The sequence below is a fragment of the Salvelinus fontinalis genome, chromosome 37 (assembly GCF_029448725.1).
Source record: "Salvelinus fontinalis isolate EN_2023a chromosome 37, ASM2944872v1, whole genome shotgun sequence".
Lineage (NCBI taxonomy): Eukaryota > Metazoa > Chordata > Actinopteri > Salmoniformes > Salmonidae > Salvelinus > Salvelinus fontinalis.
Window position 1 is genome coordinate 26,127,162 of NC_074701.1, and position 70,970 is coordinate 26,198,131.

At 42.1% G+C, this 70,970-nt stretch overlaps 1 protein-coding gene across 1 annotated transcript; it reads right to left on the minus strand.

Annotated features, from left to right (window-relative positions):
* Positions 1-7,532: 7,532 nt before the first annotated feature.
* Positions 7,533-53,148, minus strand: LOC129836440 (probable E3 ubiquitin-protein ligase HECTD2). The gene is made up of 21 exons (XM_055902614.1): positions 52,459-53,148; positions 47,931-48,060; positions 46,673-46,811; positions 46,169-46,271; positions 43,902-43,991; positions 43,671-43,735; positions 43,345-43,390; positions 41,717-41,826; positions 41,262-41,410; positions 40,799-40,922; positions 40,046-40,142; positions 39,785-39,892; positions 37,628-37,760; positions 36,843-36,931; positions 31,379-31,537; positions 29,830-29,904; positions 22,584-22,671; positions 18,054-18,160; positions 10,660-10,775; positions 10,146-10,289; positions 7,533-9,868 (listed from the first exon to the last, which is right to left on the minus strand). The coding sequence occupies exons 1-21, from the start codon at positions 52,534-52,536 to the stop codon at positions 9,748-9,750; spliced, it is 2,271 nt and encodes a 756-aa protein (XP_055758589.1). The 5' UTR covers positions 52,537-53,148; the 3' UTR covers positions 7,533-9,747.
* Positions 53,149-70,970: the final 17,822 nt, after the last annotated feature.

Consider the following 70,970-nt stretch of genomic DNA (forward strand, 5'->3'; position numbering starts at 1 on the left):
GGTTATATCAGGCATTTGATCAAATGCAGGTTTCTCTGGTTTCCAGAGATAGGCACCTGTTTTGGCCATATGAGTGTGTCCAGGGCAGGCTTATATAATAGGGTAGACCTACAGAGACACAGTGTTAAAATATAGGGAGTTGTGGGGATGTTTTACAGCCTATACATTTACGTGCTGCAGACAGGACCTCTGTATTGTGATGAACTGCTTCATTCGGTATGTTTGCTGCTGCAGCTCGATCAGTGTGTCCCTCACAGGAGGGGTTCAGGTTCAAAAACAGCTTCCTGTTGTCATAATGATACTTTGATAACAACAGCTTCCTACTGAACAGTATGACATTCTCACCAATCCAAATATGTCCAGGCATATTTGTATTCTCTCTTTCTCTCTCTCTCTCTATCTCTCTCTCTCTCTCTCTTTATATCTATATATATATCTGTTTTACCGTTTAGAAATATAAACACAATGTGTCAAGTCCCCCATTTGAAAAAGTCATAAGTATTTGTACACATTCACTTATAGTGTATGCCAAACATTTAGTATTTAGTCCTATATTCCTGGCACATTTCTACAAACTTGTTGGATGCATTTGTGGTATGTTTTGGTTGTGTTTTGGATTATGTTCTGTCCAATAGAAACTGAATGGTGAATAATTTCTTGTGCCATTTTGGAGTTAGTTTTATTGTAAGAATATATGTTTCTGAACACTTCAACATTCATACGGATGCTACCATGATTATGGATAATCATTGATGAACCGTGAATAATGCCTGTTCTCAAACTAGACACTCTAATGTACTTATCCTCTTGCTCTGTTGTGCACCGGGGCCTCCCACTCCTCTTTCTATTCTGGTTAAAGCCAGTTTGCGCTGTTCTGTGAAGGGAGTAGTACACAGTGTTGTACGAGATCTTCAGTTTCTTGGCAATTTCTCGCATGGAATAGCCTTTTTCAGAACAAGAATATACTGATGAGTTTCAGAAGAAAGTTCTTTGTTTCTGGCCATTTTGAGCTTGTAATCGAACCCACAAATGCTGATGCTCCAGATACTCAACTAGTCTGAAGAAGGACAGTTTTATTGCTTCTTTAATAAGAAGAACAGTTTTCAGCTGTGCTAACATAATTGCAAAAGAGTTTTCTAATGATAAATTAGCCTTTTAAAATTATCAACTTTGATTAGCTAACACAACGTGCCATTGGAACACAGGAGTGATGGTTGCTGATAATGGGCCTCTCTACGCCTATGTAGATATTCCATAAAAAATCTGCTGTTTCCAGCTACAATAGTCATTTGTAGCTGGCAGACCTCTGGCAGTCTCTATGGGGGTGCCACAGGGTTCAATTCTCGGGCCGACTCTTTTCTCTGTATACATCAATTATGTCGCTCTTGCGACTGGTGATTCTCTGATCCACATCTACGCAGACAGCACCATTCTGTATACTTCTGGCCCTTCTTTGGACACTGTGTTAACTAACAAGCTTCAATGCCATACAACTCTCCTTCCTTGGCCTCCAACTGCTCTTAAATGCAAGTAAAACTAAATGCATGCTCTTCAACCGATCGCCCGCACCTGCCCACCCATGTAGCATCACTACTCTGGACGGTTCTGACTTGGAATATGTGGACAACTACAAATACCTAGGTGTCTGGTTAGACTGTAAACTCTCCGTCCAGACTCACATTAAGCATCTCCAATCCAAAGTTAAATCTAGAACGGGCTTCCTATTTCGCAACAAAGCATCCTTCACTCATGCTGCCAAACATACTCTCGTAAAACTGACTATCCTACCGATCCTTGACTTCGGCGATGTCATTTACAAAATAGCCTCCAGCACTCTACTCAGTAAATTGGATGCAGTTTATCACAGTGCCATCCGTTTCGTCACCAAAGCCCCATATACTACCCACCACTGCGACCTGTATGCTCTCGTTCGCTGGCCCTCGCTTCCCCCACTGGCTCCAGGTCATCTATAAGGTAAAGCACCGCCTTATCTCACCTCAATGGTCATCATAGCAGCACCCACCCATAGCACTCGCTCCAGCAGGTATATTTCACTGGTCACCCCCAAAGCCAATTCCTCATTTGGCTGCCTTTCCTTCCAGTTCTCTGCTGCCAATGATTAGAACGAATTGTAAAAATCACTGAACCTGGAGACTCATATCTCCCTCACTAACTTTAAGCATCCGCTATCAGAGCTGCTTACAGATCATTGCACCTGTACATAGCCCATCTGTAAATAGTCCATCCAACTACCTCCTCCCCATATTGTTATTTATTTAAAAAATGGGTAATTTGCACCCCAGTATCTCTACTTGCACATTCATCTTCTGCACATATATCACTTTAGTGTTTATTTGCTGAATTAAAATTATTTTGCCACTTCCAGAAGGATAACCATCTCTGCAGCACTTCACCAATCAGGCCTTTATGGTAGTTGCCAGACGGAAGCCACTCCTCAGTAAAAGGGACATGGCAGCTCGATTGGAGTTTGCCAAAAGGCACATAAAGGACTCTCAGACCATGAGAGTGAAACCAAGGTCTGATGAAACCAAGATTGAACTATTTGGCCTGAATGCCAAGCTTCACATCTGGAGGAAACCAGGCACCATCCCTACAGCGAAGCATGGTGGTAGCAGCATCATGCTGTGGGGATGTTTTTCAGCAGCAGGGACTGGGAGACTAGTCAGGATCGAGGGAATGATGAACGTAGCAAAGTATAGAGAGATCCTTGATGAAAACCTGATCCAGTGCGCTCGGGACCTCAGACTGTGGCGAAGGTTCACCTTCTAACAGGACAACGACCCCAAGCACACAGCCAAGACAACGCAGGAGTGGTGTCGGCACAAGTCTCTGAATGTCCATGAGTGGCCCAGCCAGAGCCCGGACTTGAACCCGATCTAACATCTCTGGAGAGACCTGAAAATAGCTGTGCAGCGACGCTCCCCATCCAACTTGACAGAGCTTGAGAGAATCTGCAGAGAAGAATGGGAGAAACTCCCCAAATACAGGTGTGCCAAGCTTGTAGAGTCATACCTAAGAAGACTCAAGGCTGTAATCGCTGCCAAAGGTGCTTCAACAAAGTACTGAGTAAAGGGTCTGAATACTTATGTAGATGTGATATTTCAACTTTTTATTTTTAATACATTTGCATCAAAAAACATGTAAATCTGTTTTACTTTGTCATTATGGCGTATTATGTGTAGATTGAGGTGAATAAACTATTTCATCCATTTTAGAATATGGCTGTAAAGTAACAAAATGTGAAAACGTCAAGGGGTCAGAATACTTTCTGACTGCACTGTATATGATTTCGCTGATGGCTTTCAGAGTTCAATTCAGGACTGTAACGTTAGCTAGCTAACTTACCTAGCTATTCCAGCTAGTGTAATAGTGTTGCTTCCGTCCCTCATCCTTTACCCAACCTGGGCTCCAAATGCAAATCAATTTATAACATTTTTTGACATGCGTTTTTCTGGATTTTTTTGTTGTTCTTCTGTCTCTCACTGTTCAAATAAACCTACAATTAAAATTACAGCCGGATCGTTTCTTTGTCAGTGGGCAAACGTACAAAATCAGCAGGGGATCAAATACTTTTTTCCCTCACTGTATGATTGAGTGTAATCTGGCCCAGGAGTGTGAAGGTGAACGGAAAGGCTCTGGAGCAACGAACCGCCCTTCCTGTCTCTGCCTGGCCGGTTCCCCTCTCTCCACTGGGATTCTCTGCCTCTAACCCTATTACAGGGGCTGAGTCACTGGCTTACTGGTGCTCTTTCATGCCGTCCCTGGGAGGGGTGTGTCACTTGAGTGGGTTGAGTCACTGACGTGATCTTCCTGTCTGAGTTGGTGCCCCCCACTTGGGTTGTGCCGTGGCGGAGATCTTTGTGGGCTATACTCGGCCTTGTCTCAGGATGGTAAGTTGGTGTTATCCCTCTAGTGGTGTGGGGGCTGTGCTTTGGCAAAGTGGGTGGGGTTATATTTTTCCTGTTTGGCCCTGTCCGGGGGTATCATCGGATGGGGCCACAGTGTCTCCTAACCCCTCCTGTCTCATTCTCCACTATTTATGCTGCAGTAGTTTGTGTCGGGGGGCTAGGGTCAGTTTGTGATATCTGGAGTACTTCTCCTGTCTTATCCGGTGTCCTGTGTGAATTTAAATATGTTCTCTCTAATTCTCTCTTTCGGAGGACCTGAGCCCTAGGACCATGCCTCAGGACTACCTGGCATGATGACTCCTTGCTGTCCCCAGTCCACGTGGCCGTGCTGCTGCTCCAGTTTCAACTGTTCTGCCTGCGGCTATGGAACCCTGACCTGTTCACCGGACGTGCTACCTGTCCCAGACCTGCTGTTTTCAACTCTCTAGAGACAGCAGGAGCGGTAGAGATACTCTTAATGATCGGCTATGAAAAGCCAACTGACATTTACTCCTGAGGTGCTGACTTGCTGCACCCTCGACAACTACTGTGATTATTATTATTTGACCATGCTGGTCATTTATGAACATTTGAACATCTTGGCCATGTTCTGTTATAATCTCCACCTGGCACAGCCAGAAGAGGACTGGCTACCCCTCATTTCCTGCTTCCTCTCTAGGTTTCTTCCTAGGTTTTGGCCTTTCTAGGGAGTTTTTCCTAGCCACCGTGCTTCTACACCTGCATTGCTTGCTGTTTGGGGTTTTAGGCTGGGTTTCTGTACAGCACTGAGATATCAGCTGATGTAAGAAGGGCTATATAAATACATTTGATTTGATAAAACAAGTAGGATGATAATGTGAGAGGGCAGGACATTCAATGGACATATAGTGCTTGAGATGCTCCTACAGATCAGGGTGTGGTAGCTAATTATGTTTCTATTTCACTGGCGAGCTCAAAATTCTGTCTGGCAGGAGATGACATGACCAAAGGGGTTGCATGTTTGTTTGTGATGTTGTGATGTCCTCGTGAACCCGAACAAGGGTCAGTTGGCTATTCTGGGGCAATGAACAGCATAGTGAGCACAGCTTTTGTCTTGTTTTTATAGACACATACTTTTGCTTCAGAAGGGGATTTGGTATAATCAGAATCATACCATATTATACCTAATCAGATTGAGTAATCAGGAGATTGATTAAATGACAATTAACCTTTTAAAGGTCCTAGGATTATTTACAACCATGATTGACCAGTAATATAATTCCATAAAAAAATAACAACCATTTTTTTGCGTTCCAAGTGATTAATTCGTTTTTTATGCCTCTGTACACTGCAAAGCTCAAGTGGAACCTAATAATGCATCTTGTAGATACTATTTACTTCCTCATCAATGTAAAACTCTCAGCAATGGTGGAGCATGTTAAATGCTCCTTGTATAGGAGTTCTCCTTGCCTGTCAGTCTTTCACCACCCATGTACTGTACATCACTCCCAACTTTTATTTTGTAAAAACAGTCAACTTCATATTGCTGAGGTAGAAAGTGGTGAGTGGGAACAGGAATTATGCTGCTTTTGGTGTGTGTGTTTGTGTGTGTGAGTTTGAGAAAGGGGGGAGGAGTCAGGTTGAGTAGACTTGGTGCATACAAGGCAGGAAGAACAGTGTTATGTTATAGCAAACATATTGCTCTACAGACATGGATTGTGGGTAGTTGCAAAGCTACTGGTATTTTACTGGAACCTTTAGTCATTTTGGTAATTCAGATAATCTATGCAATCTATTGTAATTTTGGTCATTTCTATTTGAATAATATACATATACTATTCATTTTTTTATATCTGTGTCCATGAGTTTCTAGTAGATAAACTATATGGTTCAAGAGAAAACAGCCTAATCAATGAAAAAAGCATCTAAATCAACAATGGCATTATTTTCAATGAACTCCGCAACTCTTTCAACTGTTGACTTTTTCCACAACTGCCAACAGAAAGACACAAAAACATTGACAACAAATACACACTGACATAGTCAAATAAGTGTTAAAAATTATAAAGGATATTTCATGCTGAAATCCTCATACTAAACACCAATGGTATTCACTTAGTTCATGGTTTATATTTGATTGATTTCATTATTTTTACTTGGCAAGTCCACACAGAGGGCCAGAAATAATTACAGACACCTGTGATAATCTGAAGTACCCAAAAGGGTCTTGTGATAGATTACATACAATTCTTGAAAGATACCAAAATTATGGGGGTTTACTGGTAAACTTAGAAAGTTTCCAGTAATATACCCTCCCATTGCAAACCAAATTGTGGGTACTGATTTGATGTCTGATACTACAATCACCACCAAGGTGTTCTAAAACATGGCCACGGCACGGAAGAAATCATATTCCTGGGACTTAAGTCTATGCTTTATCACAACAACGTGTGGTTAGACTGCATCATGTGAGAACAACCCAGAGCAGTCACAACTGAAGTTGGATATAATGAAGTCAGGTTAATAAGTATTTTTTTAGTTATTGTTCTATGATTATTGTGCATAGTATGTGGTTATTTCAAAAGTTGTACTAAATGTTGTTTAAACAATGCACCCTAACGTGTAAATGATTCATGCCACCTCTGTCTGGCTCATTTCCCTAGGTCACCCTGTAAGCACAGATGGTTCCTATTCTGGTACACTTGATTTAAGCTGCAGGGACAACGCGTTCTGCAGCGGATCGTGAACTTTGTGTTGACAATGCTACTCCCTCTCATCACGCTCTCCCTTTCTATCATTCCCTCTTTCTATATATGACACTGGTTTACAAGCCACTCATCAAGATGCTTTAAAGGTCCAATGCAGCCATTTTTATCTGAATATGAAATCATTTATGGGTAACAATTATGTACCTTACTGTGATTGTTTTCAATTAAAATGGTTGAAAAGAAACAAAAATAGCTTCTTAGCCAAGAGCAATTTCTCAAGCAAGAATTTTGCTAGGACTGTCTGTGAGTGGTCTGAGTGAGAGGTTTGGAACGCTTTCTTATTGTGCTATGTATTAATTTACTGCCTGGCCATGTCAAAACTCCAACCCACCAAAACAGTCTGACATTTAAGATAGTCTTTTGAAATCGCTCTTACACTTAAAGGGCTTCATTTTCCAAAATGTTGCAGTATTATTCCAACCTCATACATATAAAAACACAGGAAAATCAAATTTGACTGCACTGGGCCTTTAATGATGTTTCTGTGGCCTATGACCCTGGCTGTGTATCAGTCAGCTGTCAGAATGCGGGACTTGACTTAGTAGCCATTTCTGAAAATTACAGCATGTTCCTCTACCCCTCTCTTAGGGTGTCAAGTCCTCTGTGCCCCTCCTCTTCAGGCAGGCCATTTTGACCTGTTACATTACGGCTTGTGGTAGTTCAAACTCAGATATGGTTGTGTGAGGCTGAAATATAGATATGGGGTATTAAGTTGGATGGAGCCACATCAAACCAATTACAATATCTGTTTTGCAAAACAATAACAGCTCAGAGATTTTGCCAAATGGAATCAACCTTGGACATTTAACCTGGCCCTGCACACATTGTCGGATCGTTCAGATTCACAACATAAAATATTTACCATCAGACAACTTCATTTCTGAGTGTAAAAACCTCAAAGATCAGTTTATTACTTGGGACTTGACAGTAATTTTTACAAATAAATAGAAACACAACATAACATCATCAACAGTTAGTTACATTACACATCATAGACTTGCTCTAAAGATATACATTATAAACTGAGTGTACAAAACATTAAGAACACCTTCCTAATATTGAGTCGCACCCGCTTTTGCCCTCAGAACAGCCTCAATTCGCTGGGGCATGGACTCTACAAGGTGTCGAACATGCTCCACAGCGATGCTGGTCCATGTTGACTGCCAAGTTGGCTACATGTCCTTTGGGTGATAGAAAGAGCAGGTGTTCTAAATGTTTTGTACATTCCGTGTAGCTCTACAGTCAGAATAGAACATGCATTATTATTAATTAATGTGACAGACTATGACATTGACTTATGATTAGTTACTTTGTAAGACAAGAAAGTGATAGATTAAATTCTATAGGCAGGTTAGTGTAGTAAAACATAAACAAAATAAATATGTTGGTACGTTTTCAGTCTAATGAGCAGATGTGATCATTTTGAGCCAACGGGTTGAAGAGTTCTGATACAAGTCTATCAGTCTTAGAAAGGGAGGTCACAGGCTACTTCTATGATAAATGTATCAAACATCTATTATAAGCTTCCTGAAAGTTGTTGAAGGCAGGATGGTGTGAAGATACTGAATTACCCAAACAATCTGGGCTTGACTTACATGTAATGCTCTGTTTGTTTAAATGATAACGCTAATGAGTGTGCCTTTTACTTTTCAGATTTATGTTGATAATGCTTTGTTTAACCGAAGATCCTGCACAACGTTTCTGACCAAAGGATTCTCTTTACATTGGCAGTCTACCAGGCAGGCAGAAATAAGGCCACAAAGCTACTTACCGTAATAGTTAAAGAGATAAACAAACACACAACCAGACACAGTCATGGTTCCACTGCTACCATAGAAACAGGAGCTCACATTTCTTATTACTACCAAACAAGTGAAAGATTCTGCTGTGCCCATCAACAGGCAGCAAATACACATCCTGGACCTCACAAGACAATCTATATCTCATGACACGTACATTTCTTTAACCAGCAAAGTCTTAGTTTTGAATATTTATAACAGTGTAATACAAATCAAGCTAAGAAAATACACATTTTGACCTCACAAAAATACACTATATATACACAAAAGTATGTGGACACCCCTTCAAATGAATGGCCACACAAGCACACAGAACGGGACCGCCGAGTGCTGAAGTGCGTCTCTCCTCAGTTGCAACACTCACTACTGAGGTCCAAACTGCCTCTGGAAGCTACGTCAGCACAAGAACTGTTCGTCGGGAGTTTCTAGAAATGGGTTGCCATGGCCGAGAAGCCGAACACAAGCCTATGATCACCATCCGCAATGCCAAGCGTCAGCTGGAGCGGTGTAAAGCTCGCTGCTATTGGACTCTGAAGCAGTGGAAACATTTTCTCTGGGGTGATGAATCACGCTTCACCATCTGGCAGTCCGACAGACAAATCTGGGTTTGGCTGATGCCAGGAGAACACTACCTGCTCGAATGCATAGTGGCAACTGTAAAGTTTGTTGGAGGATAAATAACGGTCTGGGGCTGTTTTTCATTGTTCGGGCCCCTTAGTTCCAGTGAAGGGAAATCTTAATGCTACAGCATACAATGACATTCAATACGATTCTGTACTTCCAACTTTGTGGCAACAGTTTGGGGAAGTCCCTTTCCTGTTTCAGCATGACAATGCCCCAGTGCACAAAGCAAGTTCCATACAGAAATTATTTGTCAAGATCGGTGTGGAAGAACTTGACTGGCCTGCACAGAGCCCTGACATCAACCCCATCAAACACCTTTGGGATGAATTGGAACGCCGACTGCGAACCAGGCCTAATCGCCCAACATCAGTGCCTGACCTCAATAATGCTCTTGTGGCTGAATGGAAGCAAGTCCCCACAGCAAAGTTCCAACATCTAGTGGAAAGCCTTCCCAGAGGAGTGGAGGCTGTTGTAGCAGCAAAGGGGGGAACCAGCTCCATATTAATGCCCATGACTTTGGAATGAGTTGTTCGATGAGTAGGTGTCCACATACTTTTGGTCATGTAGTCTATATCAAATTCTATTTTTGAAGGAATGTAATTCTAAAGTACATTTGGAAAGGAATCACCTACTCTCGTCTTACTGTGAATCTCATAGCTGTAGACTGAGTCACTCTAAGCCAAAGCCCTCTGCGTTTGAGATGGCGATGGTCAACTTCTGCTTCAGTTCCTTCCTGCTTTTATAAGGTGGGAGGCAGATCTGGTTGAAGCAGGTGTGAGATATGGGTAACCTGAAACAGACAAGGATAACCTGTATAAACAATTACCGTAAGGGCCCTTCTGTTGCCATTGCACTAAACCTGGCTGCATTATAACAGATTACAATGACACCACTAAATATCTGTCCACTTATACTCTACAATACTATATGATGCTCAACATATAGCATTTGAAGTCAACCAGTTAATTAAGTCAACATATAATAGCTGGTCTATTTAGATATTGTTCTATATGGTTGGATATATGTGAGAGTAAGAGGCAATGAGTGATGAGATGACTGTACAGTACCAGTCAGTGGACACGTCGATCTTGGCGATCTTGAAGTTGAGGTCGGCCAACCCTCCCACGGGGACACGGTCACTTCCTGTGGCGAAGTGGAGCAGCTTCTTCTGCAACTCCAAGGGGAAAGCCAGCACCACGTCCCAAAAACAGCTAAACACACACACAAGAAAAACATAGCCAACGTGACTTTTCTGTAAGGAAAGGGGGGTGGGGGGTGCAGCTGGAGTAAACAGGACTGGAAGGGAGAGGAGCAACTTACAGCTAAGGGGGCACTGGCTGGCTGCAGGGATCCAGAGAGTGGAGGAGGTATGAAGAGTTCAGCTCTAGGTTCCTCCAACAGAGTGAAAGGCCCTATAGTATTGCATGGGTGTGTCATAATGGTTTGTTGCTGTAGGCTTTGTGATATTGGATATTTGTACTCCACAGCAGGATCAGGGGTTGCTGGCCAGGTGAAAGACGAAAAAGGTATGCATAGTTGTATAGATTGGGTGCACTGTGTGTTTGTGTGCATGACCCTTACCGTACTGTGAGGTCAGCTTTGCTGTAGCCCTCGTACTGAGCTGCTCTCTGTAGGGTGCTCATGTCCAGCTCTGGACTCCCACACACTAGCATCTCCACCTCCTCTGGCCTCAGCAGCTGCACAACCACAACATCATCACTAAGGAGTGCCCTATTGTATAAACCACAGGAGGCTGGTGAGGGGAGGACAACTCATAATAATGTCTACAATGGAGTGAATGGAATGGAATCAAACAAATGGAAACCATATGTTTGATGTATTTGATACCATTCCACTAATTCTGCTCCAGCCATTACCACGAGCCCATCCTCCCTAATTTAGGTGCCACCAACCTCCTGTGATATAGACATAACACAGTCTCATATTATGCCTACTGTAATTCAGTAACATCACATATTGGACTACGCATCCAGGGCTTAGTTTGAGACATACCTTTAGATGAGGGATTTATATCACACAGCTGAGCGCAGAGCTCTGACTAGGTCCCTGACATGAGGGATTTATATCACACAGCTGAGCGCAGAGCTCTGACTAGGTCCCTGACATGAGGGATTTATATCACACAGCTGAGCGCAGAGCTCTGACTAGGTCCCTGACATGAGGGATTTATATCACACAGCTGAGCGCAGAGCTCTGACTAGGTCCCTGACATGAGGGATTTATATCACACAGCTGAGCGAAGAGCTCTGACTAGGTCCCTGACATGAGGGATTTATATCACACAGCTGAGCGCAGAGCTCTGACTAGGTCCCTGACATGAGGGATTTGCTGACAATGCCAACAATACATACGATGAGATCTTTTTAAGTTCAGTGCTTTATCTTGTCTATCAATATTGTGTTTGAGTCCATGCACATACATTCATTGTGGCCTACAATGTGTGCTTCACAGTGATTCGCATATATTCTACATGACCATACATCTTAGTGGTAATGTAAAGTTTGGCAAGAGCCTAAACACAAATATTTGATCTTAACTAGTTTAGGATTGGCTCAGACATACAGTAACTTGGCAGGGTGTAGACCATACCCACATTGTCTGCGTGTGTGTACACTTGTGGACAGACCAACATTGAACATAGTCAACCAGCCACAGATCCTGGAGTTGCACCAATATTAACAACGATCTTACTTATTAACTCAGTGTGTTACAATACAGATGAAGGATCTTAATTTAATTTGCAATGTAAAACTTGAACTGTATTTGAGGTTTAAAAAAAAGCTTCTGAAGTTTGTAATTTCCCTTACGAAACATGTGTGAACCCCTACAAAAATGAATGACAATCCACATAGTTATTCACATTTCCTCTTGCTGAGCATCATTTTCCTGCTGTAGCAAACTGGGTCAAATTAAAGATCCTACATCTGTAACTCCAAACTATTCTATAGGTCATCAAGTTCTTCAGTGTCAGCAGGTTTTCAACCAATACTGAATGCCTATTCTAGGACGCTTTAGTGTCTCTGACAAACAGATATGTACCACCAACATTAGTATTTTGTTTATTTAATTACCAGGCAGGTAACATACACTAAATGACCTCTCTGTCAGGAGGAAATAAATTGACAAATCTATTGAGAGTTCACAATCTGAACATATAATTGATTCCATTCTATTTTAGCTAAAGTATTTCAGGAATGTACAGTATGAGTAAGCATACACAGTACCAGTCAAAAGTTTACACACCTACTCATTCCAAGGGTTTTCTTTATTTTTACAATTTGCTACATTGTAGAATAATAGTGAAGACATCAAAACGACGAAATAACACATATGGAATCATGTAGAAACCCCCAAAAATAGTTAAACAAATATATATTCCATATTTGAGATTCTTCAAAGTAGCCACTCTTTGCCAAATGACAGTCCCACTAAGCGCAAACCAGATGGGATGGTGTATTGCTGCAGCCATGCTGGTTAAGCACCATCACACCTCCTCCTCCTCCATGCTTCACGGTGGGAACCACATGTGGAGATCATCTGTTCACCTACTCTGCATCTCACAAAAACACATTGGTTGGAACCAAAAATCTAACATTTAGACTCATCAGACCAAAGGACAAATTTCTATTGCTCGTGTTTCTTGGCCCAAGCAAGTCTCTTATTATTATTGGTGTTGTTTCTTTGCAGCAATTTGACCATGAAGACCTGATTCACGCAGTCTCCTCCTGAACAGTTGATGTTGAGATGTGTCTGTTACTTGAACTCTGTGGGCTTTAATTTCTGAGGCTTTTAACTCTAATGAACTTATCCTCTGCAGCGTAATTAACTCTGGGTCTTCCTTTCCTGTGGCAGTCCTCATGAGAGCCAGTTTCATCATAGCGCTTGATGGTTTTTGCCACTGCACTTGAAGAAACTTGAACTGTTCCGTATTGACTGACCTTCATGTCTTAAAGTAATGATGAACTGTCATTTCTCTTTGCTTATTTGAGCTGTTCTTGCCATAATATGGACTTGGTCTTTTACCAAATAGGGCTATCTTCTGTATACCACCCCTACCTTGTCACAACACAACTGATTGGCTCAAACGCATTAAGGAGGAAATAAATTCCACAAATTAACAAGGAACACCTGTTAATTGAAATGCATTCCAGGTGACTACCCCATGAAGCTGGTTGAGAGAATGCCAAGAGTGTGCAAAGCTGTCAAAGGCAAAGGGTGGCTACTTTGAAGAATCTAAAATATTTAGATTTGTTTAACACTTTTTTGGTTACTAAATTGATTTAAATTGATAGTTTTGATGTCTTCACTATTATTCTACAATGTAGAAAATAGTAAAAATAAAGAAAAACCCTGGAATGAGTAGGTGTGTCAACTTTTGACTGGTAATGTTATGGTAATTACAGTAATTTCGAATGGAATTCCATCTATTGCAGAATGTGGCTCTCCAGCACAGGAGGCTGGTGAGAGGAGAACGGCTCATACTAATGGCTGGAATGGAATCAAACACATGCAAACTATGTGTGTGATGTGTTTGATACCATTCCATTAATTCCGTTCCAGCCATTACTATTAGCACGTCCTCCCCAATTAAGATGCCACCAGCCGCCTGTGCTCTCCAGATAGCGCTTTCAGAAGTGTTTGATTTGCACAGCAACACATCCTGGATAGAGGAAGTCAACACTTGATTTAGATCTAACATGTTTCTGTTCTAGTACGTTTCAGTGTGTACTGTATCCAGCTTCACACAGTGAGCTGAGCAGAAGTAGAAATTAATATTGGCCCACGCTCCACAGTGCCTGTCAATCATCCTCACCCTGCTGTGTCCAGACATCTATAGCCCGAAGACACAGAGTTGTTCCAAGGCTCATGATCCACTAGGTGAAAGTAGATTTAATTTCATACATACTTAAAAAAAAAAAAGAATTATGGCCCTAATCATATAAATACATTTGGAATCCCTATGAATTTAATAAGATCTCCATGGGCTTAATAGTAAAGATTTGTCATTTAACTTTTAAAACGTATTAACCTACCTTCTAATGTGGCATAAACACAACCAGTTATGCTGTTTTCATCTGATTGTTAAACATTATTTAAAAAGGCTCATGTAGGCTACCTGGGCATGTTACTCCGGGACAACGGAAAGACAGTCAGTGCAGGAAAAATTGCTTTTAAGCCTCATTTAGATATTTTTCTGCTTCCAATTTCCGACATTTGGTAAAGTTTTTGTTAGTCAGCTTGTATATAATTATATACATGCAGCTTCTCTCCGGTCATTACTTGATGCAGCTTCTCTCCGGTCATTACTTGATGCAGCTTCTCTCCGGTCATTACTTGATGCAGCTTCTCTCCGGTCATTACTTGATGCAGCTTCTCTCCGGTCATTACTTGATGCAGCTTCTCTCCGGTCATTACTTGATGCAGCTTCTCTCCGGTCATTACTTGATGCAGCTTCTCTCCGGTCATTACTTGATGCAGCTTCTCTCCGGTCATTACTTGATGCAGCTTCTCTCCGGTCATTACTTGATGCAGCTTCTCTCCGGTCATTACTTGATGCAGCTTCTCTCCGGTCATTACTTGATGCAGCTTCTCTCCGGTCATCACTTGATGCAGCTTCTCTCCGGTCATTACTTGATGCAGCTTCTCTCCGGTCATTACTTGATGCAGCTTCTCTCCGGTCATTACTTGATGCAGCTTCTCTCCGGTCATTACTTGATGCAGCTTCTCTCCGGTCATTACTTGATGCTCGTCTAGAATATTAAATAAAGCCTTGCTCACCAGAATGATGTCATAAATCCAATGCATCATCAACAATCTAGCTGACATTGGTAAAGTTCTCTTTCATTTCTGCTTCTCTCACGAAGCGAGGACGTTTAGGGACCAGGGAGATTTCCAAATGACAACAGTTTGATTGGTTTTAAGGAAATTAAAAGCTGTGAAAATTATCCAACATGTTTCTGATAGTATTTCAGTTAGTATTGATGCATATATTATGTGGTTGAAAATGAAATACTGTCAGGCTATAATGTCACTGAAAGAAATGGCAGTTTAGGCTACACAACAGGTCCCTAAACTTGCATTTGCATTCTCTCAAGATGCTGAAACAACAAATATATATTTCTCCACTTCTGTTCCCGAGAGACAATTCACATTTGGTCTATAATTTTACTGCGACGGAAACACTTAATTCTTCAGGAGTTAATATTAGAATAGGCTATATGTGAGGCCTACATTCAGTGTCCATAGTTCAGTTACTATTCCAACCAATAGGCTACTCCACTCTAAAATAATTCCAGCATCCACACATTCCAGCATCCACACCAAAAAGTGTTCTGAATGACATTCAGTGATTGTCATGATTCGGCCTACACAAGTCTTGTAACCTGAATTGAATGGTACACTGCTGTACGCGGGTGTCTCGGTATTGGCCACTCATCTCTGCCTTGGCAAAATGCCTCCGTTATCTTCGAGCCACACTACATTTTTGAGTCTATTTGCACATTTTTCATGTGACTGACGTGGTAATGATAAAGAGTTTAATAGCCTACAGTTTTCTTGGAATCTATGTTTGAATCATTGTGATAAGCTAAGGCCTGCTGGAGGTCATTTTGCAGGGTTCTGGCAGTGCACCTCCTTGCACAAAGGCGGAGGTAGCGGTCCTGCTGCTGGGTTGTTGCCCTCCTCCAATGGCCTGTCTCCGGATGTAATGGCCTGTCTCCTGGTAGCGCCTCCATGCTCTGGACACTATGCTGACAGACACAGCAAACCTTCTTGCCACAGCTCGCATTGATGTGCCATCCTGGATGAACTGCACTACCTGAGCCACTTGTGTGGGTTGTAGACTCCGTCTCATGCTACCACTAGAGTGAAAGCACCGCCAGCATTCAAAAGTGACCAAAACATCAGCCAGGAAGCATAGGAACTGAGAAGTGGTGTGTGGTCACCACCTGCAGAACCATTCCTTTTTTGGGGGTGTCTTACTAATTGCCTATAATTTCCACCTTTTGTCTATTCCATTTGCACAACAGCATGTGAAATTTATTGTCAATCAGTGTTGCTTCCTGAGTGGACAGTTTGATTTCACAGAAGTGTGATTGACTTGGAGTTACATTGTGTTGTTTAAGTGTTCCCTTTATTTTTTTGAGCAGTGTATTTATGGTTTCAGAATTATCTCAGTGACAGATCTCAGGCTATTATTGCAGATGGGGTAAAATCAGATTTTGTCACTGTTCACAAAGGAGTCCCACAAGGTTTGATTTTAGGTCCTTTATTATTCACTATATACATAAATGATATCTATATCTCAGTGAAAGAAATGCTGTTTTAATTTCTATGCTGATGACACAGTACTATATGCCACAGCCCCATCATTCACTTAAGCATTTGACTTCCAATTGCACTTGTAGATCTTAGGCTGGTGCTTAATTCAAGTAAAACTAAGTATATGGTATTTTCACAATCCAAAAGTATACAAATTGAAAATCTGAACAATGCTAACCATGATGGCTCTCTTTTGGAACATGTTCCCACCTATAAATAACTTGGAATTTGGTTAGATGATCATCTCTCTTTTACTTCTCTATAAAGCAGTCTTACAGAAATGTCCTAATTATCTTAACTAAAAAATTCAGTGGTCAAACAGTATTTATCAGACTCGGTCACAGGACATGCTAGTGCTAGAGATACCCCGGATTCACTGAGTTAGGCAAAATGCCATTTGAATATCATGCTTCACACTCATGGAATGATTTTCAGAGAGAACTCCAGTTAGATGTTTTGGTGCCTGTAAGACAGTTTAAATGTACATTACATTAACTTCTTATTATAAACTGTGATTGCTTTTGTAATGTGTGTTTTTCTTATAGAAGTTAATTTATTTTTATGTTTTTAATCTCCATCTTGTACATTTTATGTTTTAATTTTGTTTGGTTTTAAATTCTTATTAATTGTTGTGTTGTTGTTATATCACAGGACACAACTGTAAAAGAGACTTGGTCTCAGCTTGTTTCCCCTGTTAAAATACAGGTTAATAAATAAATAAATAAACAAATAAATCAATCAATAAATAGAGGCTACCCTGCTGGCCAAGTCTGGGCCAGGGAGGACATAAGCTGCTCTGTGTCTCTGGCTGATCGGCAATGGTAGTCAGCTGTGTTAGATTTGTGCTGCAGTAACGAGATACGTAAAAACATTCTTCCCAGGAGGCCCTAATCCCTATAGACTGTCTAAATAACTAAATCAACTCATCACCTCCATTCTTGACCCACTTAAACGGTCATGTTTCGCAATATAGGGGGGCTACAGTATCTGAGAAATGTCAGTCAGTGCAAAATATAACCCAGGAGAGGGGGTCATGGAGAACAGGAGGGGGTAGAAGTTGTGCATATTTACATTAACAGTCAAGAGAGACTCCTTCATACAATTGTGTATGTGTGAGACACATGCATGCACACCACAGGTGGCTAGTGGCACCTTAATTGGGGAGGACAGGCTCATAGTAATGGCTGGAATGGAATATATGGAATAAAATCCAGCCATTATTATGAGCCATTCTCCCCTCACCAGCCTCCAGTGAGGTACACATATTGATATTAGCTTATCTCCTCCTTTTACTATAAAACCTGTATTAGAACTTTCATCTAGAGCACAGGTGTCAAACTCATTCCACGGGGGGCCGAGTGTCTGCGGGTTTTCGCTCCTCCCTTGTACTTGATTGATGAATTAACATCACTAATTAGTTAGGAACTCCCCACACCTGGTTGTCTAGGGCTTTATTGAAGGGAAAAACCAAAAACCTGCAGACACAAGGCCCTCCGTGGAATGAGTTTGACACCCCTGATCTAGAGGTTCGGACCACAGTGATGTGAATAACTTATTGTAACCCTCCAAGAACCTGGGAGCCGAGCCGACCTTAACCCCACCCCCACAGAAAACCCAGAGAAGTCCTGACTCACCATCAGAGCGTCTGACGCACACACACTGTGGAAGCCACGATAGAAGGCTGCAAACTGCTTGTAAATTGACTTATTAAGCAGGAAACCAGTGTACAGCTGAACATACTCTGCAGAGAAAGAAAATAATTTTATAAATCACTCAAGCACCCACAAATTGAGACACATACTTAAACAAGTTTCAGTTCAGTTTTTATTTTTATTTTTTAATTTTATCCCCTTTTCGCCCCAATTTTCGTGGTATCCAATCGCTAGTAATTACTATCTTGTCTCATCGCTACAACTCCCGTACGGGCTCGGGAGAGACGAAGGTCGAAAGCCATGCGTCCTCCGAAGCACAACCCAACCAAGCCGCACTGCTTCTTTAACACAGCGCGCCTCCAACCCGGAAGCCAGCCGCACCAATGTGTCGGAGGAAACACCGTGCACCTGGCCCCCTTGGTTAGCGCGCACTGCGCCCAGCCCGCCACAGGAGTCGCTGGAGTGCGATGAGACAAGGAAATCCCTACCGGCCAAACCCTCCCTAACCCGGACGACGCTAGCCCAATTTTGCGTCGTCCCACGGACCTCCCGGTCGCGGCCGGCTGCGACAGAGCCTGGGCTCGAACCCAGAGACTCTGGTGGCGCAGTTAGCACTGCGATGCAGTGCCGTAGACCACTGCGCCACCCGGGAGGCCCCCAGTTTTCAAGTCTTATGCTTCAATGTCACGTGCACAAGTACAGTGGGATGCCTTTCTTACAAGCACACATACCAACAATGCAGTAATCGATATCAACGTAGCACTAAACATAAGGTAGAACTAAAAGACACAAGAAGTAAAATAAGAAATAAGAACATGAGAAAGTAAGAAGCTACAGTTGAAGTCAGAAGTTTACATACACCTTAGCCAAATATATTTAAACTCAGTTTTTCACAATTCCTGACATTTAATCCAAGTAAAAATTCCCGGTCTTAGGTCAGTTAAGATCGCCACTTAATTTTAAGAATGTGAAATGTCAGAATAATAGCAGAATTATTTTTTTCAGCTTTTATTTCTTTCATCACATTCCCAGTGGGTCAGAAGTTTACATACACACAATTAGTATTTGGTAGCATTGCCTTTAAATTGTTTAACTTGGGTCAAACATTTCAGGTAGCTTTCCACAAGCTTCCCACAATAAGTCGAGTGAATTTTGGCCCATTCCTCCTGACAGAGCTAGTGTTACTGAGTCAGGTTTGTAGGCATCCTTGCTCGCACACGCTTTTTCAGTTCTGCCCACACATTTTCTATGGGACTGAGGTCAGGGCTTTGTGATGGCCACTCCAATACCTTGACTTTGTTGTCCTTAAGCCATTTTGCCACAACTTTGGAAGTATGCTTGGTATGCATTTGCATTTGTATGCATTTGCGACCAAGCTTTAACTTCATGACTGATGTCTTGAGATTTTGCTTCAATATATCCACATAATTTTCCCTCTTCGTGATGTCATCTATTTTGTGAAGTGCACCAGTCCCTCTTGCAACAAAGCACCCCCACAACATGATGCTGCCACCCCCATGCTTCACGGTTGGGATGGTGTTCTTCGGCTTGCAAGCGTTCCCCTTTTTCCTCCAAACATAACGATGGTCATTATGACCAAACAGTTCTATTTTTGTTTCATCAGACCAGAGGACATTTCTCCAAAAAGTACGATCTTTGTCCCCATATGCAGTTGCAAACCGTAATCTGGCTTTTTTATGGCGGTTTTGGAGCAGTGGCTTCTTCCTTTCTGATTGGCCTTTCAGGTTATGTCGATATAGAACTCGTTTTACTGTGGATATAGATACTTTTGTACTCGTTTCCTCCACCGTCATCACAAGGTAATTTGCTGTTGTTCTGGGATTGATTTGCACTTTTCGCACCAAAGTACGTTCATCTCTAGGAGACAGAATGCGTCTCCTTCCTGAGCGGTATGACGGCTGCGTGGTCCCATGGTGTTTATACTTGCATACTATTGTTTGTACAGATGAACGTGGTACCTTCAGGTATTTGAAAATTGCTCCCAAGGATGAACCAGACTTTTTTTCCTAAGGTCTTGGCTGATTTCTGTTGAAAGGCATAGTCAACTTAGTGTATGTAAACTTCTGACCCACTGGAATTGTGATACTGTGAATTATAAGTGAAATAATCTGTCTGTAAACAATTGTTGGAAAAATTACTTGTGTCATACACAAAGGAGATGTCCTAACAGACTTGCAAAATTAGAGTTTGTTAACAAGAAATTTGTGGAGTGGTTGAAAAATGAGTTTTAAATGACTCCAACCTAAGTGTAAGTAAACTTCCGACTTCTACTGTATATACAGGGTCAGTTCCAATAACTTTTTAACAATGTGCAGGGATACTGGAGTGATATAGGTCGATATAGTGCATTCGGAAAGTATTCAAAACCCTTGACTTTTTCCACATTTTGTTACGTTACAGCATCATTCTAAAATTGATGAACTCGTTTTTTCCCCCTCATGATGACAAAGCAACAAAAAAAAGCAAATGTATAATATATATATATACACTGCTCAAAAAAATAAAGGGAACACTTAAACAACACAATGTAACTCCAAGTCAATCACACTTCTGTGAAATCAAACTGTCCACTTAGGAAGCAACACTGATTGACAATAAATTTCACATGCTGTTGTGCAAATGGAATAGACAAAAGGTGGAAATTATAGGCAACTAGCAAGACACCACCAAAAAAGGAGTGATTCTGCAGGTGGTGACCACACACACCACTTCTCAGTTCCTATGCTTCCTGGCTGATGTTTTGGTCACTTTTGAATGCTGGCGGTGCTCTCCCTCTAGTGGTAGCATGAGACGGAGTCTACAACCCACACAAGTGGCTCAGGTAGTGCAGTTCATCCAGGATGGCACATCAATGCGAGCTGTGGCAAAAAGGTTTGCGTAGTGTCCAGAGCATGGAGGCGCTACCAGGAGACAGACCAGTACATCAGGAGACGTGGAGGAGGCCGTAGGAAGGGGAACAACCCAGCAGCAGGACCGCTACCTCCGCCTTTGTGCAAGGAGGTGCACTGCCAGCGCCCTGCAAAATGACCTCCAGCAGGCCACAAATGTGCATGTGTCTGCTCAAAACGGTCAGAAACAGACTCCATGAGGGTGGTATGAGGGCCCGACGTCCACAGGTGGGGGTTGTGCTTACAGCCCAACAACGTGCAGGACGTTTGGCATTTGCCAGAGAACACCAAGATTGGCAAATTCGCCACTGGCGCCCTGTGCTCTTCACAGATGAAAGCAGGTTCACACTGAGCACATGAGCACATGTGACAGACGTGACAGAGTCTGGAGACGCCGTGGAGAACGTTCTGCTGCCTGCAACATCCTCCAGCATGACCGGTTAGGCGATGTGTCAGTCATGGTGTGGGGTGGCATTTCTTTGTGGGGCCGCACAGCCCTCCATGTGCTCGCAAGATGTAGCCTGACTGCCAATAGCTACCGAGATGAGATCCTCAGACCCCTTGTGAGACCATATGCTGACACATGCACATTTGTGGCCTGCTGGAGGTCATTTTGCAGGGCTCTGGCAGTGCACCTCCTTGCACAAAGGCGGAGGTAGCGGTCCTGCTGCTGGGTTGTTCCCCTTCCTACGGCCTCCTCCACGTCTCCTGATGTACTGGCCTGTCTCCTGGTAGCGCCTCCATGCTCTGGACACTACGCTGACAGACACAGCAAACCTTTTTGCCACAGCTCGCATTGATGTGCCATCCTGGATGAACTGCACTACCTGAGCCACTTGTGTGGGTTGTAGACTCCGTCTCATGCTACCACTAGAGTGAGAGCACCGCCAGCATTCAAAAGTGACCAAAACATCAGCCAGGAAGCATAGGAACTGAGAAGTGGTCTGTGGTCACCACCTGCAGAATCACTCCTTTTTTGGTGGTGTCTTGCTAATTGCCTATAATTTCCACCTTTTGTCTATTCCATTTGCACAACAGCATGTGAAATTTATTGTCAATCAGTGTTGCTTCCTAAGTGAACAGTTTGATTTCACAGAAGTGTGATTGACTTGGAGTTACATTGTGTTGTTTAAGTGTTCCCTTTATTTTTTTGAGCAGTGTATATATATATTTTTTTAATATCACACTTACGTATTCAAAATATATATATAGATATATATTTTAAACATTTTAGAATAAGGCTGTAACGTAACGAAATGTGGGAAAAGTCAAGGGGTCTGAATACTTTCCAAATGCACTGTATGTATAAGGGTAAGTTGACTAGACATCAGGTAGAGGAGAATTGTGACATAACATGGGTAACAGACAAATACACAGAAAGGGGAATTAGCTTAAAGTGAACGGCACATCTCCGATTTTCTAACAGAAATGTGGTCCCGGAGGCACGATGTGTGATTTTATTGTGTTGTGGTCTAAATTGACGAACAGAACTAGTTGAATTAGCTGCGTTAGAGATGGGACGGAACAAAACAAAGCACATCCTGTGGTCCTTTACATGTATGTCTACCCTTCATATATGAATCTACAGTATAGGCCTACTCACCCTTTCTGTTCTGTTTGTTGACTGGAATCTTGTCACCTCCAGGTTTCAGGTTATAGGACCTGACCACCCCGAGCTCCTCTTGGAAAACCTAGATACAATGATACAGTCATTAACTTAAAATGATGAGAGTGGATTTCCTGGGAAAGGCCAAAGCTTATTAGTTTATGGTCAACATTCACTTACGGTAAACATGTGGGCTTAAAAATAGCCTACTGTAATCAGAAACCAGAGGTATACGGTGGGGAGAACAAGTATTTGATACACTGACGATTTTGCAGGTTTTCCTACTTACAAAGCATGTAGAGGTCTGTAAATTTTATCATAGGTACACTTCAACTGTGAGAGACGGAAAAACAAAAATCACATTGTATGATTTTTAAGTAATTAATTTGCATTTTATTGCATGACATAAGTATTTGATACATTAGAAAAGCAGAACTTAATATTTGGTACAGAAACCTTTGTTTGCAAATACAGAGATCATACATTTCCTGTAGTTCTTGACCAGGTTTGCACACACTGCAGCAGGGATTTTGGCCCACTCCTCCATACAGACCTTCTCCAGATCCTTCAGGTTTTGGGGCTGTCGCTGGGCAATACGGACTTTCAGCTCCCTCCAAAGATTTTCTATTGGGTTCAGGTCTGGAGACTGGCTAGGCCACTCCAGGACCGTGAGATGCTTCTTACGGAGCCGCTCCTTAGTTGCCCTGGCTGTGTGTTTCGGGTCATTGTCATGCTGGAAGACCCAGCCACGACCAATCTTCAATGCTCTTACTGAGGGAAGGAGGTTGTTGGCCAAGATCTCGCGATACATGGCCCCATCCATCCTCCCCTCAATACGGTGCAGTCGTCCTGTCGCCTTTGAAGAAAAGCATCCCCAAAGAATGATGTTTCCACCTCTATGCTTCACGGTTGGGATGGTGTTCTTGGGGTTGTACTCATCCTTCTTCTTCCTCCAAACACGGCGAGTGGAGTTTAGACCAAAAAGCTCTATTTTTGTCTCATCAGACCACATGACCTTCTCCCATTTCTCCTCTGGATCATTCAGATGGTCATTGGTAAACTTAAGACTGGCCTGGTCATGCGCTGGCTTGAGCAGGGGGACCTTGCGTGCGCTGCAGGATTTTAATCCATGACGGCGTAGTGTGTTACTAATGGTTTTCTTTGAGACTGTGGTCCTAGTTCTCTTCAGGTCATTGACCAGGTCCTGCCGTGTAGTTCTGGGCTGATCCCTCACCTTCCTCATGATCATTGATGCCCCACGAGGTGAGATCTTGCATGGAGCCCCAGACCGAGGGTGATTGACCGTCATCTTGAACTTCTTGTATTTTCTAATAATTGCGCCAACAGTTGTTGCCTTCTCACCAAGCTGCTTGCCTATTGTCATGTAGCCCATCCCAGCCTTGTGCAGGTCTACAATTTTATCCCTGATGTCCTTACACAGCTCTCTGGTCTTGGCCATTGTGGAGAGGTTGGAGTCTGTTTGATTGAGTGTGTGGACAGGTGTCTTTTATACAGGTAACGAGTTCAAACAGGTGCAGTTAATACAGGTAATGAGTGGAGAACAGGAGGGCTTCTTAAAGAAAAACTAACAGGTCTGTGAGAGCCGGAATTCTTACTGGTTGGTAGGTGATCAAATACTTATGTCATGCAATAAAATGCAAATGAATTACTTAAAAATCATACAATGTGATTTTCTGGATTTTTGTTTTAGATTCCGTCTCTCACAGTTGAAGTGTACCTATGATACAAAGTACAGACCTCTAAATGCTTTGTAAGTAGGAAAACCTGCAAAATCGGCAGTGTTTCAAATACTTGTTCTCCCCACTGTAGATAATGTATTTGCTCTGGTGTTGAACTCAGCTGGTGAATAAAGGATATAGAACATATGATACAGTGCCTTCAGAAAGTATTCATACCCCTTGACTTATTCCACATTTTGTTGTTTTACAGCCTGAATTCAAAATTGATTATATCAATTTTTTCCCTCACCCACCTATACAAAATACCCCATAATGACAAAATAATTTTTTTGTTTGCAATTTTTGCAAATATATTGAAAACAAAACACAGAAATCTCATTCACATACTGTAAGTATTCACACCGCTTTGCTAGAACACTCCAAATTTAGCGTAGGTGCATCGAATTTCCTTTGAATATCCTTGAGACACTACAACAACTTGATTGGAGTCCACCTGTGGGCAATTCAATTGTTTGGACATGATTTAGAAAGAAACACCGGTCTATATAAAATCCCACAGTAGACAGTGCATGTCAGAGCATAAAACTATACCATGAAGTCCAAGAAACTGTCCGAGATATAACAATTCTAAGGCATACAGGACCAATCAAAAGTTTGGACACACCTACTCATTCAAGGGTTTTTCTTTATTTTTACTATTTTCTACATTGTAGAATAATAGCGAAAACATCAAAACTATGAAATAACACATATGGAATCATGTAGTAACCAAAAGAAGTGTTAAACAAATATTTGAGATTCTTCAAAGTAGCCATCCTTTTCTTCAAAGTAGCCACACTTTGCCTTGATGACAGCTTTGCACACTCTTGGCATTCTCTCAACCAGCTTCATGAGGTAGTCACCTGGAATGCATTTCAATTATAAGTTGTGCCTTATTAAAATAATTTATTTCCTTCTTAATGCGTTTGAGCCAATCAGTTGTGACAAGGTAGGGGTGGTATACAGAAGATAGACCTATTTGGTAAAATACCAAGTCCATATTATGGCAAGAACAGCTCAAATAAGCAAAGAGAAATGACAGTCCATCATTACTTTAAGACATGAAGGTCAGTCAATGCAAAAAATGTCAAGAACTTTGAAAGTTTCTTCAAGCGCAGTCACAAAAACTATCAAGCGCTATGATGAAACTGGCTCTCATGAGGACTGCCACAGGAAAGGAAGACCCAGAGTTAATTACGCTGCAGAGGATAAGTTCATTAGAGTTAAAAGCCTCAGAAATAAAAGCCCACAGAGTTCAAGTAACAGACACATCTCAACATCAACTGTTCAGGAGGAGACTGCGTGAATCAGGTCTTCATGGTCAAATTGCTGCAAAGAAACGACACCAATAATAATAAGAGACTTGCTTGGGCCAAGAAACACGAGCAATAGAAATTTGTCCTTTGGTCTGATGAGTCTAAATGTTAGATTTTTGGTTCCAACCGCCATGTCTTTGTGAGACGCAGAGTAGGTGAACAGATGATCTCCGCATGTGTGGTTCCCACCATGAAGCATGGAGGAGGTGGTGTGATGGTGCTTTGCTGGTGACACTGTCTGTGATATATTTAAAATTCAAGGCACACTTAACCAGCATGGCTACCACAGCATTCTGCAGCGATACGCCATCTCATCTGGTTTGCGCTTGGTGGGACAATCATTTGTTTTTCAACAGGACAATGACCCAACACACCTCCAGACTGTGTGAGGGCTATTTGATCAAGGAGAGTGATGGACTGCTGCATCAGACCTGTCCTCCACAATCATCTGACCTCAACCCAATTGAGATGGTTTGGGATGAGTTGGAACGCAGAGTGAAGGAAAAGCAGCCAACAAGTGCTCAGCATATGTGGAAACTTCTTCACGACTGTTGGAAAAGCCTTCCAGGTGAAGCTGTTTGAGAGAATGCCATAATTTTGATGTCTTCACTATTATTCTACAATGTAGAAAATAGTACAAATAAATAACCCTTGAATGAGTAGGTGTTTCCAAACTTGGCTGGTACTGTATGTAAATAAGGTATTTCTGTTTTTCAATAAATGTGCAAAAAATGTGAAAAACCTGTTTTCGCTTTGTCATTATGGGGTATTGTGTGTATATTGATGAGGAAATACATCTACTTAATCCAGTTTAGAATAAGTCTAATATAACAAAATGTGGAAAGTCATGGGGTATGAATAATTTTCAAACGCATTGTATATGATATGTATATGATATACTCAGTTGTCAGTTTATTAGGTACAGCCATCTAGTACCGGGTCGGACCCCTCTTTGCCTCCAGAATAGCCTGAATTCTTCAGGGCATGGAATCGTTGCTTAATTTGTATCAAGGAACGTAGTGTGTTCCAGGAAAACCTTCCCCACACCACTACACCACCGATACCAGCCTGTACCATTGACACCAGGCAGGATGGAGCCATGGACTCATGCTGCTTACAAACAACTCCTGACTCTGCCATCACTATGACGCAACAGAAATGGGGATTCGTCGGACCTGGCAATGTTTTTCCACTCCTTAATTGTTCAGTGTTAGTTATCAAGTGCCAACTGGAGACGCTTCTTCTTGTTTTTAGCTGATAGGAGTGGAAACTGCTGTGGTCGTCTGCTGCAATAGCCCATCCATGACAAGGACCGATGAGTTATGCATTCCAAGATGCCGTTCTGCACACCACTGTCATACCTGCACTGTTGTTTGCCTGTTTGTGGCCCGCCGGTTAGCTTGCACGATTTTTGCCACTCTCCCTCGACCTCTCATCAACCAGCTGTTTTCACCCACAGTACTGCCGCTGACTGGATGTTTTTGTCGCACCATTCTCGGTAAACCCTAGACCAGGGGTATTCAACTCTTACTCTACAAGGTCCGGAGCCTGCTGTTTTTCTGTTCTACCTGACAATTATTTGCACCCACCTTTTCGTTGGGTGCAAACGTTTTCCCAGGTCGAAAACCTATCCCTGATTAGAAGGCAACAATGAAAAAGCGCAGTGGAACTGGCTTCGAGGGGAGGAGTTGAGTTTGAGGGCCCTAGACACTGTCGTGCGTGAAAAGCCCATGAGGCCGGCCGTTTCTGAGATACTGGAACATTGTTACCGACGATCGTCCCACGCTCAGCGGCTTAGGTCACTCGTTTTGCCCATTCTAACGAATAGTAACTGAATGCCTCGATGCCCGTTTTATATAGCAAGCCACGGCCACTGTATGTAGGAGCGAACCATTTTATTGAAAGGGGTGTACCTAATAAACTGGCCACTGAGTGTATGTCTATATAATGTGATATATGTCTATAGATATAGCATAGAGGGGTAATGGATGGTGGTGGTCGGGAACTGAATACAGGTCAGTGAGTATATCTCTCCCTCAGTAAAAGGGTGAAAGACCCTGAAACCTTGGGCCTCGACTCAGAGGCCAAAATGCACATTTCCAAAATCATTATCTCACAATTTTGTAATAGTTCAGAGGTGTGACCACCTAACTCATGATTAGTGATGATGGATTGATTTTGACCTCTGACGTTCTTCTATCTCTATCGCAGATTCAGTCTAAGTTTCATGATCACTAATGATGAAAATCAAAGCCTTACCCAGATCCCACTCCTTCCAATGGCAATTCGGACACAGTGATAGTCACTGCTTTTCACACTGGAGTGTTAGTCTTGAGGAGGGCGTGAGAGAATGCATCTCCACAGCCTTCAGACCCTCCATACCCACACACTATGACACGTAGCCTTATTACCAGTGACACACCACCTATTAACTTCTTATGGCTGCAGGGGAAGTATTGAGTAGCTTGGATGAAAGGTGCACAGAGGTGCCCATATTAAACGGCCTGCTCCTTAGTCCCAGTTGCTAATATATGCATATTATTATTCATATTGGATAGAAAACACTCCGAAACACTTCTACAACTGTTTGAATTATGTCTGTGAGTATAACAGAACTCATATGGCAGGCAAAAACCTGAGAAGTTCCACTTCCTGTTTGAATTGTTTCTGAGGTGTCAAATTTTCAACCAAGCTCTCAATTGAAATTGCAGCGAGATATAGATGAGTTTTCACTTCCTACGGCTTCCACTAGATGTCAACAGTCAACAGAACTTTGTCTGATGACTCTAATGTGAAGGGGGGCCGAAGGAGACAGGAATGAGTAATCACTTCCACGAGCTGATCACGCATTCACCATGCACCTTCCCATGAGCAGGACGTCCGTTCCATCGCTCTTCTGAAGTCAATGTAATTCTCCGGTTGGAACGTTATTCAAGATATATGTTAATGTGTTAATCATTCTAAAGAATGATTCAGTATATCGTTTGACATGTTTCTACTGACTGTTACAGAACTTTTGGACATTTCGTCACGTTATAGTGGAGGCGCTTTCTGACTTTGGAATTGTTTACCGAAGGCGCGAACCAAAGTAGCTAATTGGGCATAAATAACGGACATTATCGAACAAATCAAGCATTTATTGTGGACCTGGGATTTCTAGGACTGCATTCTGATGAAGTTCATCAAAGGTAAGGAAACATTTATCATGTATTTTCTGGTTTCTGTTGACCCCAACATGGCGGCTAATTTGGTTATTGTTCTGAGCTCCGTCTCAGATTATTGCATGATTTGCTTTTTCCGTAAAGTTTTTTTGAAATCTGACACAGCGGTTGCATTAAGGAGGGGTATATCTATATTTCCATGTGTATAACTTGTATTATCATCTACATTTATGATGAGTATTTCTGTTGAAACGATGTGGCTTTGCACTATCACTGGATGTTTTTGGAACTAGTGAATGTAACGCGCCAATGTAAACTCAGATTTTTTGTTATAAATATGAACTTTATCAAACAAAACATGCATGTATTGTGTAACATGAAGTCCTATGAGTGTCATCTGATGAAGATCATCAAAGGTTAGTGATTCATTTGATCTCTATTTCTGCTTTTTGTGACTGCTATATTTTGCTGGAAAAATGGCTGTGCTTATTGTGGTTTGATGGTGACCTAACATAATCGTTTGCAGTGCTTTCACTGAAAAGCATATTTGAAATCGGACACTTGGTGGGATTAACAACAAGAATACCTTTAAAATGATATAAGACACGTGTATGTTTGAGGAATTTTAATTATGAGATTTCTGTTTTTTGAATTTGGCGCCCTGCACTTTATCTGGCTGCTCTCATATCGATCCCGGTAGCGGGATGCAGCCATAAGACGTTTTAACAACCATACTGTAATACTGAATTGATGAAGTCATGTAACTGAATCATTAAACAGCTCCCGGTCATCTTGATGGAGTCTGTAATTAAAACCTTGTGAGGCCAAAACCTTCTGAAGGTTTGGGGAACACTTTAGCCAAACTAATTGGCCTAAGATCCTTTTATTTTTTTGATCTATGTACATTTGAACTTTATAATTACATATTTCTCACTGGGGCAATTTGGTGAACTTGTGCTGCTCAATGTGTCCTGTTCAATAGTGCACTGTTGGCCTTGCACTGTTAATAAATAGGAGAGGTCCATACCTGGAAGGTCAGATAGAAGTCTTCTTCCACATTGCCCTCATAGCAGAGCAGCTCTCCAAGCCCATGAGCCAGATCCTGAAATAGCAAATACTTTGTCACTTTTATTATTTCCTTTCAAATGGACTGTATGTTGCACACAGCGTGACACGGGTCATGTATTACTATGTGTGCTGCATGAATAAGCATGTTATGTTAGCAAGCTTCTGTTCTAAAGCTAATCAGCTGTTGTATTCAGCAAACCATTCAACACACGTGAAACACATGTAAGCCAGTGAGGGCAGTGGGAAAAACGAAGTTTACCAACAACAAAAAACAAACGTATTGGTTAAATAATTGAACAGTGCACCAGGGGTACTGTGATTCCTGAAATGCAGAGTCTGTTGGAGTATTTTTTTAAATCTGAAATTATACTTTTGTTACATTGTTTGCTAGCTTCTCATTGACTACCCAACTTTGCTAACACTAGCTAGCTAGCCATTTTTCAAAAAATGTATGTTAGCTAGCGAAGTCAGCCATGTTATTAATAAAACTCATCTGCTGTCGACATCAGGATATGATTTGAGAGCTCTAGTTAGCTCAAAAAATGGTTAGTAGCTTTGGCTACACGCGGACAGTGAATTCAGAGACATTCAGTGGCTAGACACACTACAATTTTACCAGGTTCCCATTTAGCGATTGTAATGACAGTCCACCACAACATACCCGAGAGTTTGCTAATTAGCATGGGGTAATCTGTGTTTCATTTTATACTAAAAACACAGTTTGAGATTTCGCCAGTGGTTCATACGGGGAAATAGGCTTCCCATAAAAATGTTGTCAGAGATTGCAATAGTAATCAAGGGGGGCGGGGCTTAGCAAAAGGTCAATTGCCTTTGCAGATGGGACTGTACAGCAAAGCGACTTTTAACCGTCTTCTTGAATCAGCCCAGCTGCAAAGCAGTTACATAAGATGAAGGGACAGTCACTGATCAGTGGTATAGTGACATGGCTGTGCCTGCCTTTCATGCCCCAAAGGGAGCCAGGGCAGCATTACTGTGGCACTGGGAGTATGCCAGGCCAGCCACCCTGCTTCATCAAAGCCACAGTGTTATTTAAACAAAGGTTTTTTAGGACAGACAGGGCAGAGAACAACGCCCCACTCTTATGAAACTATGAACAAAGCCCCAAGAAACTAGGAGGCAAACATCTGGCACAGTTTAACAATTAAAAGCAAATTCTTACACAGAGAAACACTATCTCAGCAATGGGTGTGTACATTTTAGAATAAGAGACCGTAGAGTTATTTCACATTGGACAAAATGAATGAAAAGTGTAAAATACTGATACATTTTTATGAATTCAGATGAGTTTCAGAGATTGGATCCAGCCCAAAGGAAAACATTTGGGAGTAAAGAAAGAAAAGCTAAACTGTGGTTCCCCCAGCTGGTTAAACAGGGTATTGTGATCCTCACTGGTCTGACTGACCTACTGTTGAGGATGCCTATCCTTAATGAGTACATTTCTAACTCTAAATGCTGTGCTTCAGATGAACCAATCAGAGAAGACATACCGGCATGACCTGCTGCAGGTCGCCCAGGGTGGCGGTTGCCATGCCGATGGGAGTATTCTGGTCACATGGCACAATGGGTGGAGTCAAGAGCTTCTTGTAACAGTAAGGAGGGAAGTGGATGTCCAGAGCAATGCTGTTGTACACAGCGAGACCCATGAGCTGGCACAGAGTCAAGGACCAGACATTGATTCACAGAAAGATCAGGCCATTTTAGGTGATCAGTGTTCACCAAAGCAGGATCAGTGTCTTATATCAAAATGCTATTATCCTGAGCCTTCTAACAATACACAGATTCAGTAACATTAATTAATGTATTAGTGCAACACAATAACACAGGAAACTTGGACATAACGTACAGTACCATACGACTGTGAATGTTTGGGCTGATGCCCAGTAAGCACACAGTAAGCACACAGAGACCAGACTGCACGAAGAATGTTTCTAAATTACACCAGGACAGAGTAAATGACTACATTGTGTTACTGTGTGTGTTCAGACTACGTCAGCCACCGCCCCTTCCCCACAAAACCCAGCAGGTGGACAGGACATTTATCCCATTAATTCTCCATCACCTACGCACGCACGCACGTTCCTAACTGCCTAGTCTCCATATTGCCTCCAAATGAGGGAGCTACTTGATGTATTTCAGAGTTAAAGCCCACACAAAGATCACTTTATAATGTGTTAACTGCAGGTACAGTGGGTGCCTGGATTCAAGAGTACACACACAAACACACATGTATGCAAACTGCACAGACACGCACAACACTAAGACATGCACACTTTTGTGCACACACTTTCAAACTCACAGAACCATGAGAAATTCAACGGGGTTGCCGTAGTGAAGGAAATACACCGCCACCTACTCTGAAACTCTAATGTCATTGGCTTTCCAAGTACTTCAACGGTTGGAAATCTGAGGGCAAAGACCTAATACACTAAACAAATATATAACGCAATGTAAAGTGTTGGTCCCATGTTTCATGAGCTGAAATAAAAGAAATCTTCTATACGCACAAAAAGCTAATTTCTCTCAAATTCTGTGCACAGATTTGCTTACATCCCTGTTAGTGAGCATTTCTTCTTTGCCAAGATAATCCATCCACATGACAGGTGTGGCATGTCAAGAAGCTGATTAAACAGCATGCTCATTACACAGGTGAACCTTGTGCTTGGGACAAAATGCCACTAAAATGTGCAGTTGTCACACAACACAATGCCACAGATGTCTCAAGTTGAGGGAGCATGCAATTGGCATTCTGACTGCAGGAATGTCCACCAGAACTGTTGCCAGAGAATTGAATGTTCATTTCTCTACTAAACAAGTATCGGGTGGCCAGTACGTCCAACTGGCCTTACAACCGTAGACCAACCATGTAACCATGCCAGCCCAGGACCTCCACATCCAGTTTCTTCACCTGTGGGATCATCTGAGACCAGCCACCTGGACAGCTGATTAAACTGTGGGTTTGCACAACCGAAGAAATTATGCACAAACTGTCAGAAACAGTCTCAGGGAAGCTCATCTGCATTCTCGTCGTCCTCTCCAGGGTCTTGACCTGACTGGAGTTTAGCGTCGTAACTGACTTTGGTGGGCAAATGTTCACCTTCGATGGCCACTGGCACGCTGGAGAAGTGTGCTCTTCATGGATGAATCCTGGTTTCAACTGTACCGGGCAGATGGCAGACAGTGTGTATGGCAAGCGGGCAAGCGTTTTGCAATTGTCATCGCTGTGAACAGAGTGCCACATGGTGGCGCTGGGTTTATGGTATGGGCAGGCATAAGCTACGCACAACAAACACAATTGCATTTTATTGATGGAAACTTGAATGCAGAGATACTGAAGCCCATTGTTGTGACATTCATCCGCAGCCATCCCCTCATGTTACAGCATGATAATTCACAGTCCCATGTCGCAAGGACCTGTACACAATTCCTGGAAGATAAAAATGTCCCAGTTCTTCCATGGCCTCCATACACAGAAGACATGTCACCCATTGAGCATGTTTGGGATTCTCTGGATCGACGTGTACAACAGCGTGTTCCAGTTCCCGCCAATATCCAGCAACTTCTCACAGCCATTGAACAGGAGTGGGACAACATTCCACACACAACAATCAACAGCCTGATCAACTCTATGCGAAGGAGATGTCACACTGCATGAGGCAAATAGTCACACCAGACACTGACTGGTTTTCTGATCCATGCCGCTACCTTTGCTTTTAAGGTATCTGTGACTAACAGATGAATATCTGTATTCCCAAACATGCAATCCATAGATTAGCGCCTAATTAATTAATTTCAATTGACTGATTTCCTTATATGAACTGTAATTCAGTTAATCTTAGAAATTGTTGCATGTTGCGTTCATATTTTTGTTCAGTGTAGTAGGCTAAAGGGCTCATACTGAGCTGTATATACTATGTGCTTTGAGAGACAGTAGCCTGGAAGACTATATCAATACAAGAGCTGGTTGTAGATCCGCTAACGGACAGACTACTTGACATTGTGTCTGTGACGGACGGACGGACGGGGGGGTAATCAGAGAGGTAATGCCAAGACAACTGTGTGGCTCAGAGAGGTAATGCCAGTGGTCCCGTGTGGCTCAGTTGGTAGAGCATGGCGTTTGCAACAAGGGACCAGTTTGAAAAAAGTATACAAATGTATGCCCTCACTATTGTCAGTTGCTCTGGTAAAGAGCGTCTGCTAAATGACTAAAATGTAACATGTAAACCGGCGACCTTCAAATGTCTGTCTCTACAATCTCTCTATGTCAAAATCTCCCTCCGTCTGAATTTCTCTTCCTTTGAACCTGTCCCTGTTGTCTCGTTTTGCAACACGTGTCGTAACCCATCCCATTGCAAGTTAAAGCAATATGCAGGCTCAATTCCAGCACAAGACTACTGCAAAGTGTAAAAACTCCAAACTACATGCACAAAGTAGGAACAGCATGCAGTGTGCACCATCTCTGCACCGTGCAAAGCACAACTCTAACATCATGGAAACACACTTTCAGTGTAAACAAATCTCAGAGGTAAGTGGCTGTGATCCACCATCCGTATCAAAGTCTGTGAGCTATAAGAGGGTCCTTCCTCATCCATCTGGCTTTTATTTGACAGGCTGCCTTTTACTGCCTTGAGCTCTCGAGTAGGAGAGGGATTCAGAGGCCTCAGATGTAGTCTCAGATCTATAACTCTTGGCCTGTTCTGCACGCAGAGACATACAAATGGTATCCATGAGTTCATCTGACTCTTGACAAGTGGGAAAAGGGCTTAATTGCCAAAATCTCACACTATGCCTTTAAATCTCCACCCGGAACAGCCAGAAGAGGCTGGCCACCCCTTGGAGCCTGACGGCCTGCATAGGGAATAGGGTACCGTTTCACATGCAGACATTGTCTAGACTCTAACCTGACATTAAGTTTCTAAGTTTCTTCCTATACTCTATCCATGACCGCCTGAAAGACTGCCAAGACTACAGGAACAGGTTGGCTAATTTAGCACTTAGCTAGCACACAGCCCCGCTAGGCCACAGACTAATGTTATGTAAAGCACCGGCTCACCAGTAGGTAGGAATAGACTGAATATGATCTACTTCGCAATGTGGTAATACATCACTCCCTTGAAACATACATAGGGGAAAACGTATTCCGTCAATTTCTTTAAAACTTTTTATTGCCGTCTCTTGAAAACGCACTAATGCAATTTACTTCAATGAATTGACACCCTATGGCAGTTAATGAAAACAGAGATGGTGCATTACAGTAAGCAGTAACAATTGGACTAGATGTTGACAAAGATATTCAACAAGATCGTCCTCGAGCTCAGAAAATCTAAAGCCGACTTCTTCATTAACGTCAAAAATGAGGCGAAGGGTGATTGTAAACAAATTTGGAAAAACATAGTTTAAGAGGCATGGGACATTTAAGGGAGATATAAAACTGAAAGTTGATGGAAGATTGGTCGAGGATAGCTACTTCCACTACTTTTAACAATTTCTTTGTTCAGTCTGTACAACATCTGGGGCAAAAGTTTACAGTGAGAGACTCACTCAAAATGTTTGATATGATTCCAACTACTGAGGTGAAAGTTAAATTATTAAATGGATAGTGAGATTTTTCCACTTATCCATGGGTTCATCTGACTCGGTACCATTTGTATGTCTCTGCATCCAGTTTGAAGGTAGTTGCTAACTAGCTTTGGCACAATTGCTAACTAGTGTTAGCGCAATGACTGGAAGTTGCGCTAACACTAGTTAGCAATTGCGCCAACGCTACTTAGCAACTTCCTTCAAACTGGATGCAGAGACATACAAATGGTATCCATGAGAAAAAGTGCTTAATTTCCTAAAATCTCACACTATCCCTTTAAAACTCCACCCGGTAAAGCCACCCCTTGGAGCATGGTTCCTCTCTAGTTCTTTCTAGGTTCCTGCCTTCTAGGGAGTTTTTTTCTAACCAATGTGCTTCTGCATCTGCATTGCTTATTCTTTGGGTTTTTAGGCTGGGTATCTGTAAAGCACTTTGTGACAACTGCTGATAATAAAAGGGCTTTATAAAATTGATTTGATTTCTTAATTGCGACATCCCACTAGGAGGCAGACGCACAATAGGCCGGCCAATCACAGCACAGTGGTTTCTGTGTTGGTTTCTGTGTTGCCGCTGCAGTCACTCGTGATCAGTCCTAACAGCACTAACACCACCACACCCATGGATTCCATTTCTGTATCGACAGTGTCTTCTTCAGGCACTGCAACCCAGTAGATCAAGTCAAGAGAGGACAATCCTAGGTCAAAGTTTGCAAGTCATGAGTACTCCATGAGGGCTTTACAGACAAAGGAAGACTATCTACAGATAAAGGATATTGCCCACTCCAGGCTGTTTACAATATAAGTATATGTAATAAATATGTTAACTAAAACACAACAGGTTTAACATTCGTAGATAAATAGCAATGTACAGTGGGTTGAGGTGAGGACAAGTTGTCAGATTACGTTGGCTTACACTGTCATGACATTTGAATGTAACGGCATTACTAGGTCAATATGATGATTAGGTGGCCACTGGCATCCTAATATATAGACAGACCAGCTGTCCAGATCAGCTTTATCTCAGGAGTGTTAGGAATGTTATGTTCAGTGGTTTGAAATTGTACTTTTTCGTATCTCTTACTTATTGAATACAGGAAACAACATCATGCTTATGAATTATGAAGATTCTGTTATTGTTCATGTCTCGCAAAAGTGGTTTACATAATACAGTGAAAATTTCATCTAAGTCCTATTAAATATAGATAATAAGCATATATTGCAATGGTTAGACTGATTTATAGCATCGCAAATACATTAAGTATCAGTTTCGCCAGTGTGGTTTTCCAGCACTGCCTCATCTGTGTGTGTGGTGCAGATTGCTGCATATCTGAAACCGTTGACACAGTAATTCCTGGGTTAGGAATGAAAGGATACAGTCCCGACCAATTGAAACTCTGAGTAGTTGTCACATTTCCAGCTGCTGAACCAATGACAACCGGAATCCTTCAAGTAGGTGAACATGCCTGAAAAAACAAACAAGTTTGATATATAATCCAGTGAAAGGAGCATAAATGGGACTGGGAAAACCCCTCCACAGGCCTAATGTAACACAAACATCTGTTCAATGTCTAGTCTAATAATATGATATATAGTAGTATTCTAAAAGTTGACCGAAAACATTCCCAGGTGCATTCAACAGTTTCCTCAACCAGATGAAAACTCTTGACCTTCAAACATGAAACATTATTGTGCCCTTTACAGCTGGGCTATGAAAAGCTGACAAACAAAAAGCTAACATTAACTTTCTGACAAGAAAAAAAAACTTGAGTGTAGATGGGTTGGTTCGCGTTTTTAATGAGCGGGCACAGTTTTCATATAGTCTAGGCAAGCAGCCCGCATCTCTGAAAATGTATCTATGGAAAGAATAACTGGGCTTGGAGGACTGAGAGAGAAGGAGAGAGAGAGACTCAATGACTCCAAAAGCAACAAGCTCACGCCAGTGTTTCACAGTTATTAGGCTTTTATTGGCAGTGAGAATGGCTTTATGGCTAATATTCTAATTCTGCTGAGATTTCAATAAAAGCTGATTTGCGTTCCATTTCTCAAATGAGAGGGAGAAACATTTGATGAATCTTGCATGGGTTTTAAGCAATATATGGATTCTATGTGAAAGTTGCTAAATGAGGCCAATATATTCTGTCCTGCATTCCATGTCTCACCATAGTCAGTGTGGAAAATCTGTCGAACCAGCAGCAGGAACCACTCCTTGGTGAGGCCGCCCATGTCGAGCCCCGCCTCTCCTACGAAAGTGACCTTGAGCTTTTTCTTCAGGTCTGCTCTCTTCCTGCTCAGCTGGACAAGGTGAGGGAGGGGTGGAGGGGGAGGGGAGACACAAACCCTGCGTTTTACGGCCAGGACGGTTTTCCAAATCAAGCCGTGGTGACAGAACTTCCAGAGCAAAATACCAGATGGGCTTTAGAGGGGGAAGCAATGGGTCCACTAACGGCTCTGTGCTGTAGCGTTATGTGATTTCTATCACCATTAGAACCAGACAACTTCATAAAGAGGACATTTCTTATATATATATATACACACACACACACACACACACACACACACACACACACACACACACACAGTTGAAGTTGGAAGTTTACATACGCCTTAGCCAAATACTTTTAAACTCAGTTTTTCACAATTCCTGACATTTAATCCTAGTAAAAATTCCCTGTCTTAGGTCATTTAGGATCACCACTTTTTTTTAAAGAATGTGAAATCAGAATAACAGTAGAGAATAATTTATTTCAGCTTTTATTTCTTTCATCACATTCCCATCACATTGTTTAACTTGGGTCAAACGTTTCAGGTAGCTTTCCACAAGCTTCCCACAACAATTTGGGTGAATTTTGGAATATTCCTCCTGACTGAGATGGTGTAACCAAGTCAGGTTTGTAGGCCTCTTTGCTCACACACGCTTTTTCAGTTCTGCCCACAAATTCTCTATAAGACTGAGGTCAGGGCTTTGTGATGGCCACTCCAATACCTTGACTTTTTTGTCCTTAAGCCATTTTGTCACAACTTTGGAAGTATGTTTGGGGTCATTGTCCATTTGGAAGACCCATTTGCGACAAAGCTTTAACTTCCTGACTGATGTCTTGAGATGTTGCTTTAATATATCCATATAATTTTCCTTCCTCATGATGCCATCTATTTTGTGAAGTGCACCAGTCCCTCCTGCAGCATAGCATCCCCACAACATGATGCTGCCACCCCCGTGCTTCACGGTTGGGATGGTGTTCTTTGGCTTGCAATCCTCCCCATTTTTCCTCCATACATAACAACGATAATTATGGCCAAACAGTTCTATTTTTGTTTCAACAGACCAGAGGACATTTCTCCAAAAGGTACGATCTTTGTCCCCATGTGCAGTTGCAAACCGTAGTCTGGCTTTTTTATGGCGGTTTTGGAGCAGTGGCTTCTTCCTTGCCGAGCCACCTTTCAGGTTATATCAATATAGGACTCGTTTTACTGTGGATATAGATACTTTTGTACCCGTTTCCTCCAGCATCTTCACAAGGTAATTTGCTCTTCTGGGATTGATTTGCACTTTTCACACCAAAGTATGTTAATCTCTAGGGGACAGAACGCATCTCCTTCCTGAGCGGTATGACAGCTGTGTGGTCCCATGGTGTTTATACTTGCGTACTATTGTTTGTACAGATGAATGTGGTACCTTCAGGTATTTGGAAATTGCTTCCAAGGGTGAACCAGACTTGTGGAAGTCTACAATTTTTTCCTGAGGTCCTGGGTGATTTCTTTTGATTTTCCCATGATGTCAAGCAAAGAGGCACTGAGTTCGAAGGTAGGCCTTGAAATACATCCACAGGTACACCTCCAATTGACTCAAATTATGTCAATTAGCCTATCAGAAGCTTCTAAAGCCATGACATCATTTTCTGGAATTTTCCAAGCTGTTTAAAGGCACAGTTTAGTGTATGTAGTAGTGTAATGTAATTTAGTGTATTTAAACTTCTGACTCACTGGAATTGTGATACAGTGAATTATAAGTATTATTATAAGTTAAATAATCATAACGACGATAATTATGGTGTAATAATCTGTCTGTAAACAATTGTTGAAAAAATGACTTGTCATGCACAAAGTAGATGTCCTAACCTACTTGCCAAAACTATAGTTTGTTAACAAGACATTTGTGGAGTGGTTGAAAAAATTGTTTTAATGACTCCAACCTAAGTGTATGTAAACTTCCGACGTCAACTGATATATATATACATATATATTTTTTTTTTTACAGAGGACAGTGTTTCAACAACATCTCGACCACACCCAACGCTTGGTGTGTTAGGAGGTCTTACCTCATCCAATGAGTCGCTGAGTAGCTGGGCCCGTCGTACCTTGATGTTGAGGAACAACAGGTTCATGTCCACTCTCTGCCTGCGAGAGACCTTGTTCACCAGGCTTTGCTGGAGATAGAGAAAAAACACATAACGAAAAGGTTTTAATATGAATGCAGGTCACTGTACATCATATGCATCTCAGTTCATGCACAGCTCAGGGCCAACTGTGTTGATAGAAGAAGGTTGACAAAAGATAATAGTCGCTGATAATTGTCTCACTCTGGCCATGCTTATCATCTGCTGTTCTGAGTCTCTCTGGATGATGGCTTTCTTCACCACCGTTGACAGGATAAATGGGAACTGGCAGAAAGAGAACCTGAGGAGGAGAAGATAGGAAGAAAAAAATCCACTTGGGAAGAAGATGATAAAATATGGAGAGTGTAGCCCACAGTCTCTGGACTGCTCCACAATCAGTTCCATCTTTAGAAAGAGGAATCATTGTGCAACATCCTTCTCTCTCCATAATATGTGTCCCTTGACGGTCACACCATATGGAGGCGTGATGTGCTCTGTTTTGAGTTTCGGCTCTGACTCACAGAGCTGTTCCACTGAGGGTTGCCACAGCGAGAGGAGAGCTGGGGAAGGCTAACCTTCAGTAGCGCTGCATTAGCACTTTCAGCTGTTCATATGATGTATGGCACACAAGAGGGAGCTGTATCATCAAAAACTTGGAACGGACACACAGGGAGAGAGGAAAAACATGTGCAGCTTATGAGAAGTATATCTAATGTGCCGTGTGTTCTGCTCTCAGTACCATGTGCTGTCAATCACTGGCTGATATGGGAAATGGGAAAACGACATGCTGTGGTTTACAATCTTCCCAGCAGGACTTCCTAACTATGTTCAGAATTGGAAGACGTTTAACCAATAAGTTTTGGCCTATAAGAAGGGCTCAGAAAATGTCCTGGTCAGGAAAAACACTGGACCCTGAATATGGGATCCGAGTGTTGATCCTGTAAACTAGGGACTCACTTGTTGGAGTTGCCGTGGCTCTGCCAGGTGCGGTACTGCTCCATGATGTCGATATGGTCCAAGGTGATGTTGTAGAAGTCCGTGAAGGACATGATAGGAGGCGTGGATATGCTGTTAGCTGCATCTGGTGGGGACAGGGTATACAAGGGCATTAGAGTTTATCTACACATGTCTAAATGACTTTACACCCGAGATAGAATCTCTACCTAGATTCTATATGCATGAAAAACCACGTCACCCCTCTGGCCCTCCTGACACCTCTCTCTGGATGATGGCTCTAGAAAACTCCCTTGAACAATGACACTTTCACTTTGTCTCTGGTATGTGTATCAGGTTTTACAGCACATGCTGGATAACACAGGGCTCATATTGTAGCACTGTGGGGTTACCCAGAATCCACTGAACAGCTCCAGGGGTACACCGGGTAAAATACCCTGTTCCTGATGTTGTGGACATGACTTACTGAAGAGGGCGAGGACCTTGGTGGCAGCAGGGATCCACCAGGAGCACCTGGCCAGAGGGGGCAGTTCATCAGGAGGAGCAGGTAACAGACGAGTGGAGATGAAGTGAAGAAAACGCTCCACCAGCTGCCTGAAACGCCTTGGAGACAGTCTGGGGAGGGGCGAGGAACAGGAAGCATTACACACACACACACTACGTTTAGGTTACCACAGGCCATACTGAACTTTAGGTTGTGTTTGGGTGTGACAGCGTGCAGGGAGAGACTGTAACGCCTACTCAACTGGATACAGGCTGGGTGTTAGTCACCTCTATGAAAATCAAATACTTCACTACTCAACCCCTATTCATAACTGTGGGCTGTGTTAGTGTGAAACAAACACATGGTTTATGATAATAAATGTTTTATAATCCATGCAGGGGTGAGGCTTTAAGACACACTTTGCAGACTGCACTTACTTTTTAAACCAGTGCACTAGGAAATGGTGGTCAGCCTCGGACAGGGCAGCTATCTGTCTCAGTAGGTGGGCATAGATCACATAGGTACTGGTGCTGGAATACTGAGGGTTCTAGAAAACAAATCAACACATGTCATCTGTACTAAAAATCCAGAATGTACTGCAAAATTGCCTTGCACCAATTCAGAGAAAAGAGAGGCAAGAGAAAGCTTTAAAAGCTGACTATGGTCCAGTCTATTTAATCGGTTACTATGCACTGAACTTCAGCGAAAACCATAAAACATTCAGCCTCTCCGAAAGAACAGCATCACACAGGAAACCGACATTCCAGCAATCCAGGATGACCTCACCCAGTCTCCATGGAGAACAAGGAACATGACATCAGGGATCTGGCTGATCAGACGTATGCTGTGTATCTCCCAGTTGAACAACCACCCACATTCTTTACACGAACGTGTAACAAGAGAATAGGCCTACACTTATATACAGGAAATTGAAACAGAATTGCTATAGCCTATCTTGTTTACAATTGTTCTACACTGTTAGTTACAGCAAGTACAGACTTACTCAGAGTATTTCAGTTAATGACATCATTATCATTTTCCCTAGACGGACTAGGGTTACTCGATTTTATGTGAAGTGAAACAGGTGAAGTGAAATCAACGACTCTAGTCACACAGCTAGCTCGGGGCACAGAGAGTAGTTGTTGAAGTACTGCTGTGGACTGACTGCCTGACATACGCCTGGAGTCAATGGGGTGTATGGATAGGGAGGAGGCCTAAGGATTCCAGACGGTCTTGCTTAACCTGGCCACTGTACTGTACAGCTAGGCATTAGACCAACAGACAGAGCTACTGCTGCAGTAAAAAGTGCCCAGGTGTAAGAAGAACAGAGACACAGTGTACTGTTGGAATAAAAGAACATCCACTGCCACAGTACACTGAAACAAGACATACTGAACCAGAAAAACACACTACCATCTGATATAAGCATCAAGACATCAGACCAAAACCAATAACTACTGTCTCTCTATGAAAAACACAGACACTTAGACCACCAAAACAAACAGAGACTCACTGCACTATAGCCAAAACTATCTTCAAAACTGACGTGAGAGCAGAAAGAAGTCCTGCCACTGAATCCAATGAGCCAGAACGGCTGCCTCTGTATCACTTCACATGCGACTGCAGTGGGATATAATACTACAGGGACTAGAGTACAAAAGGGGCTAGAATACAAAAGGGGCTAGAATACAAAAGGGGCTAGAGTACTACAGAGGCTAGAATACTGCAGGGGATGTGGGACCCTAACAGTCCCTTTAAGCCTGTGGCAGTGGTGGTTTGGAAAGCACAAAATAACCCACTTTCCACAGGAAATGACAGGGATTAATGGAAACCAAAAATCTGATGACTGGAGCATTATAAGCCATTTATTTCTGTCCTGAAATTAACTGTTTAACAACATGGGGATTAACTGAGCATTTACACCAATCCAAGCTTTTCACAAGGGAATTGAACACAAAAGACAAAGCATAAAACATTATTTATACCTTATAAAATGAAACTTTTACAAACAAAACATACTGCTGCATGTACTTAGTAAGATGTTAGCTTAAGGAGTAAATGTTACCTGAACTAAGATGAAGTATGCCCTCAGGTCATCTTTCGTTCTGGGACTGTAAACACAACACATCGTTTTCAGCAAAAGGATGAAATCAAAATGTATACAGTCAGCCTAATGAGACCTATTTCATTATTTAGACTACCCCAAACTAGCACAATGTGGCAACAAATTTGAAAATAAATGTTGTGTTTAATTAGATGCCCAATTGTATGAATGTCATTTAGTTCTCATAAGCAATGCTCTATTTATGGTAAATGGTTGCTGCAGTGTAACAAAAGGTAGCATAGTAACAGTAAATGGTAGTAGAGGTATAAATTGAAAGCAGCACTCACCCTTTCCATTCTCTTAATAGGCTGTTAATGATTCCCTTCAACACTGATTTCTGGATGTCTTGGGGCTAAAACAACACAAACAAACATGAGTTAACCTCTAAATCGGATGAATATGACCCAAATTCTGCTAGTTTCAGGAAGCACTTTCATGGTAAAAAATCTGAATAGGACTTCAATTGTTTTGTCATACGATAATCTTTTCCATAGAAAGGTCATGTTGGCAGTACTTACTGTGCAGAGTAAAGCATCATAAACAGCATTCAAAAATGTTGAGTTGACTCCAGAATCCTCGATTGTGTTAAATGGGGCATTAGCTTCTCTCTAAGAAAGGAGGAAAAGGAGGGGAAAATGTTACGTTTCTCATTGTTAAAAAGTTTTTATTTCAGGCCTTTTTAACGACAGCTCAAACAACAGGCACTTGCTACAGCCAAACCCTGGGCTTGTCTGCAGTGAGGACATATAGTGTGTGTGTGTGTGTGTGTGTGTGTGTGTGTGTGTGTGTGTGTGTGTGTGTGTGTGTGTGTGTGTGTGTGTGTGTGTGTGTGTGTGTGTGTGTGTGTGTGTGTGTGTGTGTGTTGAACCATTCTTGCTCGATGCCAACAAAACAAGGTTCGGACCTTATAAGTGCATTTGGAAAGTATTCAGACCCTTCCCTTTTTCCACATTTTGTTACATATTATTCTAAAATGGATTAAAAATGTTATTTTTTTTCACATCAATCTACACACAATACCTAATGGGTAATGGGTATTTGTCCTAATGGGACAAAGCAAAAACAGGAATGTAGACATTTCTGCCAATATATTAAAAATTAAAAACACCCTTTGCTATGAGACTCGAAATTGAGGTCAGGTGCATCCTGTTTCCATTGATAATCCTTGAGACGTTTCTACAACTTGATTGGAGTCCATCTGTGGTAAATCCAACTGATTGGAGATGATTTGGAAAGGCACACACCTGTCTATATAAAGGCCCCACAGTTGACAGTGCATGTCAGAGCAAAAACCAAGCAATGAGGTCAAAGGAATTGTCTGTAGAGCTCCGAGAAAAGATTGTGTCCAGGCACATATCTAGGGAAGGGTACCAAAACATTTCTGCAGCATTGAAGGTCTCCAAGAACAGAGTGGCCTCCATCCTTCTTAAATGGAAGAAGTTTGGAACCACCAAGAAAGACTCTTCCTAGAGCTGGCCACTCGGCCAAAGTGAACAATTGAGGGAGAAGGGCCTTGGTCAGGGAGGTGACCAAGAACTCGATAGTGACTCTGACAGAGCTCCAGAGTTCCTATGTGGACATGGGAGAACCTTCCAGAAGGACAACCATCTCTCCAGCACTCCACCAATCAGGCCTTTATGGTAGAGTGGCTAGACGGAACCCACTCCTCAGTAAAAGGCACATGACAGCCTGCTTGGAATTTGCCCTTAAGGCACCTAAAGGACTCTCAGACATGAGAAACAAGATTCTCTGGACTGATGAAACCAAGACTGAACTCTTTGGCCTGAATGCCAAGCATCACATCTGGAGGAAACCTGGCACCATCCCCACGGTGAAGCATGGTGGTGGCAGCATCATGCTGTGGGGACGTTTTTCAGTGGCAGGGACTGTGAGACTAGTCAGGCTCGAAGGAAAAATAAACAGAGCAAAGTACAGAGAGATCCTTGATGAAAACCTGCTCCAGAGCGCTCAGGACGTCAGACAGGGGTGAAGGTTCACCTTCCAACAGGAAAACGACCCTAAGCACACAGCCAAGACAGCGCAGGAGTGGCTTCGGGACAAGTCACTGAATGTCCTTGAGTGGCCCAGCCAGACCCCGGACTTGAACCCGATCTAACATCTTTTTTTTTTTTTTTTTTTTTTAATCTTTTTTTTTACCATTATTTTACCAGGTAAGTTGACTGAGAACACGTTCTCATTTGCAGCAACGACCTGGGGAATAGTTACAGGGGAGAGGAGGGGGATGAATGAGCCAATTGTAAACTGGGGATTATTAGGTGACCATGATGGTTTGAGGGCCAGATTGGGAATTCAGATTGGGAATTTATCTCTGGAGATACCTGAAAATAGCTGTGCAGCGACACTCCACATTCAACCTGACAGAGCTTGAGAGGATTTGCAGAGAAGAATGGGAGAAACTCCCAAAATACAGGTGTGCCAAGCTTTTAGCGTCATACCTAAGACGACCCGAGGCTGTAATCATTATGGGGTATTGTGTGTAGATTGATGAGTTAAAAAAAAAAAAAAAAAAATGTTGAATAAGGCTGTAACGTAATAAAGTTTGGAAGAAGTCGAGGTCAGAACTTTCCGAATGCAGCTTTTCTCTTACATTATGCAGCACCTCTTTCACAATGGAGAAAGAGGTGCTGCAAATATCAATAATTTAATACAAGGAACTAAACCAAAGGGTTTGGAATATTCTAAAATTGATAAGGTATGTTTGGGGAAAGCATAACTCACAACATAATAACAAAATGCCTGCATCAGCCATTTCAAGAGCCATTACCTTGAAGGCAGCATTGATCTCTAGAAAGGAGTCAAAGGTGGTAAGGTAGAAATCCCTCACATCCCTCCAGTCCCCTGAGGTTGTGGCTCGCTCCATGTCTTCCCTGCAACACAGTGGAAGGAATCCATCAATAAATCATTGTCATAGCGAATCATAGCCCAGTGAGCAAAAACTGGTTGAATCAATGTTGTTTCCACGTCAATTGAACGAAAAAAAATGTAATGTGTTGATGTTGAATCAACGTGGAAAACTGATTGGATTTGCAAACAGTCATCAATGTAAGGGACATGTTTAAAAGATTTTCACCCAACTTTTAACCTAAATCCAATGACATGATGTTATTTCATGTTGAATTTACGTTAGTTGACAACTTTACCAAATTTAAATCAAAACTAGACGTTGAAATGACGTCTGTGCCCAGTGGGAAGTTGTGACGATCATAAGGTATGCTACTCACTGTTACAAGGTCAAATGGAGGTCATGGGGAGAGGTGGTGTTACTCACTGGAACTCTTTGATGGTCTTAGTGCGGAGGGGGATGACAGGTTCAGAGGGGAACGGGGCCTTCACCTCGGGGGGAAGTGTGTCGATGGAGATCCTCTGTTTCTGCCTCACATCACTGCAAATAGGAGGTAGCTCCCTCCCTGGGAAATTACAAGACCCACATAGTTAGTTCCCTTTACACAGAGTATCATACACATGACTATTGTGTACTGTGGCAGATATGTAAATATATTTTTACTGCTTGCAAAGACGACATACATAGCTTCCACAATGGACATGATTCACAAGGCTTTGATTGTGAGATCCTTAGATTGCGACTTGCTCAGACTGGCTTCACTAACAACACTAATTAAACTCGACCCAATCAGTCTGTAATCACATAGTACATTCACTGCATGACCTTAGTTAACCAATGCTGACTTTCCGTTAAGTATGGACACATTATTGTCTCTATCAATCTGTTTCAGGACCTAACAGGCCAGGACAACAGTGTATTCAGACTAATGACAGCATTCTCACAAGAAGACACAATGAAGTTGTTAAACTATTTCTGCTGGCTGTTGCCAGGTCATAACAATTGATGACGTCCATCATTACCTCAGATAGCTGACCCATCTCATCCTATTCATGTTGGCCATACTTTTGTTTTCCTATCAAAACCCTTTTATGCATAGAAAACTCATTTGAAGATCAGAGGAAGAAAATGTTAAAAGTTTAAATTTCAGTGAGGTTACACAAATATCAAGTGATGGAACATATTGATTGCATAAATGGCAGAGCAATCATATAGTTTGTGCATAACAAGAAATCAGGCAAGAAATCTAAACAACTACATTTGAAATGACAAATGCTTGGAAATGTTTTCCTGCTGCATGGTTCCTCTCCACCAACATGAATACGCCATGAAAATAAGCCTTCATATGGCTTTCATTTGACAGAGATGTTCGCATAATTATATTGGCATCAGTAGCAGCGGTGACTAAATAGATTTAGTGTGCACTGCAGGCATGACAACTGTTCTTTGATATACTGTCATTTTTTCATTTAACTAAATAAACAATGTCTCCATTGCTGTACAGTGGTGAGTGGCATATCATTGTATCCAGTGGAGAGAGCAGCTTCTGTGTGAGTATAGGGAAGCCCATCAGGAATCGGGTTGGAAAGAGGAGAGATTCTTGTAGGATACGCGAGGGCTACGTTTCTCCAGTGTCTTTGTAGACCACCACAGTGTGTGAATCTGCCCTGTGTTGTTAACTCACCATGTCGTCCACCTGGTAGACACTGGTTTGTGCCCATGCTGAACCGTCCTCCCGTCTCCCTCCGCTGGTTAAGGGAGGAGATGAACGTGCTGAGGGAGGGAAAGGGCTGTTTCGCACCACGCCCCAAATCCTGTAGAAGATTACATCATTATGGGAGGAAAACTGAAAACAATGTCTCATGTATGTATGCCTGTGTGTTCTTGTAGTGGGCTCAGAGTTCAAAGGGCCTTTGAGTCTTACACTTTAACAGCTATGGAGTCATGGAACTCCGACTACAGTTTGTGCTTTTGGGAAACATTTCATATAGATTAACTTTGCTCCAGAATGACTTTGTGATGGTGACAGGCGTGCTCAATTTCAAGCTGCTCTCCCTTGTGTGCTCTTGACTTAAATGCCCAATGCAGCCATTTTTATTTTAATATTAAATAATTTCTGGGTAACTAGGTACCTTACTGTAATATTGTTCCATTAAAATGGTCAAAAAGAAACCAAAATAGCTTTTTAGCAAAAAGCACTTTCTCAAGCAATCATTTTTTCTAGGACTGTTTGGGAGTAGTCTGAGTGAGGGGCCTAAGGGAGTGAAAACTATCTGTTATTGGTAGAGAGGTTTAGAACTCTTTGTTATTGGTCTATTAACTTATACCGCCTGGTGATGTCCACCCATGCAAAACCTGCTGATTAGAAGATCCAGTCTAAATTATATTTTAAACCAGCAAATATCAGGAAATAACACTGATAAAAAAGTCACACTTTTACAGTGTCATCAGCTGTTGTACAATATGATACAAAACACAGGAAAAATAATTTTGACTGCACTGGGCCTTTAAGTCTGATTTGCACCCATTTTCTTGATAATTGAATGTCTGAATCATGAGCTCTGTTGCTATTAAACTTCCCTCTTGTCATTAGCCTATGTTTGTTAATCAAGTGAAGTTATTTTCCTTCAGTTTGTGCATTTATTTAGGTTGATTACTGTGTGTGTTCTTGTTTTTTGCTGCTTCTCAGAGCTCCAATTGGACACGCGGACGTGTGAATGTACACACACCTATGAATGTGATGCCATGACAGACTAGTTAGTCTGCTTTTAGAGTTTTCTATAGCCCCTGTGTTGGCTAAATGATTGATTTCAACCAGTTGTGCACCACTGCTCATTATGGCTATGTTTTAGCCCAGGAAGTGACACAAAGTATTTCTACCTGGCTCTGCCAGTGTTCTGTAAACTCTGTTGGGGAGAATGTCCCCATGTGGTTAGGCTGTACCCCTTGCCTCCTCAGCCCAAATCCTGATTTTGTTAGAAGTTTATTTATTTATTCATAATTTGTTTGTTTTTGTAAGTCCATTTTTGCCAACATTATTTATCCTAACCACTGCTACTACCGCTACCGTTTTTTTGTGAATAGAAAAGGAATAATTGCACTTTATCCTTTGCCAGAGGAAACCCTATTAGGCCCACACATTAGACTCATGAATCATAGGGATAGAATACCATATCATATAATTGGCATTTTTGTCATTCAGTTAAGTGGCCCACGTGATTTTTCCACCCAAGGTGAATCCGACAACCAGTTTAGAAAATATATATGATGTCAATTTCCTATTTCTTGCTGCTGCTCTCACCAATGCCTACAGCCAACTGTTCTGGTAGCCCAGACAGCAAGGTGAGGTCTCCTAGCAGCAGAGAGCAGACAGGGTGGGAGGTAGGAACTGAGTGCAGTGGACAGATTGAGAGAGAGGAGGACCAAATAACAGCATATGCACAGCAGCAGGTCCTGACACCTTAAAACTCTCCACCGAACGAAGAGAAGGGGGAGAAAACACATGTCTTACAGATGACATGGAGAGAGGGAGAGAGAGAGGGAGGGGGACTTCTCAAGTCCAGACAATCCTAATGAGATCACTGAGATTAGAATTACATCCATAAAAATCTTCCCTGATTATGCCATTAGTACTCCACGTGGAGTTACTCTGATACAGACAGTAATATTGTCTCCAATGTCTCATATTGTAAAAACTATTGTTTAGCACAATTTCAAAAACATTTCAGTTTGTGCTAATCAAACTGACATCTATAAAAAAAAAACTGCACCTCAGTAGAATATGGTAGATGCTAAATTTCAGAGGGATAAAAGACATCTCCTCCCCCTTATCCCGTTGTCTAATTCGATCCAATGGATTCTATTCAACTAATTCAGTATTCGTGTGTACAAAAGGGCAGATCAAACAAACTCTTCATCTGAGACACAGACAGGAACAATATCTCCAAACAGCACACTCCATTAACATACAAAAAGAGGCTGCCACACAGAGATACACCTAGTGTGTATTATCTCTCCTATTAAAAACGCTCTTAAAGAAGTATGCATTTACATTTGTACATTCCAGTCATTTAGCAGACACTCTTATCCAGAGCAACTTACAGTACTTAGTGTTAAGACTTTATTTTTTTGTACGGGTCCCCCATGTGAATCAAACCCACAACCCTGGCGCTGTAAGTGTCATGCTCTACCAACTGAGCTACACGGGACACGCTCTTAAAGAAAAAAAGAACAGTACGCGCATGCACACCACACATACATTAGACACACACAAACCTTTCAGTTGATTTTAGAGCTGTAGTTACCCATTGTTCATAATAAGGTCACATTTTTCTCCTAACAACCTTAATAACCAGAAATGCCTATAACTTCTGGGTTATACTTTCCATGCGTTCAAATAACTGCTTAGTTTGTTTCAACTTTATTAGTGTTGCTTTTAGTGTGCATTTGTTTTTTGTTTTTTAAACTGTTAAACATTTCCTTTCCCAAGCGGACTCAGAGGATCCAATAATGTTTTTGTTTACGGAGGAAAAACAGGAATAATGTGTTATTTATAGTGAGGCGAGACACACAAGGCAGTTGCTGTGTTCAGCATTATGTGTAATGACACACAGGGCCAGGCTGGACTGAACTTAGTGTGTGTGTGTGTGTGTGTGTGTGTGTGTGAGAGACATAACAGCATTATGACATTTCCAGATATTAGGCCTACATTAGTCTGAAAATGATGATGTGACACAACAACACATACTGTATCACGGGCTAAGTGATTCTTGGTGTGGCTCCTCTCCTCTGAATTACAGAATTGTCCTTTATATTACAACCCTAAAATCTGGATAAAAACATCGCTCTCCTCCCCCCCCCCCCGACCACTCCTGTCCTTCTATTCTGTTATTCATGGCTGTGCCAAAATGCAGCACTTTATGAGAGAATAACCGTCTGTGTCTGTGGAAAAGTCTGCCTCACTCCTAAATCTCTTCCCATGTTGCTCTTCCAGGACGTTTACTATCTAGATCACCACAATGATGCTACCGTGTGATGAGTGTGTTGGTGGGAATGTGTGTGTGTGTGGGTGAGAGAGAGAGAGAGAGGGAGAAAGAAAGAGAGAGCGAGAAGCAGCATTATGACATTTCCAGACATTATGCCTACATTAGTATGAAAAATTATGGGTTCCGTATTGGATAGTTAAAGGGGAAATCCGCAGAAAAAACAATAACAAAGTGGTCCCACCCGCCTCTGTACGGTAAAAAGTTGAGGGATTGGCCTGGAGAAATCTAACCACTCTTAAATTCATAGACAAAGCTTTTGATGCAAGGACTGACCATCCAAGATACAAAAATTATAGTTAAGCATTTGTTTGTTTACATGTACAATGTTTACAAACATTGGATTAAAAAAAGCTTATATTTTGGGTTCTGATGGGGTATGACAGTTGAGCTAAGCTCATGAGGAATTTACAAGTTATATTCTTCAAGAATCAATGAATTTATAAGTCCAAAAACGGATGTAGCAACTGCGGATTGCCCCTTTAAAAAAACTCTGTTGACTGTTGGGGAACTGTTGGGGGACTGTTGGGGAACAAATGTCAATGCTTTTTCCAATGACAAATATCCTGGTTCACCAAACTGTGTGGATTATTGGTATAGGTCCTATTCTGATACTTTAAGTCCTTGAGTCCACTTACTTTGTGAATTAATTCACTAAGCATCTTGTTCCACAGGAGAATTAAGCAATAATGCCTGAGGAGGTGTAGTATATGGCCCATTTACCACGGCTAAGGGCTGTTCTTTTTCACGACGCAACGCGGAGTGCCTGGGCACAGCCCTTAGCCGTGGTATATTGGCCATATATCACAACCCCCAAGATGCCTTATTACAATTATAAACTGGTTACCACCATAATTAGAATAGTAAAAATACATGTTTTGTCATACCCCTGGTATACGGTGTCAGCCAATCAGCATTCAGGGCTCGAACCACCCAGTTTATAATGCCATTTATAGTAGGGATGCTGACAATAACAAATTATAACAGTAGGCCATACTGAAAAATAAATACTGCACATTGTTTGACTGGGCCAGTCTTTAGGATGAAGTTGAATAAAGGAAATATTGTGTAAGAAAAAACATTACAGAAAAGAGCTCAAATTATCAACTATATTTTACAGCAACAAGTTGTAAGCATTTTCTGATTGAATGTAAACAATTTTGCACTTACCATAGTTGGTGACGTATGGCATATTGGAGGGAGCTTTTCCCTCTCCACCTCCGATTGCGCATAATTCTCGTCATTCATTATAGAGTGAGCTTTTTTTAAAGAGAAAGTTGTTTATTGCACTACAATGAGTCTACGGAGACGTTTAGGCGTTACCTCGCTGTCGAAGAATAGGCATAATATTGCAGGTCTCTATCAAAGGATATCGTCCACTATATTGTCAGGTTCAGGAGATTCATATTGATCCACCGTCGTCACAGTTTCTCCGGCAGGTGGGCTCATGCGCAACCTGTCACTAACAAACTGTTGCTGCACGTAAATTCCAGAATTTTACATGAAAAGAGCACAAGTATTATTTCTAATTACTACGGTACCGTTATACTTTTTGTAGTTAACTGTTACATTCAATAATCATATTTTCCTCTTACGGCGCGGTTTTTGGCATCCCTTTGGAAGGCAGCACCGCTGTAAACTGGCGCCATGTTGTTAGAAGGCGGTGCATGGAAACGAGCTTGGAAACGGAGGCAGTCTCCAAGATGAGACATCCTGCGTCATCGGGGCAATTTAACTAACATCCATAATTAGAGAAATAACCTAGATATTTGCTCCCTAAAAATCATACCCTATTAATGGGATATTTAATTCGTGGCTCTCTGGGAAGTCCTGAATATGCCAGTTTCGCAGCAGTTTGCAGAACTCCCCTACCCAGCTAACAACAAACGTTTCCACAACTTTAGTAAACTGTTCCCTTATTAAGAGTCTCATTAGGTCATTAACTAACGTTTTCATAGGAATGTTCCTGTGACGTGCAAGGATTGTTTCCAAGAGACCATTCCCTTAAAATAGAACTTACCCAGAACGTGGTTACAAAGTTCTCAGATATTAAGATATTGTTGAAGACACGTTTCATGGGAACGTGGCAAGAACATTAATGTTTCCAGTTTTCTGTGGGTTAGGAGTACATTCCATCAACAGCCCACCAAACATTCACAGAACATGGTTGCCATGTTCTCAGAATATAATATATCAATGTTCTAGGCAAGTTTCATGGTAACGTTGCAAGAAAATGTGTGTTTCCAGTTCTGTGGTTTAGGAGAACATACCATCATTTACATTACATTACATTACATTTAAGTCATTTAGCAGACGCTCTTATCCAGAGCGACTTACAAATTGGTGCATTCACCTTATGATATCCAGTGGAACAACCACTTTACAATAGTGCATCTAACTCTTTTAAGGGGGGGGGAGGGGGTTAGAAGGATTACTTTATCCTATCCTAGGTATTCCTTAAAGAGGTGGGGTTTCAGGTGTCTCCGGAAGGTGGTGATTGACTCCGCTGACCTGGCGTCGTGAGGGAGTTTGTTCCACCATTGGGGTGCCAGAGCAGCGAACAGTTTTGACTGGGCTGAGCGGGAACTGTACTTCCTCAGAGGTAGGGAGGCGAGCAGGCCAGAGGTGGATGAACGCAGTGCCCTTGTTTGGGTGTAGGGCCTGATCAGAGCCTGAAGGTACGGAGGTGCCGTTCCCCTCACAGCTCCGTAGGCAAGCACCATGGTCTTGTAGCGGATGCGAGCTTCAACTGGAAGCCAGTGGAGAGAGCGGAGGAGCGGGGTGACGTGAGAGAACTTGGGAAAGTTGAACACCAGACGGGCTGCGGCGTTCTGGATGAGTTGTAGGGGTTTAATGGCACAGGCAGGGAGCCCAGCCAACAGCGAGTTGCAGTAATCCAGACGGGAGATGACAAGTGCCTGGATTAGGACCTGCGCCGCTTCCTGCGTGAGGCAGGGTCGTACTCTGCGAATGTTGTAGAGCATGAACCTACAGGAACGGGTCACCGCCTTGATGTTAGTTGAGAACGACAGGGTGTTGTCCAGGATCACGCCAAGGTTCTTAGCACTCTGGGAGGAGGACACAATGGAGTTGTCAACCGTGATGGCGAGATCATGGAACGGGCAGTCCTTCCCCGGGAGGAAGAGCAGCTCCGTCTTGCCGAGGTTCAGCTTGAGGTGGTGATCCGTCATCCACACTGATATGTCTGCCAGACATGCAGAGATGCGATTCACCACCTGGTTATCAGAGGGGGGAAAGGAGAAGATTAATTGTGTGTCGTCTGCATAGCAATGATAGGAGAGACCATGTGAGGATATGACAGAGCCAAGTGACTTGGTGTATAGCGAGAATAGGAGAGGGCCTAGAACAGAGCCCTGGGGAACACCAGTGGTGAGAGCACGTGGTGCGGAGACAGATTCTCGCCACGCCACCTGGTAGGAGCGACCTGTCAGGTAGGACGCAATCCAAGCGTGGGCCGCGCCGGAGATGCCCAGCTCGGAGAGGGTGGAGAGGAGGATCTGATGGTTCACAGTATCAAAGGCAGCCGATAGGTCTAGAAGGATGAGAGCAGAGGAGAGAGAGTTAGCTTTAGCAGTGCGGAGCGCCTCCGTGACACAGAGAAGAGCAGTCTCAGTTGAATGACTAGTCTTGAAACCTGACTGATTTGGATCAAGAAGGTCATTCTGAGAGAGATAGCAGGAGAGCTGGCCAAGGACGGCACGTTCAAGAGTTTTGGAGAGAAAAGAAAGAAGGGATACTGGTCTGTAGTTGTTGACATCGGAGGGATCGAGTGTAGATACCATCAACATCACACTAATCTTTGTTACCCAGAAGTAAAATTCTCTTGAAAGTTGTCACTTTCTGTTTACACTGGAATCTGTCCACAAGAGATTAACATCACACTCAAAATACACAGAACATGGTTGCCATGTTCTTAAAATATAAGATATTGATGTTCTAGGCATTTTCATGGGAATGTTGCAGGAACATTTCTGTGTATCAGTTGTCAGGACTTCGCCTGATGGTCGCAAAGAAACGTTCTCCCCCACACCTGGGATTTGAACCGACAACCTCTTTGTTCAAGGTTAGGGTTGCAAAGCTACCAATAATTTACCAAAGTTACTGGAATCGTCAGTAATTAACAGAAAATCTTTGGCAATCTATCATAACTTTGGTAATTTATACTTGAATAACTTTTAAAAATTGTATTCATATATAGTATTCATGTTTTTATATCTGTGTTCATATTGTCTATGAGTTTCTAGTAGACAGGCCATATGGTTCAAGAGAAAACAGCCTAATTAATGAAAACAGCATCTAATTAACAAGTATTGTTTTCAGTTACCTCTGTAATTCGTCCAACTATTTACTTGTTTCGCAACTGCCACCAGTTTGACAACAAAATATTGACAACAAATAGATATTGACATGGTAAAATAAATGTGTGACATGTCTGGTGAGTATGCAGGCCCTGGAAGAACTGGGAAATTTTCAGATTCAAAGATCTGTACAGATCTTTACAACATGGGGCCGTGCATTATCATGCTGAAACATCAAATCAAATAAAAATGTATTGGTCACATTCACATGATGTTATTGCCAGTGTAGCGATATGCTTGTATGAGGTGATGGTGGCTGATGAAGGGCACGACAATGGGCTTCAGGATCTCGTCACAGTATCTGCATTCAAATTGCCATAGATAAAATGCAATTGTATTCGTTGTGCGTAGCTTATGACTGCCCATACCATAACCCCACTACCACCATGGGGCACTCTGTTCACAACATTGACATCAGCAAACCGCTCACCCACACAACATCATTCTGCCATCTGCCCGGTACATTTGAAATCGGGATTAATCCATGAAGAGCACACTTCTCCAGTGTGCCAGTGGTTTATCGAAAGTGAACATTTACCCACTGAAGTCGGTTACCACACCGAACTGCAGTCAGGCCAATACTCTGGCGAGGACAACGAGCACACAGATGAGCTTCCCTGAGACGGTTTCTGACAGCTTGTGCATACATTCTTCAGTTATGCAAACCCAGAGTTTCATCAGCTGTCCAGGTGGCTGGTCTCAGACGATCCGGATCCTGCATGTGAAGAAGCCGGATGGGGAGATCTTGGGCTAGCGTGGTTACACGTGGTCTGCAGTAGTGAGGCCGCTTGGACGTTCCCACCAAATTCTCTAAAATAATGTTGAAGGCAGCTTATGGTAGAGAAATTAACATTTAATTATTTAGCAACAGCTCTGGTGGACACTCCTGCTGTCAGCATGCCAATTGCACCCTCCCTCAAAACTTGAGACATCTGTGACATTGTGTTGTGACAAAACTGTACATTTTAGAGTGGCCTTTTATAGTCCCCACTACAAGGTGCACCTGTGTAATGATCATGCTATTTAATCAGCTTCTTGATATGCCACACCTGTCAGGTGGATGGATTATCTTGGCAAAGGAGAAATGCTCACTAACAGGGATGTAAACAAATTTGAGATAAATAAGCTTTTTGTGCGCATGGAACATTTCTGGGATCTTTTATTTCAGCTCATGAAATGTGGGATCAACACTTTACATGTTGCATTTATATTTTGTTCAGTGTATGTTAATGTCATTATTTGGCAACAGTTACCACACACCATTATAACAGCAAAATCCTTATCCTGTAATTAAACAAATCTATATTGATTAGGCTACTGTCATATTCTACAGCAGAGGTGTCAAACTCATTTTTCCCCGGGGTCACATTTGGTCTTAGCCCATTGGCGCCCTGCAAATTTGTTATAATGGTATATGTTTGACACCCCTGTTCCAGAGAAAGATCTCGCTATCATCTATCTATCTACACTATACAGTATATACAAAAGCAAATGAGTAGATTTGTTTATTTCAGCCACAGCACATTGCCATGCAAACTCCATAGACAAACATTGGCAGTAGAATGGCCTTACTGAAGAGCTCATTGACTTTCAATGTGGCACCATCATAGGATGCCACCTTTCCAACAAGCCAGTTCGGCAAATTTTCTGCCCTGCTAGAGCTGCCCTGATCAACTGTAAGTGCTGTTATTGTGAGGTGGAAACATCTGTGGAGCAACAACAGCTCAAGCGCCAAGTGGTAGGCCACACAAGCTCACAGAAAGGGACTGCCGAGTGCTGAAGCGTGAAAAAATCATCTGTCCTCGGTTGCAACACTCACTACTGTGACGTCCCTCCACCTATGTCTGCTGTGATCTCCTGTCTGGTAGTCCACTTGTTGCAGGAGCCCAGTGGGCAGAGCAGGGAGGATCGTCAGTTGATTTGGCACACCTGGGCAGGCTTGGTCTGCAGGCTATAAAGGGTGACCACATCATCCAACATTCTCTCTCTTCCCTGACTGGCAGGCTGAGTTTTTTCCCCCACCGTACAACACCTGTGCCACATACTACTGGTCCTACAGATGTCCACAGCTTATGTTACATTTTTATATTTAGTTTAATGAATATATAACTTTTTACATTTAAATCATGCGCAATCTCCCTTTATTATGAACTATGAGTCATGTCGTAACACAGTGGGGGCTCGACCAATTGGAGATTTTGCTTATATGGCAGTTTTGGTAGTATGTTATTTGTAAAATTGGCTATTTTGTTTTGTTTGGCATTTGGTTAGGACTCCCTGTTTTGTGCATGGTTAGCTTGGAGCACCTTTTAGGGGTAGTAATTGGTGCTAGATTGGGTTCAGCTGTGTTGCTACAGTTCTTCAAGTGTAATGTGGTGCTATTTGTTTGTCAGTCTTCGTTAAAGCCAAAGTTTGGGAGTATCAAAGCTGAAGTTTGGGAGCGTTTATTTTTTCAGGGTTTTTCCTTAACTGTAGGCTTTAGGGGTTTTGTTTTGGTGGATTCTGGAAGGGAAGCAGCTTTTGTTCCCTGGGTGTTGGCCTACAAAGCCATTTGTTTGTACCTATTTCTTAATCACTGAGGTTTTAGGTGCTGTTACATTGATTTGGTAAGGATAGCCACTTCAGTTGGTAGGACCACATATTCCCTTGTAGGTTTCAGTGACCATTTTTGTTTTCTCTCTAGTATCATGGAGACCGCAGGTAGAACCAATTTGTGATAAATTGCCTCTGGAGCACTTCCTTGGATTCAGATCAGTCACTGGTTTCCGGTTGTCTTTCTGTTTTTGATGGAACCAGTGAATAAATATCCCCTGCCAGTATCTGCACGAAGACTAGGGTTGAGATTAGATAGTCAGTTAGATAGGCGTATTACTTAGAATGGGGCCGGGGAGGTTCCATTTTGAGTTGGTTGTCCTTCACATTAGTGTAAACTATGTACCAGCCCTAGTTGTGTAGGCTTGTCTCAATCGAAATTGGTCATTTAATTTCATCATTGCTAGTAATCTAGACAAGTTTATTTAGTGCCCATTTGAAGCACTTTTGGAGCAGTGCACCAAAGAGCAGATGGCACAGATTACTTAACACTACAATATTGGATTGAATGATATTATGAAAGCCAGTCTAAAAGCCAAACTAGTTGAGGGAATCCTAACTGTTTGAGAGCCACAGTTTGTTACTCCATTTGCATCACTAGGTGTCGCTGATTTACGTTTTGAGCGACGAGATAATGCTACAACTAGAAATAGAGCAGATTAATACAAACTGAGTTGGTAAAATGACAGATGGAACAGTATAAGCTAGCTATAAAAAAGTACAGAGTACTTCTCCCCTCGCCAAAAGTTTTCAACGTTGGGAGCAGATCAATGTTTTCCTAAGGTTGATCGTGGCATATGAGGTAGAAATGATCTAATTAGAGTTTGTAACTATTGTCAAGGTAAGGGACACTGGAAAATTGAATGTCCTGAAAGCTGAAAATTCTGGTGGCAACTCAAAAGTACAGTTACAGGCCTAGTACTTTATCTCAGCTTGAGAAGCCTGCAGAACGTTTTGAAAAAGCCACTGCTTATGATTGTGCTGCGTACATTTCTGAAGGTTATTTCTCCCTGGTAGGATGTGATGAGAAAGTGGCAATCAAAATATTGTGAGACACGGGCTCTGTGGAATTATTTTAGCATGCCAGCAAAGCCACAACACTAAACAATATGTTAATTGCACTATAACGGTGACAAACGGTGCCCACAAACTGATAGGGCCTACATAAAGCTGTCCCGACAGCAGAGTCCCAAAGCCTTACCACTGTTACACCTGGCTTTCAGCTGAGCTTTGTCTGGCAGCGAAACAGTTCATTCAGCCTCATTTACAGCCTTTAAAAAAAACATAGCTGATATGACTTGCTTTTGATTAAGACAATAAGCAAGCGACGACGGACGTAGTCAATATAACTATTTGGTCAGCACTTTTGAACAGCAACAGAATTCAGAACATGGGCCATTCTTACAGTGTACTCCCTGTAGAAGTCAGAACCGTAGGATAAGTAAAGGGGGCATATAAACAGACAATGAAGGCTCTTACAATATTCGATGATTACATTTCTCTAAAACAGGTTATAGGCTACATGTGCACCACCAAGTTAGAACAGTAGGTGAAATTAAGAGGTGAAAATAGACCAAATTATTAGGGTGAGGCACATTGAACGCCGTTTGGGTCTTTGCGTGTCAAAAAAGATACAGTAATATAACAGTATTTGACGCCTTAAATAAGCTTTTAATTTGACACCTCGAATAACACAATTCTATTATAGAATGTTGTGTGTGCTGAATTTGCATGTGCAAGCTAAGCACCACCACTACTATCAGTAACACTGTCAAAACTGTACAAAAGAGTAGCCAAACAAGCAGACACCGGGCCACGAACAATGTGTTTACACGTTGGTGAAAACAGACCAAGTTATTAGGGTGAGGTACATGGGCTACTAACAGCTTACTACAAAACATACACTTAGTATTACTTTCTTAGCTACAGTATACATTTCTCTTCTATTACATCATTTATGCAGCAGCATGCAATACAATACATACAACTAAACTTGTGAAGGTGGCACATTTTGTCATCAAACTTTGTCAACAAAGTCTGGCTTTCTCTGGATTCATGGTGGGAACTCTGGAATAAAACACAGCCACTCCATTGAATAGCAGGCTAACGTTAGTGGTTTCTTTGCAACGCTTGCAGTTAGCCACTGACTCCTTCTAAACGACTCATTGTTGAATTTGCGATTTCCAACTTGTTGTGTAATCTTAATGTCCAATGGCCAATGAGCACCGATACATTTTATATACAATTTCTCTTCGTTATTTCTCTTCATATAACAAGTATTAAAAAGGATTTGCCAGTAGATTGTCTAATCGATTTATAATGACTGCTAGCTAAGATTTTGAAAGTAAATCCAATCAGTCCAATCAAAGTTACTGTAGATATGTGATTTGAAATAATTTTATCTGTGGCCAACGACCTTGAGCCTTCTTGGAAGGGCACTTCTAATCTAAGTCTATGGCAGGACCCAAAGGGCTCACATTCTTGATGTCTACCCTTACTAAAGGTGGATGACATGTGTCCTCATGAGTGACAGAACACTGAGCCAATGCTCCTATTTTCTGCTGACCAGGCCCACCACCACAGAACGCACAGAGCTAGGCTGAAACACCTGCATTTTGGAGATGCCTTACTCAAGAAAACAAAAAGAGACCATGTTTGTGTGGCTTTATTAACTCCATGATATATATATATATATATATATTTTTTTTTACATTGTTTGCAAACTGATGTGTGACAAGTATTAAAGCCAAAATAACATACATAACAGGCAAGCCCCCCCCCAAGAAATATATACACATATTTATTTCCATTTTATTTTTTGCAAAAAATGTAGGTTCACCACTGGATACAGGTGATTCTACACTAATTCGTTGGATAGGTTTGTTTGTTTTTCCTGTTCCTGTGCATACAGTGCAACTTGACTCAGATCTTGTGAAAGGTGTGTTTTGTGGTGCGTCCTCATCTACCAGTGGAGGGTATTGATCTCATTGTACAGGGCTTGGGTGCCACCACCTTATGTGGCTACACAGCAAACCCCTGTTCTCCCTGCTCCTCAGGAGTCAAACCCCTGCTCCCGAGGAGTCAAACCCCTGATCCTGAGGTGGCAAACCCCTGCTCCTGAGGTGGCAAACCCCTGCTCCTGAGGATTCAAACACCTGTTCTCCCTCCATCTGAGGAGTCCGAGAACTCTTCAGATAGTACAGTTATAATGTGCCATGTGCTGGGAGGTGTCAGTAACTGAACAAAATTCTGTCTGTTACAGAAGCGTTTTACTCACCTTTGCCTGAGCATCTCTTGTCTGTTTCTCATGATGACTTGGTGAAGGAACAGCAGGACGACCCCTCTTTGAAGGAGCTGTTTGACAGTGTTGCCAGCTGATGGGATAGAAAGCTCTGCACAAGGTTACTGCCTTCAAAACAGTATGCTTGTTCGCAGGTGCGTGCCTCATGGGGAAAACTTTGAAGGTGATCTTATCATGCAGATTGTAGTTTCGCCAGACAGTGCTTAAAATCTCCCATGATAATGTTGCTGGACATTTGGGAGTTAGGAAAACGTATGACCATATTTTGCGTTACTTTTTCTGGCCAAGGTTGAAATGTGACATCTCTGCTTACATAAAAATATGTCACACATGCCAGTTGACTGGTAAGCCAAATCAGTCAATTAAACCTGCTCTTCTGTATCCTATTCCTGCCATTGGTCAGCCTTTTGAATATTTGATCATTGACTGTGTTGGTACTTTGCCCCATTCTGTCTGGCATTAGCTATTTGCTTACAGTGATATGCCACGCAACCAGGTACCCTGCTGCTTATCCGCTACGCACAATAACTAAGTCTGTTGTGAAGGCTTTATCTCAGTTCATCTCTGTATTTGGCATTCCTAAGGTCATTTAGAGTGACCAAGGCTCGAATTTCACCTTTCATGTTTGAACAAGTGCTACAGCAGCTTTGTGTCTAGCAGAACCAGTCATGTACAGTCCCAGGATGAGTTAGAGCATTTTCCTCAAACCCTAAAGTCTCTCCTGCCTGCATACTGTATAGAGCTAGATTGTGATTGGGAAGAAGGTTTGCCATGGTTACTGTTGGCAGCTTGAGAAGTTGTCCAGGAGTGTAGGATTTAGCCCAAATGATCTGTTCTTTGGACATGCAGTGCGTGGACCTCTGGCTGTGTTGCATGACAGCTGAGGAACAGTAGAGCCACCACTAAATTTACTTGGTTATGTTAATGGTTTTCGTAATAGTGTTCTTAGCTGGTGAAATGGAAAAAGAGAAACTGGAAAATACACAAGTAAAGATTAAGCATATTTATGACCGTCGGACTAAACGTAGACAATTTAGCCCTGGTGCTAGGTTTTAGCTCTGTTACCAATTGTAGGTTATGCTTTTTAGGCTAAGTTCACTGGGCCTTTCACAGTGGTGTGCAAAGTGTCTGAACAGAACTATCTGGTTGCAACTACTAAGCGCAGGAAGGCCTCCCAACTTTTTCATGTGAACTTGTTGAAACCTCACTACCATCAGTCATCGGCATCGACTCCTGTTAAGTCAGGTGATAGGTAACTTAGTTCCGCCCTTTCTGCATTCTCAGTTGCCCTCGACTCCTTTTCGCCTCATACTTTGTATGAGGAAGAGTTCAGCTTCTGAGGGTAGTTTGAAAAATTCAGAAGCGTTGGGGATTCCTTTCCTCTTCCTCATATGGAGGATTGTGTTGATTGTGTTGAAGTGGGTTCTGCAAAGTTTCGGAGCAAGTTCAATCTCCTCAAAGGGTACTGGCAGGTCCTCTTGTCTACTAGAGCAAGGGAGAGTTGTGCTTTCATCACAAATTCTGGACTGTATTCTTATACAGTTATGCCTTTTAGTTTGCGTAATGCACCAGCAACATTTAAGCACCTCGTGAACTGTGTTGTCTTTGGTCTGGACGGATGTACGGTGTACTTGGATAAAGTGGACATTTATAGTGACACCTGCTCTCAGTATGTCCAACGTATACAAGCACTGTTTGATAGGTTGGCTTGGGTACGTTTGACAATTAATCTTAGTTTAATAAAAGTATTCCTTTTACATTTCTATCATGTGCAGTCTCCTTTTGTTGTTACGAACTATGAGCCAGGGTTCCAAACTGCCTCTGGAAGCAACATCGTTGGGAGCTTCATGAAATGGATTTCCATGGCTGAGCAGCCACACACAATCCTAAGGTCGCAATGCCAAGCATTGGCTGGAGTGGTCTAAAGCTCTCCGCCATTGGACTCTGGAGCAGTGGAAACGCTTTCTCTGGAGAGATGAATCACGCTTCACCATCTGGTAGTTTGACGGATTAATCTGGGTTTGGCAGATGCCAGGAGAACGCTACGTGCCCCAATGCATAGTGGCAACTGTAAAGTTTGGTGGAGGAATAATGGTCTGTGGCTGTTTTTCATGATTCGGGCTAGGCCCCTTAGTTCCAATGAAGAGAAATCTTAACACTACAGCATTCAATGACATTCTAGACGATTCTGTACTTCCAACTTTTTGGCAACAGTTTAGGGAAAGCCCTTTTCTGTTTTAGCATGACAATGCCCCCGTGCAGAAAGCAAGGTCCATACATAAATGGTTTGTCGAGATCGGTGTGAAAGAAATTGACTGGCCTGCACAGAGCACTGACCACAATTCAATTGAACACCTTTGGGATGAATTAGAACGCTGACTGCGAGCCAGGCCTAATCGCCCAACATCAGTGCCCGACCTTACTAATGCTCTTGTGGCTGAAGTGAAGCAAGTCCCCGCAGCAAGTTCCAATATCTAGTGGAAAGCCTTCCCAGAGGAGTGGAGGTTGTCATAGCAGCAAAGGCAGAACCAACTCCATATTAATGCCCAGGATTTTGGAATGAGTTGTTCAATGAGTAGGTGTCCACATACTTTTGATCATGTAGTGTATCTATCTCCCTTTCACTCTCTCACTCACTCTCACTCTCTTCAATTTCACTTTTCAGGACACACTTTTGATTCAGGCCTCTCTCTGAAATGTGGACTGTCCATATGGACCGCTCGTTTCCCTTTATGCCTTGTGTTGCATAACTGCAGATGTGCCCGGTCGTGAGTCGTGCCTGTTGACTCTGCTGTGCGGGTGTGGAGAGAAGGGAAGGGCCGCCGGAAGGAGATCCCAAAACCACTGTGTCCAAACGGATGAGTCTGTGGCAGGGTTTCTACTCCATCCTTCCTCCCTCGTTCCATCCCTCCCTTCCCTCCCAAAACCACTGGCTCCTGACTGGGCCACTGTTTGCGGACCAGGTGTGAAAACAGTGCAGGCATAGAACCAATCAACAGCAGCAGCAGCCCCGGCCATACCTACAAATATATCACAGTTTGAGCATTTTCTCTCATACTTTTTTTTTTACTCCTCGTTCATATACTGCTGAATAAGAGAGATTATATGGAGGGAGAATTAATCATTTAAGTACAGTGTATGTTTGTTTAGTACATTTTAGGGTTGATTTATTTGACATAAACTAAGTTAATCACCAATTGCCCCCCACCAAAAAAAAGGTTATGTCACAATGTGTTTTTTTGCAACTCTCATACATGGAATCAAGTACATATAAACATTAACTGAATTAGTGGTTTGAAAATAGACTAACTTCTGTGGAAATTCTATAGTTATACCAAATGTAAGTCGTACAATAGTTACATTGGGGAGGAATCAATGGACATCCACCCACTGCAGATGGAAGAGGTCCTCTACCTAGTTTAAATTGATCGTAAATGCTATACTTTCACCTCTACTCCTATTGCTTGAGCACAAACTACAAAAATATAGAAATATTTTTTTTCTTCTCTTGAATACTTTCACTGACATTAAGCTGATTTGTAGCTTACATCATTAGACATGGTCCAAGCATGACAGTGGTACAGATCAAAAGCAAGGCACAGGAATGTAATAGGTTTAGTTTTGTGGAGGAGAGTATTAGCTCTGAAGTTAAATCTATCATACTGTTGTGAGAGTTATACCCTAGTCTCTGCAGTCTTTTATTGATGGTTAGGAGGTGCACTCCACTCCTGGGTGGGTGGGTGGGTGGGTTGGTTGTTAGGAGTAATATTTAGTTTGATTCATAGCAACCCAAAAAGTGTGGGAGCTTAGTCTGTTCACAGAGCCTCCTGTGACTTTTTCTTACAGCACACTTTGTTCATTGTGTAAGGCAGAGGTGCACACAGAAGCACAAGGTTACTCCAGTTCATAGCCTGGTTGTGCCTGTTTGAGTAATTAAGCCGGCATATTATGTAATGGTTATTGCTACCATAGTACAAGAAAATGGGATGCATTACGTCCACCATCATGAAGAAAACTGAGAACAGTTGCTTTTAATATTGCACAAATATAGAACCAGACTGAACTATTCTAACGAACCTCAACAATTTTTGTGACATTTCTTGGAGAAATACTAAAAAAGCCTCACATCTACTTGGACAACTATAGATCCTGAACCTGACTCATTCCAATCCCATTCTGCTATGCATTGTCCTCAGTAAATCATTTTTTAAAGAAACAGCTACACCTGCTGAATTATTGCTGGCATTACCGATATAATGTAGGTTTTTGCTGACTCAAGTCTCAAAAAGGCACATAACAAAATGCTGAATAAAATCATAAAGAGTGTGTGATGTCACAGGGTAGGCTAAATCCATTGGAATTCAATCACTTTTTGACAGCATCCATTTTGATATAAACCAAACTTTCCATACATTTTTGCCAATGGAGGAAGTTGTCAGGAAGTGACTTTTTGGATCTGAAACATTCAGGAGATAAATATGCTCAAAGTTGACACATTTCGCATACCCCACCATACCATGAGATATCCATGTCATTTAAGAAGTGTCGGTGGCTTGCGGGCTGGTTGAATAAAGACAAAACAATACCTTAAACGCATAAATGTGTCATTCTTGTGCAATTTATATTTATGGGCTACATTGAGGGGTTTTTTCTCATTATTTTAGGGTATTATTTCATTTTTTTTGTTACTGCATTTTATCCCCTGGTCCTTAAACATCTTTGCTCTGCGAAAGAAGCAGAGATGACAGAAAACTTGACCGATGTCAACTAGATAGAAGCATTCATTCTATAGATTTATAACATCATCTTGAACAAGGGGTTAAGTTTATTTCGTCTTCTAGGGCAATATATAATGACAGAAGAGAAGCTGCATGTATCTAATTATAGACAAGTTGACTTATAAATAGGCTACTGAAATGTCGGAAATTATAAGCAGAAACATGTTTAATTCAGGCAACAACAAAAAATTCCTGCTCCCCCTGTCAAAAAATCGTTCTGCTGTCTCTGACTGTAGCTAGCCTACAGCGTATTTTCTATATTAGTGTTAAAGCCAATTTATGCTTGATCTGCAAATGTGGTCAGAGACTCCATATGGAGGGTGTGACACAATTGAGGAGCCTTCAGAAGCCTGAAGAGGCCAAATTAACCTCTGTACCGCATCGCTGTGCCCCTCCCAAATTGTGTAACAATGTGGAGGGCTCCGTATAGCTCAGCATTGACATGATTGGTTGATGGTAGTTGGGGGCGGGAGGTCCTGTATTAACACAAACTCACTTCCTTGGCAACTTCCTTCACAACAGCTCTGCTCAACAGATCTGTGCTGCTGCACAAAGCACAATAATTATGAATGCCCTCACTTCTGCAGAGGCCTTATCACCGTAAATGCTGCACGGCCAATGCAGATGTCGATTTGACCATGCAGTGCTTTTTAGGGTCTGGTGCAGGCCTCACATTTTCACTTTATCACATATAGTTAGGCGGTTGCAGATGGGTTACTAGCAAGCGCGGGCAGGTGCAGGTAAAAAGCACTACATGGTCAATCCGAGGTCTGCATTGGTCATGCAGCATTTACGGTGATACAACCTCTGCAGAAGTCAGGGCATTCACATTTCTTGCTTCGCAGAGCAGTGTAGAGCTGTTGAGCAGAGCTGTTGTGAAGGAAGTTGTAAAGGAAGTGAATTTGTGTTTATACAGGACCTCCCACCCTCCTACCATTAACCAATCATGTCAATGCGGAGATATACGGAGCCCTCCGCATTGTAAAAAAAATGTGTAGGCACACGGCGATGAGTTATGGAGCTCAATTTGGCTTCTACATGCCTCTGGAGACTCCACAATTTCGTCAAACCCTCCATACGGAGCCTTCGACTACATTTCCAGATCAAGCATAAATTGTCTTTGAAAAAACAGCTGACTTGTGCACCACTAGCAGGCACAACACAAAAACCTCAGATGATGTAAAATAGGATCTAACTGCTACATATGCTAACATGAAGAAAATCTGACTTTACACATTTTTATATAGGCCTAATAATATTTACAATTTATTTTCAAGAAATTATAAATAGTTTGGCAACCATGTTTGTAACCTTTTAAATGATATTAATCTCAAGAGTTTATATTTTACACTGATGAAGACATGGATGTCTCATGGTAAGGTGGGCTATGCAAAATCGGTCAACTTTGAGCACCTTTGTCTCATTGAATGTTTTGGCATTTAGGTCCAACAAGTCACTTTTTGAGCACTTCTACAATGAGCAACCACGTATGGAAGATTTCGTTCAAATCAAAAGGGGTTCTGCAAAGTTTTTTTTGTTTTTGCATTAGACTCTTGCAGTGTGTGTGTGTGTGTGTGTGTGTGTGTGTGTGTGTGTGTGTGTGTGTGTGTGTGTGTGTGTGTGTGTGTGTGTGGAGCTAGCCAACAACACAGCTAACACAATAACTTCAAACTGGAGCTGGAAAGACTGCAAACTAGCTGCCCTTCGTTTCGTTTGACCGTTTTTCAATTGACATTTCTTTGTATATATCCACTTATTTGTTTTGCTGAAGTCTTTTTTTGTTTTATCGGTGGTGGTTAACCTTACATTGGACTTAACACTATTGGACGTTGATATAAAATGCTCAGTTGAACTTGAGTGCTTTGTATATTATATATACATGTAAGAAATTATATGGGGGAAAAAATACCTACTAATTGGAAGGGGTGATTTATTAATTGCAGTATAATGTGTTTTCTGACTGAGATATGCAATGTTGTACTTATTGTTGAGTCTTTGCACACTTACCTGTTGCTGCTTTATTCTGATATTTTGTTGGGTATGTGTTTGTCTCCTCTGGTTCCCCTCACCTTTACAACTGCTTCTGGAACATGTTTTGTTTAAAACTGCTTCTGGAACATGTTTTGTTAAGGACTCCTTACATTTTTTTAAATAAAAAATGATATGAACTCTTGATTGGTGAAGGAAACCCAACCTGGCTAAACTGAACTGCTGAGCCTTTATTAGGCTTGTGTGTGTGTGTGTGTGTGTGTGTGTGTGTGTGTGTGTGTGTGTGTGTGTGTGTGTGTGTGTGTGTGTGTGTGTGTGTGTGTGTGTGTGTGTGTGTGTGTGTGTGTGTGTGTGTGTGTGTGTGTGTGTGTGTGTGTGTGTGTGTGTGTGTGTGTGTGTGTGTGTGTCATTTATTGACCAACAGATATAATGCCATTTATTAACCATATTCATTGGTGATATTTTATTTTTCCATAAAGTTAAAGAGATGTGTTTAAATAGAATATTACTCAATCAATTAACAATTCAAGTTCTAACTTTGTAACAATGACTAACAACATAAAAACAAAGTACTTTTAGTTTTTATGGTTGCCTAGTGGTTAGAGCGTTGGGCCAGTAACCGAAAGGTTGCTTCAGCAGTGATAAATTCATGAACTTCTTTGAGGAAAAGATCATGATCATTAGAAAGCAAATTACAGACTCCTCTTTAAATCTGCGTATTCCTCCAAAGCTCAGTTGTCCTGAGTCTGCACAACTCTGCCAGGACCTAGGATTAAGGGAGACACTCAATATATTTAATATTATATCTCTTGACACATTGATTAAAATAATAATGGCCTCTAAACCTTCAAGCTGCGTACTGGACCCTATTCCAACTAAACTACTGAAAGAGCAGCTTCCTGTGCTTGGCCTCCTATGTTGAACATAATAAATGGCTCTCTATCCACCGGATGTGTACCAAACTCACTAAAAGTGGCAGTAATAAAGCCTCTCTTGAAAAAGTCAAACCTTGACCCAGAAAATATAAAAAACTATCAGCCTATATCGAATCACCCATTCCTCTCAAAAAAAAATGAAAAAGCTGTTGCGCAGCAACTCACTGCCTTCCTGAAGACAAACAATGTATACGAAATGCTTCAGTCTGATTTTAGACCACATCATAGCACTGAGACTGCACTTGTGAAGGTGGTAAAATACCTTTTAATGGCATCAGACCGAGGCTCTGCATCTGTCCTCGTGCTCCTAGATCTTAGTGCTGCTTTTGATACCATCGATCACCACATTCTTTTGGAGAGATTGGAAACCCAAATTGGTCTACACGGACAAGTTCTGGCCTGGTTTAGATCTTATCTGTCGGAAAGATATCAGTTTGTACCTGTGGATGGTTTGTGCTCTGACAAATCAACTGTACATTTTGGTGTTCCTCAAGGCTCCGTTTTAGGACCACTATTGTTTTCACTATATATTTTAGCTATTGGTGATGTCATTCGGAAACACAATGTTAACTTTCACTGCTATGCGGACGACACACAGCTGTACATTTCGATGAAACATGGTGAAGCCCAAAAATTGCCCTCCCTGGAAGTCTGTGTTTCAGACATAAGGAAGTGGATTGCGGCAAATGTTCTACTTTTAAACTCAGACAAAACAGAGATGCTCATTCTAGGTCCCAAGAAACAAAGAGATCTTCTGTTGAATCTGACAATTAATCTTGATGGTTGTACAGTCATCTCAAATACAACTTTGAAGGACCTCTGTGTTACTCTGGACCCTGATCGCTCTTTTGACGAACATATCAAGACTGTTTCAAGGACAGCTTTTTTCCATCTACGTAACATTGCAAAAATCAGAAACTTTCTGTCAAAAATGATGCAGAAAAATGTATCCATGTTTTTGTCACTTCTAGGTTAGACTACTGCAATGCTCTACTTTCCGGCTACCCAGATAAAGCACTAAATAAACTTCAGTTATTGCTAAACACGGCTGCTAGAATCTCGACTAGAATCTTGAAATGTGATCATATTACTCCAGTGCTAGCCTCTCTACACTGGCTTCCTGTTAAGGCAAGGGCTGATTTCAAGGTTTTACTGCAAACCTACAAAGCATTTGGTCCTCCCGTACATACCTACACGTATGATACGGTCCTTACTGTCCCTAGAATTTCTAAGCAAACAGCTGGAGGCACGGCTTTCTCCTATAGAGCTCAATCTTTATGGAATGGTCTGCCTATCCATGTGAGAGACGCAGACTCAGTCTCAACCTTTAAGTCTTTATTGAAGATTCATCTCTTCATTAGGTCCTATGATTGAGTGTAGTCTGGCCCAGGAGTGTGAAGGTGAACGGAAAGGCACTGGAGCAACGAACCGTCCGTTCTGTCTCTGCCTGACCGGTTCCCCTCTCTCCGCTGGGATTCTCTGCCTCAAACCCTATTACAGGGGCTGAGTCACTGGCTTACTGGTGCTCTTCCATGCCATCCCCAGGAGGGGTGTGTCACTTGAGTGGGTTCAGTCACTAATATGATTTTCCTGTCCGGGTTAGTGGCCCCACTAAGGGGTTATACTCGGCCTTGTCTCAGGATGGTAAGTTGGTGGTTGAAGTAATCCCTCTAGTGGTGTGGGGGCTGTGATTTGGCAAAGTGGGTGG

Bases quoted from the DNA above. Each gene is read 5' to 3' on its own strand.
- LOC129836440 (XM_055902614.1), bottom strand. From the start codon at position 52,536: ATGAATGACGAGAATTATGCGCAATCGGAGGTGGAGAGGGAAAAGCTC. The intron at 48,061-52,458 runs GTAAGTGCAAAA...AATCTTCTACAG, and splicing joins GCCATACGTCACCAACTATG to GATTTGGGGCGTGGTGCGAA. The intron at 41,827-43,344 runs GTAACATTTACT...TTTGTTTTCTAG, and splicing joins CATACTTCATCTTAGTTCAG to AACCCTCAGTATTCCAGCAC.